The sequence below is a fragment of the Callospermophilus lateralis genome, chromosome 6, assembly GCF_048772815.1.
Source record: "Callospermophilus lateralis isolate mCalLat2 chromosome 6, mCalLat2.hap1, whole genome shotgun sequence".
Lineage (NCBI taxonomy): Eukaryota > Metazoa > Chordata > Mammalia > Rodentia > Sciuridae > Callospermophilus > Callospermophilus lateralis.
The window spans coordinates 81043280-81105206 of NC_135310.1; the positions used below are offsets into that span (position 1 = coordinate 81043280).

Consider the following 61927-nt stretch of genomic DNA (forward strand, 5'->3'; position numbering starts at 1 on the left):
TGAGTTAGGGAGAGCCCTAGGGAATGCATATCATGGAATCTATTAGTCAGAAAGACTAGAAAACACACACTGAGTTTATTGTTCAGTGTTCTAAGTACTTGGCCCGAGTTTTAGTAGGCACTCAGTGTCAGGATATCTCACCCACAATCTCATCCTACTAAATAGGGATGGAAAATAGAAAACCAAAAATTCAAGACAAAATTAAATAGTCAATCTAGCCCAGAGCAGCACATTCTCACTAAGTCCTGCATTACCCTTTCTCCCTTTCTGACCACAGTCCCATTTTCAATCAGCAGACAGAATGGAAGAGGAAGAGGCCAGAGCTCCTGAGTTTTCCTGTAGCCTTTCTTCTAAGAGGTAGAGAACAACAGTCCATATAGGAGTGGTGGGGACTGGGCTGGGCACAAGGAAGATTTCAGAAGGTAAGAGGAAAAAGGCCTCTTTCTGTGCACTCAGGATTTCCCAAACAAGGGCACTTAAGAATCCCTAATCTAGCTTCTAGTTTTGGATTCCTGTAGGAAAGTTGTGATTTCATAGATAGGATTTTTTTTTTTAACCTCTTTCTACATTTTGTAACTACTCCTCATCCCAATTTATTTTTAAGTGCTAGTAGCAGGCCCGCCCTGGCCCCCGGGGCTCAGCCCCCAGTTCCTTGTACTGCATGTCAAAATGGCCAGCTCACAGGGTCATGACGCAGGTTTGCGGTTTCCCGTTTATCTGCCTCGGTCATATGTGCCTCTTTGGGAACATCTTGACCTGTTCGGAGCCTCCTGATAGGGGACGATGACAGTAACCCAAGGACGCAGTTATTACTCTTCCCTCCTCGCTTTTGAGTCATTTCCCCAGCTGTTTCAAAAGATATATAAGGGGAACAAATTTGGCAATAAAGCGCGGCAGCACACGCTTCCTCCTGGATGAAGAACCTTGGTGTCCTGTGTATTTTTTAACCTCAACGTCCCTCGGCGGACTCGGCTCCCGTAGCCGGACGCGGCATCTGGAGGTCCCACCGAGATCCGGAAAGCAGGGGTAAGAGGATGAGGAACACCTTCTAAGGGAGAAGGGGGAGGATTGGTTTAAAGATAATTTAAAGAGACAGGGTACGTACCATGGGTAACTCAACAGCGAAACTTCGTCTGGCCAACGAAGTTAAAGAACTGTTAAGCAAACAGTAATTAAGACTAAGACAGCAACCGAATTTGTTGAAAATATAGCCCAGGCTTGTCCTTGGTTTCTGACGGGAGGATTTCTTAATAACAGCGATTGGGATTTAGTGAAGCAGGATCTCCAAAATTTGCTGAGATCAGGGTCCCGACAGTGTCCCAATTGCTACTTTCTCTCTATGGAGATTGGTTAAGGACGCTCTCCTAACTGATAAAGTAAGAATTAGGAAACAACTTGCTGAATGCGAGCAAGCACTCAGTGAGGTTTAGGAGGAACAGATGGCTGCGTCTCTAAAGGACGAAGGTCCCTCAGAAGACCTAGATGGTATGGCAAAGAGGCGCCTTCAGGTCCCCGCTTCAGAAAAGGGTAATGAGGATCTTAATTCTCTCTCTCCGAGGAGGAGGAACTGGAAAGAGAGATAGAAGAACTAGAGGGTCGATTGAGGAAGTCAAGATTAAAGGCGCCTACAGCCCCGATCGCTGTTCCGCTTCCTCCCTATAATCCCGATTGGGATGAGGACAACCCCAGAAGGCGCGGGGGTGTTCAGTGGCAGCCTAAGACAGTCCAAACTTTCCAGTGATTGAAAGCCTGAATGCCGATAGACAACTGGTCAGAGTGCATGTTCCTTTAGCTTTTAAGGATATTAAACAACTAAAGGAGGCAGTTATTAATTATGGACCCCATGCTCCCTTTACATTGACTCTCTTCGAGTCTTTCTCTGCCAATCTACTGACACCTAGTGATTGGCAACAGCTATGCAGGGCTGTCCTGTCCGGAGGGGATTTTTTACTATGGAAAAGTGAAAATCAAGAGAGGTGTCGCGAGCTAGCCCAAGTCAATCAGGACGCCGGCTTCCCGCGGCGTAACATAGGAATGTTAACAGGATCAGGACAATATGCTGTCATAAATCAGCAAATTAATTATGATCCTGGGGGTCTATGCTCAGATAGCCACAGCAGCCGTTCAGGCCTGGAAGGCTCTACCTGTTTCAAATGTTGAAACAAAAATTTCAAAAATTGCTCAAGGACCCTCTGAGCCTTATTCCGACTTCATAGCCCGTGTTGCAGTAATTCACTTGCAGGTCAGCATGGGAAAAGAAAGAAGAAGCAGAGCAAGCGAAGCAGCAGCAAAAAAAAAAAAAAAAAAAAAGAGTCCTTTATTGTATACAAGCAATCTTTTTATAGTATTGTGAACAAAGAAGGCAGCCTTCCAACATCAATAAATCAGGTCTTTCAGCTAATTAAACATAGCATACAGAAGTTTTACTTTCTAATCAGAAGTGACCAGCTTCTCATGGCTAATCTACTTTTGGCCCGGAGTATGTTGAGCTCTGCTCTTTGTTAAGAACAGATAATAAAATTTTTCTCAGCGCCCTCCTAGCCCACTTGGCAGAACCTCCCGTTTGCAGGCAAGTCCTCCCAAGGACAGCAGACACCTCGTTTTCAAGCATGTCCGCTGTTACCTTATCTAAATCTTGAAGGAGCCTCTCGTTTGCGAGCAGGCGTGTCCGCTGTTACCTATCTATACCTTGACAGAATATCCCGTTTGCAGGCAGACTCCATCAAGACAGTGATAGTAACGCAGTTATATCTGATTCTCTACAGCCCGACTGATGCAGATAGCAGGAAAGATATTCCCTAATTTCGAAGAAGCCATGCCGGTCATTAAACAATTAGCTCTTGAAAATGCAAATTCCTATTGCCAAAATGCCATTAAATCCTCCAGAGCAAAGAGTATTGATGATATGATTCGAGCTTGTAAGGATATCGATGGAGCTCACATTACTGGACAGGTTTTGGCCGCTGCCCTCAAAACGAGATTGTCAGGGTTTAATGGTAAAGGGACCCGACCCAAAGGCTGCTTCCGATGTGGGAAAGAGGGACATATTAAACAAAATTGTCCCGAAGGGGATAGGTGGGGTCGGGAAGGCACGCCTGGCCCTTGTCCCCAATGTGGCAAGGGAAATCATTGGAGCAGCGAGTGCCGTTCCAAGTTTGATGCTCAGGGATGCCCACTGCAGCCAGGAAACGGGAACAGGGGCCCGCCCCGGGCCCCGGAAGCCAGAGTGTACGGGGCGGCCCAGAGACAGGGCAATATTCCTGGGAGTGGGCAACTTCGTCACCTCCCATGGACCAACCCCTTTCTATGTGGGAGCTCCCCAGGGGAACGCCAGGAAGTGCAGGATTGGACCTTAGTCCCGCCTCCCGAGCAGTACTGACTCCACAGATGGGTCCCCAAACCCTGCTGACTGAAGCCTTTGTCCCTTTGCCGGAGGGAACTGTGGGACTGATACTGGGGAGGGGCAGCACTCTACATAAAGGGCTCAAAATTCTTACAAGTCTGGTTGATGGTGATTACCACGGGGAGTTAAAAATTGTCGCTGAAGCTACCCGAGGGATGGTTATCATTCCTCCCGGAGAACGCATAGCACAATTATTGCTGCTGCCAGCGGCGTCCCTACCCAGCCGTGCCCTACAGGCAGCCCGGAGTAATGACAGTTTTGCTTTTACCGGCACTCCCCAAACCTTTTGGGTAGCGCGCTTGGACTCCCGACCACAGTTAACCATTAAAATACAGGATAAAATCTTCAAGGGGATATTAGATTCAGGTGCTGATGTCTCTGTTATCTCTAAGAGACAATGGCCATCTGCTTGGCCTCTTCAGGATCCCTCAGCTGTATTACAGGGGATTGGGCAGACGAGACCAGAAAAAAGTGCCTCCTTTCTAAAATGGAGAGATGAGGAAGGACACAGTGGTTATTTTCAGCCTTACGTAGTGGCTGGACTCCCCACAAATCTTTGGGGAAGGGACCTACTTCAACAAATGGGAGCTATCCTCACCATTCAGACTCTAAAAGGTAGTAATAAATTTGTTAATGACATGATGTTAGATATGGGATGGCTCCCCAGAAAAGGACTGGGGAAAAGACATGAGGGAAGGGCAACGCCTGTGGATCCTACAGAGGAAATCACCCGAAGTGGTGGGGACCGGAGGGGGCTAGGAAATTTTTCCTAGGGGCCACTGAAATGCGGCCACGTCCTCTATCTATTACTTGGTTATCAGATGACCCTGTGTGGATAGAACAGTGGCCCCTAACTAAGGACAAATCGCAGGCCGCGACCCTTCTGGTTCAGGAACAGCTTAGGATGGGACATGTGGTGCCTTCCACTTCCCCCTGGAACACTCCTATTTTTGTCATAAGAAAGGGGTCTGGAAAATGGAGGCTCCTCCAGGACCTGCGGGCTATTACCATGCAGCCCATGGGACCTTTACAGCCAGGACTACCCTTCCCCACGGCTGTCCCTAAAGATTGGCATCTTATTATTTTGGACCTAAAAGATTGCTTCTTTTCTATTCCCCTGGCTCCCCAGGATCGCAAACGTTTTGCTTTCTCTTCACCATCAACAAACTTTAGGGAACCCTACCAGCGATTTGAATGGACCGTCTTACCTCAGGGAATGGCTAACAGTCCTACTATGTGTCAATACTTTATAGCAAAATTGTTGAACGGGCCCATCTACATCTTAAAACCTATTTGCAAAAAACAAAAGAGGGGGAGATATACCAGAGTTGTCAGGGACCACATACACTATTAAATATAACAATATTCACTTTAAATTTTTTGCTCATTGACGCCGAAGGCCGTACAGCAGCGCAGCGTCACTTCTCCTCTCCCACCATGCAAAAAGCACAGATTAGATGGAAGGATCTGGCTACAGGGAAGTGGCAACCCCCTGCTCCACTCTTGGCTAGAGTGAGAGGAGCTGTTTGTGTCTTCCCTCCAGGGACGGAAAAACCCATTTGGGTTCCAGAACGTTGCACAAGACCGGTGGACGCAGACTCGGGAAGGAGCGACGACCCTGGGATTTCAGGTTCGGCCATTTTTGCTTCTCCAAAGGAGTGACAGAATGAGTTTTGCGGGTTGGATCTTCGTTATAACAGTCCTGGTATGCAGGCCTGTGGATGCAGGAATGGGTCCCCCACCAGGTAATATCTACCAGCATCTTTTTGGGACCCCCTGTGAGTGCAGGGGGGGGATTTGGAATCAGGCCCCCAGTAGCTGGACTCAGACGGCCGATTGTGTTACTAAGGTAGCCTACCTCCGGGCTGAAGTTCATCAACAAATTGGGGGATTTCACCACCCTGAGTGGGTATGTGTGAACAAACCAAAGATTAACCCCCCTGGTCCCGAAAAAACCCTCAGTAACTGTTCCACAACTTGTACTTATACTTCAGCAGTTCATGTCTCCTGCTATGAGACGGCCTCGATTTGTGTATACAAGGGACAACAGTATTTTGAGGCCAGATTGACCGAGACCCGGTTGGGGGAGGGGGTGGGAGTAACTTTTCACTTCACTCCGTTTCTTTTTGGCCAAGGGGGAATTAAATCTAGACTCCAGTTGGCTGGATGCCAGGGTAAGGTTGGTAAGTCCTCCTGTTGGCCCACTGTAGCCCCTACAGAGATATCTGACCGGGGGGGGGGGGGGGGGGGGGACGGGACCTACTGATTCTGTTAAACATCTTCAAATCATCAGGCTTTTGAAACCACAGGTCCCTGACCTCATTTACCACCCCTTGGTGCTGCCTAAGTCTCAGCTCCCAGATCTGGATGTCAATACGTGGGATATCTTCAAAACCACCTTTTTCTCACTTAACAACTCTGATCCCACGCTTGCTAGTGACTGCTGGCTCTGCATGACAACAGGGGTGGTCATGCCCGTGGCGGTTCCTATCAATGTCACCATATCTGATGATGAGACCTGCCAGCCCGGACTGCCTTTCAAGGTCCAACCTATGGGCACTTTTACAGAATGTCTCCTGGGTATGATGCAAAACAATGCCTATGATGTTGATGCTGGAGTAACTTCCTTTGGAAACTGTCCAATTTCAACAGCCAAGAAATATTCCTCACCCACTCCAGCCCTCTGTCCCCCTAATGGCACTGTTTTTATGTGTGGTGGGAACTCTGCCTTCCCCCAACTCCCTGCCAACTGGACAGGTGGCTGTGTTCTCGCCTTGCTCCTCCCTGACATAACCATTGTCCCTGGGGATGAGCCCCTACCTATTCCCAGCCTAGACACCCTAGTAAGAAGACACAGACGAGCTATACAGGCTCTACCGTTACTCGCCACACTGGGGATAACGGCTGCTGTGGGCACAGGCACAGCTGGACTGGGTACAGCGATACATTCTTATCGCCGTCTATCTCAGCAGCTTATAGATGATGTGCAGACCCTATCTGGCACTATTAGGGACTTACAAGACCAAATTGACTCTTTGGCAGAAGTGGTCCTCCAAAATAGGCGAGGCCTAGACTTACTGACTGCCAATCAGGGGGGAATCTGTTTAGCCTTAGGAGAAAGGTGCTGCTTCTATGCCAATAAATCGGGCATAGTTCGCACTAAAATCAAGGAGCTTCAAGAAGACCTAGAGAAAAGGAGAAAAGAGTTAGAGAACCCTCTTTGGACTGGGATGAATGGGTTCCTGCCCTACCTTCTTCCCCTCCTGGGGCCCTTACTGGGTCTTCTTTTGATTGCAACCTTGGGACCTTGTATTGCAAATAGAATAACTCAATTCATTAAGGACCAGATTAACATTTTAACCTCCAAGCCAATACAGGTTCACTACCAACGCCTGGAGATGGACGACACCGCCCAGGAGGTGTACTTACAACCCATCCGGAGATGAGATGTAACTGGACAGGAGCCAATACCCGAGCCCTCCTATGTGTGCCTGCTTTTGCCCAGGTCCCTAATTACCCTGCCGACTTGGTGCCGTCATCCCAGACCCTTACGTTCAGAAAGCTCCCTGGTCATAGCTATCCCACTGGCAAAGATGATGACTGGGATCCGCAGTTATGTCCTGCTGGCCATGACACCCTAACTGAAAAGTGTCCATTTACGTAGGACAAGAGCTGATCTTGTAGTACCCAGTGACGGGCAACTTCCACGCTTGCACTGCAACCTAAGCCAGGGGAATGGGGCCTCCCCAGAGACGGGTAAGCAGTGCAGGGGCAGTGGACGACCTAAGACAGGGGCTACTTGATTCCCTTTGACATGCAAAAAACAAGAAAGGGGGACTTGCTGGTAGCAGGCCCGCCCTGGCCCCCGGGGCTCAGCCCCCAGTTCCTTGTACTGCATGTCAAAGTGGCCAGCTCACAGGGTCATGACGCAGGTTTGCGGTTTCCCGTTTATCTGCCTCAGTCATATGTGCCTCTTTGGGAACATCTTGACCTGTTCGGAGCCTCCTGATAGGGGACGATGACAGTAACCCAAGGACGCAGTTATTACTCTTCCCTCCTCGCTTTTGAGTCATTTCCCCAGCTGTTTCAAAAGATATATAAGGGGAACAAATTTGGCAATAAAGCGCGGCAGCACACGCTTCCTCCTGGACGAAGAATCTTGGTGTCCTGTGTATTTCTTAACCTCAACGTCCCTCGCCGGACTCGGCTCCCGTAGCCGGATGCGGCATTAAAGTATGACTTAGTCTGACATAGGAGACATATAGTTCATTCTTCTAATTTTACTAATAAGAACACCAAGTTTCAAGGATATTCAGTGACTTGCCCAGACCCACAAAGTTTGTCAGAGAATGCTCAAAGCAGAGTCCTTTCCAGGAGTCCTTCCACCTGGCCACACTGTAGGATCTCTAAATAAAAAGTACATTTATTAAACACCAACCAGATTCAGAGGAAAAAAATTAACATTCAGAAAACCCTATCAAAGAACATTCCTTTATTTAGTCCAGGCAAATAAAAGGGGACATAAAATTATTTTTTTCTAACCAAATACCAGCATATCCCAACTCCTGAAATTCAGTGTGTGAAAGATTATTTACTAGGAAAGATTATCAAACTAGTAAAGTACTAATTGCACATTTAACTTTGATAACTAAGTTGGCTTTTAGGACTAATACAATGCTAAGATAGCAATAATTCAGTCCAGTTAAGATGGAAAGCATGTTTGGGAAATGTGTGAAACCAAGTAAGAATTATCTGTTGCTTAATTTCAAAGGGAACAGTTGCCTTTCAATACTGAGGTTCACAGATTGAGTTTGTTTATTTATCTATTTATTTATTGAGATATTTATTCTAGATCTTCAGGTACTATTAAGAAGTGACAAATAATGCCTTTTCCCAAATGGGATCTTTTGCTATAACTCTTAACATCACAAGTGTTAATTTAAAACATTGGTTACATATACAGTAATTTCAAGATAATTTTAAAAAGAAAATATTGGCATATTTTCTAGGGGCAGATGTAGAATACATTTCTGCTTCCGTGTGAATTATTACCATTCCAGGGTGATTTGTAGAACTCAGGTTTAAGCTTACAAATTATCTATTACATTATCTTAGAAACTAGTAACCCTGAAAATTAATAACCATGATTAAAAATGTGGGAATCAAGAGAATGAGAAGATAGGCCACATAATGGGAGAAAATATTTGCACAAGACACATATAATAAAGAAAGAATCGCTGGGGATGGGAAAGACAGTAGGATGAATTGGATATAACTTTCCTATATGAATACACAACCAGTATAACTGCACATCACGTATAGCCATAAAAACAGGAAGTTACACTCCATGTATGTATGTCAAAATACATTCTACTGTCATGTACAAATAAAAAGAACAAACAAAAAATTTTAAAAATTGTTATTCAAAATATACAGAACTCTTAAAACCTCAATCATAAGAAAATGAGCAACCCCAATTTAAAAATGGGCAAAAGACCCCTGAATAGACACTACCCAAAGAAGATACACAAATAGCAAATAAGGCATACAAAAAATGAAGATGCTCAGCATCACATGTCATTAATGCAATGCAAATTTAGACAAGATACCAGTTCACATTTCTTAAAAAGGCCAAAATCCAAAATCCACAACCTCAAATCCTTGTGAGGCTGTGGAGTAATACAAATTCTCATTGCCAGTGTAAGGCAAAATAGAAATGTCACTTAACTTACCAACAATCCATCAATCAAGCTCCTTGGTATTTACCAGAGTTGAAACTTTATGTCCATACAAAACCTACACACAGATCTTTAGAGCAGTCTTATTTGCAATTGCCCAAAGTTGGAAACAAGCCAAGATGCCTTTCAGTAGGTGAATGGGTAGGTAAACTGTGGCCACCCATACAATGGAGTATTACTCTTTGCTAAAAAAAAAAAGAGAGAGGGGGCTACCAAGCCATAAAAGACATTAAGAAAACTTAAATGCATACATATTGTATGATTTATATAGATAAATTTCTGGAAAAGGAAAAAAAATATGGAGAAGTAAAAAGATCAGTGATTACCAGGGGATGGTGGGTAAAGAAGGGAAACAGAAAAAGCACAGAAGATTTTCAGGACAGTGAAATTATTCTATGTGGTATAATGATAAAAACATGTCACTAAACACGTAAAAGTCAGGCATGGTGGTGCATGCCTATAATTCCAGCAACTTGGGAAGCTGAGGCAAGAGGATCACAAGTTCAAGGTCAGCCTCAGAAACTTAGCAAGACCTTGTCTCAAAATAAAAAAGGCTGAAGCTGAGTGCAGTGGCGCACATCTGTAATCCCAGCAGCTTGAGAAGCTAAGGCAGAAGGATTGTGAGTTCAAAGCCAGCCAGTTTCAGCAAAAGCGAAGCTGGTAAGCAACTCAATAAGACCCTGTTTCTTTACTTTTTATACAAAATAGAGCTGGGGATGTGGCTAAGTGGTTAAGTGCCCCTGAGTTCAATCCCTGGTACAAAAAAAAAAAAAAAGACACATAAATTGAAAAAATAAAAAAGCCTGCTCTACAAAACAAAATCTATTAAAATCTTTCTTAAAAATTAATTTAAAAAAGACTATGTGATAATACAGGTTGAGTATCCCTTATCAGAAATGCTTGAAACTAAAAGTGTTTCAGATTTTTTCTGATTTTGAAATATTTACATGTACACAAGGATATTCTTGGGGATGAAACTCTAGGCTAAAAACAAACTTCATTTGTGTTTTATATATCTTATACACTTACTTAGCTTAAAGATAATTTTATACAATATTTTTTATAGCATGCCTGCATTTTGACTGTACCTGTCACATGGGCCATTTGTAAAAATTTTATTTCTTGATACTCAATACGAACCTTTAACTATTAGCTATTAGATTCAGTTGAGAGACAGAGTGCTTGACTAGCATGCACAAGGTACTGAGTCCAATCAACAATACAAAAAAAAGCACGTGAAAGACTCTGGGGCCACTTGGCCATCACCAAGCATTGGGGACATTCATACAATTTACAATACAAAATCTAGCAAGACACTCTAAACACCAGAAGCAATATATGCTAGGAAGAATCCAAGGGAGAAATGAAAGAGCCATGTGCAGGCCTTAACTATGAACTAATCAGTGGCATAAATAATTTGGAAATTTATTTAGGAATTCAAATCCTTTTGGAATTTCTCTTTGAAATTTCATTTACTATGATCTACTCCTACCCAAGTGTTCCATTAACTCAATTTTTATTAAGAGTTTCACAACCATGAAGATGATATATTTACTTTAAGAAAATAATTTTACTGTTGGGTACAGTGGCACATGCCTGTAATCCCAGTGACTCGGGAGGCTGAGGCAGGATGATCAAACGTTCAAGGTCAGCCCCAGCAATTTAGTAAGACTCTCAGCAACTTGGCAAGACTCTGTTTCAAAATAAAAATTCTAAAAAAAACCCTGCAGCTATAGCTCAGTGGTAAAATACCCCCATGTTCAATCCCCAGTACCAAAAAGAAAAATGAAAAAAATAGAAGAAAATAATTTTACAATTTTGAAATCTTGTGTTACTTAATGCTATAAAGCTTTATTTACAAAGTATATTCTTCAAAATATATTTCAGTTGTCTACCCAGTATTCCAAGTATGAAATGCTATCAATTAGATTTGATTTATAGAAAAACATAAAACAGAGAAAACAATTTTACAATTTAATATATACAGTGCCATTAGTAGTTGTTATTTTTACAGTTTCTTTTTAAGAATAATTTACTGAATGTTTTTGCTGATAGCATTTCAGAGTGAAGTGGTTTTCAAGAGTAGATTTCCAACAGTTCAATGTATTTTATAGTGTTGACAGTTAATGAGTAGTTGTATATCATTTTTTTTCCCATTTTTTTTCAGAAGTCTTGGATGATGAAAAATCATGACTTTCTCCACTACTATAGCGCTCATATAAAGTCTGAAATTAAAACACAAATCTGTTCTGTAATTTTTAAAATTCAATGTATTATCAAATTATTAAAGATAACATAGTCTAAGTGTAATAAATTGACATATTCTAAATGTAATAAATTATTTCTCTTATTCTTATAATTGGGAAGTTATCTTATAAAACATTGGAAATAAAAATTTTATGTATTTTTATTTTTATTTTTTTTTAGAAATTAAGGGTTTTTTTTGTTTTGTTTTGTTTTTTAAAAAGAGAGAGAGAGAGAGAGAGAGAGAGAGAGAGAGAATTTTTTTAATATATTTTTTTTTTTTTTAGTTTTTGGCGGACACAACATCTTTGTATGTGGTGCTGAGGATCGAACCCGGACCACACGCATGCCAGGTGAGCACGCTACCGCTTGAGCTACATCCCCAGCCCAAGAAATAAAAATTTTAAACAGCTAATTTGACCTTAAAAATTAGCTATCATGTAATGCAGTTCCATTTTCCCATAAAAGAAATATAACATAGCTATTAAGCATATATGTAAATCTTCAAGACTTTCTTGATCTCCCTTATTTTTTCATAAAGTCACTTAAATAAATGTGAAACTTAATAGGAAGTATTTTCAGATCTACTTAAATTATCAGAGGACATTAAAAATTATTATGTAAGAAATTATAATTAGGTAAATTATTCCTTGGCATTCGTAGGGGACTGGGTCCAGGATCCTACGCCAGAGACCAAAAACTACAGATGTCCCTTATATTAATTGCCATAGTATTTGCATATACACACATAGCTTCTTATCTATTTAAAACCATCTCCAGATCACTTAAAATACTGAAAACATTGTAGATGTGATGTAAATTGTTGTTATACTTTATTTTGTAGGGAATAATAAGAAAAAAGTGTATATGCTCAAACTTTTCACTGCAGAGACAATGTTCAGTATAGATGTAATTTTTTTTTTCTTTTTGTGGTGCTGGGGATTGAACCCAGGGCTTTGTGCATGCAAGGCAAGCACTCTACCAACTAAGCTCTATCCCCAGCCCTAGAAGCAATTCTTTTCTGGTTGTTGTTTTGTTGATTCAGGGTTTCTCTAAATTGCCCACGCTGGATCTTGTGATCCTCTAATCTCAGCTTCCTGAGTATCAAGCTTGGATTACAAGTATGTACTGCCACACACAAAATTTTAAATCTGAGATAGTTTTAATCTGCAGTTGACTAAATCCACAGATGTGGAACCCACAGATAGAGAGTGCTGACAGTATATTAGATAGATATTGGAAAAAAAAAAAAAAGACTGATTGAAAAAGCTTAGTGAACATCTAATTTATGAAGATTGCAGATACCTTTGCCTTCAAGGAATATAACATCAGTGTTAAAGGTGACTAATACACCTTATTTATAAAATTTTGAGCAATACATTGGTAAAAACTAAAAGCATGGAGAGATGAAATAAAGAGGAATTACAAAACAGATTGTCTGATTTTGACTCTTAAAGCCACTGATTTAGCCATCAGCATTTGAGAAAAGTAACCTTATTTGAATGCTAATATAATAGTGAACATATAATAAATTTCTTAAGAAATAAGACTAAGATCTTAGCAACTTAGATTGATTTACCCCTATACAGAGAGCTAGAGTGCTATTTAGTTCACCTTTCATCTAATAATGCTATAATGAAATAGACAATTAGTAATTGTTAAATAGCTAAACCAATTGGTCAGTAAACATTCACAGGCACTAGACATGACTGATGACACTGAAATCCAAAAATCATGAAATAGATATAAACAGGTATCAGGAGGCTGAAAAGTCTGATATAGGTTTCAGTAAATATACTGATCGCTATGTATATTTTATAGGAGCCATTTCATCTGACAAAAAGTGTAATTTCTCTAAGGCTTAGTAAAATTTGGCCAGAAAGAATTAATTCAAAAGCTGTGTTAAAAACAGTGTTGAGCTGGATGAGCTGGAACATGCCTATAATCCCAGCTACTCAGGAGGCTGAGGCAGGAGGATCACGAGTTCAAAGACAGCTTCAGTAAAAGTGAGACACTAAGCAACTCAGCAAGACCCTGTCTCTAAATCAAAATGCAAAATAGGGATGGGGATGAGGCTCAATGATCGAGTGCCCCTGAGTTCAATCCCCGGTACCATACACACACACACACATACACACACAAAGGTGTTGAAATAGAATGATTTAAAAGAATTTCTCTATTAAATTTATTCTAGTTAAGACCTGACAGAGAACTGTTTTAAATGTACTTTATATACATAATAAGACTATAAATTATATAAATCTGTATTTATCAAAAATCACGTTAAGTGTCTAACTATAGATGTATACTTCATAAATGACATGATGATTAGACCAACTTTTATTTGTGTTACCTGTTTTTTGAGTGCCTAACTCACTAAACTATACAGAACAGTTCAAACCAATGTAGAAAATACACATACTTACTTTAGCAGCTTTCAAAATGGAGTTAGGAGAATTCAGACCAACAAGTTGGCCCAGAACATATTTCATTTCATCAGCGGCTCCTTTAGCCATTTGGTTACCTATAAAATAAATATAATTAACACACTGGTAACCAATAAGAAAAACTTAAGTCCATTAAAAATTCACATTCTATTTCACACAACAATAACTGACATTCTTTTTCATCACCACCACTCTTCCGTCAGTATGGGGATTAAACTTAGGGCCTCATGCATGCTAGGCAAGCCCTTACCACTGAGTTATATCCCCAGTCCTTTTTATGTTGAAACAGGGTCTCACTAAATTGCTGAGGCTGGCTTTGAACTTGTGAGTCTCCTGCTTCAGCCTCCTAAGTAGCAGAGATTACAGGCATGCACCACTTGTAGCTGGCATTCTCATAATTTACCTCTGATCACATTCCCTTATCTAGGATAGGTAAAAAACTAAATGCCATCAAGTAAAGAAAGGAAATTTTATTTACTTTATTATTTGTCAAAATAGCAATTTCCCTAGGGAAGGAGGTAGGCTGCAAAAGAGTAGCCAATGTAGATTCTTGTTTTTATCATAGTTAATAGGTTGCCTGTATTAGAAATCTGGTGATAAACAATAAAGAAATAGTACCTGGATGAGTTTGAATTTGAACATATGGATGTGCCAGGAGCTCAGGAATGGATATCCTCTGTTTAGGGTCCCTTATTAAACAACACTACATAAATAAAGATGGGGGGGGGCAGTTTTAAAAAGTGAATTGATAAAATATTTCCAGACTGCATCACATTACAGAAGCTGCTTTCCAAATATCCCACTCAAATAATATTCTTTACCCCAAATCACTTTTGCAAAATTCTCAAGTATTCATTAAGCTTTCAAATACCTTTGAAGTAAACTAATCATGCTTTAAGAGCTACTTCAGTTAGTCATTTTTTTAGTAGACCAGTTATTTAAGCCATAATTCTGATCATTTCAGCTATTCTTTCAAACAAACCATTAATCATATGAAATATCTGTCTATATCCATATACTAGTAATATTACCTTTAACACATCTTGAAGATCTTTCTCTGGAATATCAGGAAATTCAATGTCATGATTAGGGTCAATTATGGCATGTAACTTAAAAATCTGATTAATTATATGCTGAAATGGTGTTTTCCCATAAGTCATATTGTACAAAATGCATCCTAAGGACCAAACATCACTTTTGGGGCTTATCTAAGTAGGAGAGGGGGGGAAAAAAAGGAAAAGCAAGTTACTTTATTTTAATACAAAGTTATATGTTTAAAATCATAATTATCATAAAATCATAATAAAATCTCAATAAATGTGAAAGTACCAGATTATGTTTACATGACAGAGTATCTTTTTCTGATTTTCATGACATTTGGTTATTTCATCAAGAGATGAGCTTTTCACTTTAAACCTTCAACAAACTCATAATCACTTCAATTGAGATACAATATTAAATAATTGTCAGCTTATGAAAATAAGAAAATAAAAAATATAACTATCAATTTTATTTGTTTTCCCCAGAATTACTGGATTACAATACATTTTTGTAAAAATGCAAAGTATGTATACATTAAATGGTTGCTTATATTGAGCAACCCTAAATTTAAGAATATAAATTGCAGAAATTAGGCTGGGCAGGGCCTGTGTACTGGTCTTATCACTAGCTGGTAATTCTATGTCTCTGTCTCCTTACCTCTAAAACACAAATAAAAGTACATTGTCGTAGGACTGGGGTATGGCTCAGTGCTAGAGAGCTTGCCTAGCATGTGTAAGGCTCAACATGCAGCATTGCCAGGTGGGGAAGAACACAATGTAATGGAAATTAAATAACATAACCATGAATATGGTTGACCAGAGAATACTTTCTGGTTATAGTAAGTACTCAATAACTTCTCCTAATCCCCATATAAGACACATAGGGCAGTATGACAGCAGAGCCAACACATGGAAAATATTTAGAACAAAGCGAGGTGAAAAGGTACACCCATGAACTCTGGATAGCAAGTGGGTAGGTGCAAACCATCAAAAGTCATGAGCCCTACACAGTAGAAACATTTTTAAACAGAAAGCAGAGGAAGCAAGGAAGGCACCTAAGGACCTGAGAAGAAACTCAAAGGAGTCAAGAGGTATTCACTGGTAAGTGTGGCAGACCAAGCTGACAACGCAGCTGAACAGGGAGGGTTTTTGTGCCCTTCACCAGTTGAGATTCATGTTGAAATAAAACTTCTGTCTTCTAGAATCACTGAGGCCACTGTAAAAATAAGGTTATTCAATCCATCTGAGATTTACCATTACATATTAAATCACAGAGTTGACAATTGAAAAACATCTGAACTCTAGGTGGAATTTAAAATATCTTAAAAGTAAAAATGAAACAATTTTAAAACTGAAATTACAAACCTTAGAAATTAATGAAAATAAGAAATACCACAGTAAAACAGTAAATGTAGCAGCCAAAGTAAAACTCAGAGTAAAATGCATAGTTTTAATTATGAGGATGAGCTCTATAATTAAATGTTATTATTTATATCCAAAAGTTAGGGGAAAAATAAAACTAAAGAGAAAACAAAAAAAAAAGCAACTGAAACAAAGGCATAAACTGGAAAGCAAATGAAAATAGAATCCACAAATGAAGTTAAAGCCCAGTTAAGATCAACAAAACCATGATAAATCCAATCACGAGACAAAAATCTAAATTTTAGAAGAAGAGTAGAAGCTAAACAGACATAAAAACAAATTTATAAAATAACATATTTGTTAGCTGGGAGTGGTGATACACTATTTTAATCCCAGCAACTTGGGACACTGAAGCAGAGGGATTACCATGTTAGAGGCCAATGTGGGCAACTCAGCCAATTAAAAAATAAAAAGAGCTGGGAATCTAGCTAAGAGTTAGAGTGCCCCTGGGCTCAATCCCCAGCACTGCAGGAAGGGAGGAAAGAAGGGAGAAAGGAAAGAAGGAAGAAAAAGAGCCAGTGGCAGCTCAGGAAAAATTACATACTCCAGGTATACTTTGAAATGTAAAATTCAAAAAAGATTAAATGGTGAAAACAAAATGTAAGAATCAGAGAAGAAACAAAGAGACTGTGAATGATATCAACTCAGTGCTATTTTCAGTGTTCAAATTAGGGCTAATTTTTTTTTCATTTAATTTTAAAACTTAAGAAAAATATATACCCACGGTGCATTTCTTATAGGAACACATAGGAAGGGTCACTATATTAAAAAGAACAGTGTTAAAGATCAGGTCAAGTCATCAGAAGGGTAAAATTAAATCTATGACAATCTGCTTAAGAAGGTTAAGGTCTTTATAATACCCACTAAGTTTTAGAACTTAAGAGTTTTCTGACAAGTTGACAGATGTCAGGTGAATGGGATATATTACAGTACCTTTGACTTGGATTTCCCTTTCTCTCTTGAGGATGACATATCTTTGATTGCTTCTGGTGGCATGTAATTAATGGTGCCAACCTATTTGCCAAGTCACAGAAGATATAAATCAATGAACATAGTTCATTCTGCTTTACATTTTTACAAACACACAAATATCAAATTTTATTTCAACATTCCTCCCTTTTCCCATATCTCCTCCCTTGTTCTCAATCTCCTGCCTCTCCTCCACTGACCTCCCTACTATGTTCATGGGATCCTGCTCTTACTCCGCCCCCACCTTATTTTATTCTAGCTTTTGTATATTAGAGAAAGCATTTGACTTTTGACTTTGAGTATGACTTATTTCACTTAGCATAAAGTTCTCCAGTTCTATCCATTAACTAGTAAATGTCATAATTTCATTTTTCCTTAAGGTTGAATAAAATTCCATTGTGTACATATATGACTATACCACAGTGAATTTCATATATACATACATATATATATGTGCACAAATTAAAAGAATTACAGTAGAGTAGAGGAAGGAGACAGGGAGAGGGAGGAGGAAAGGGGAAGTACTAGGGAAAGGGGAAGGGAAAGGGGAAGTAAATTGTATTCTAAGATTTTTGGAAACTTGGATAATTATTGATTTCATGATATGCTTGAAAAATTCAAATAACCACCAACACAATATCAAGTTTTTTCTCAAAAGATTAGGGTCAGAATCAGAAAACTGATTCATTTTCAGAATGTTGTGGTTTTTTTCTATGATTACAGTGGCTAACTAGTAATACCTGCCTTAAAAAATTGTTCAGGTTTGAAATTTTACTCATCGCCACAAACTTTGAGGGACTTGATCAGTCATTTCTGTGCTAGAACTGACTAAACATTTTTCCTCCTTTCTTAAACCAACCAACAAACCAACAAACAAAAGAAGCCTTCCAGCTTTGTCTCCTAGGACTCCTTGGCCCCTTGTGCTGAGATGGGATTGGCATCCAATCTAAGTCACATAAGAGTTTCTACAGTAGGATAATGCCAACCTTACAATGTGTTCCTCTTATTCTAAAATAAATGGTTCTGCTTGTAGCACAGAATCCTGTATTTTAGGGCCTTGGTACAGAAGACATCTTCAAACTCATCTTATAATTCAGTGTTTGGTCATACTTTTGATATAAAGAATGTTGCAAATAAATTGTTTTAAGGGCATGATGCCCATCTATTCTTCTACAAAGTCTGACTTTGCTGATTAGGAACCATTTGAAATCTACATACATGGAACTTCATTTTAGCTCCAAGCCAAATTATCATTTAATTAAACTTTGTTGGTTTTGCTTTTGTCATTATAGGACAACTCCATTACATTTGCTATGCATATCCTATTACAAAAGTGTTGTTAAATTCAATACTGATTTTAACATTTTCACTATGAAGTCCCTCTTAAATATTTTTCCCAATATTATTTTTCCCAATATAAGTCATAGAAAAAGTTTGCTTCTCTGAAAGTACAGAAATAACCTTGTCCCATGGACAATAAAAACCATATAACTGCCATTCCCTCTTTGGTTGCTGTGAGGAAACTATGAACCAGACTTTCAAATCAATTTTGAATCAGGATCAAGATGATTTCTGGCTATAGAAAAATCCTTCAAAATTGTAGGTGTATTTCTATATGATCTTGACTTTCTATTCTAAATTATTTTGACCATTACTTCAAATCTCTTAATAGTTATATTCTTATAAAATAGTTATATTCTTGTAAAAAAGGATGCAAATCCTTTGAAGAATGAGGTAGATAGAAATACTTCACAGGAGCAAGGTAACTACACTCAAATGCATGGTAACCAACCATTAAAAGTCCTACCTGAGAATCTTTAACAATACTTGTTGTATCTGGTAGCATTTGGTTTGCAATTCCAAAATCAATTAGCTTAAGCATTCCATCAACTATCAGGAAGTTGGCAGGCTTCAGATCACTATGAACAATGCCTTCAAAAGAAAAATCCATCTTATTAGACAAAGTAAAACATTCTGCAGATTTTTAAGGCAGATATTACTGTTACTTATTGTTACTGTAAGTCACAACCTACAATAAACTTGGTTCCTTCAACAGTCAGCCCAATTGATTTTTCACATTTTTAAAATATTCTGTATTTTCATAATATGTGTTATGTGCCAGACACTCTTCCAAGTTTTTTACTTATAATGAATCACTTAATCCCTATAATGATGCTGAGGTAAGTATCATTATCCTCATTTTAAGATGAGGAAATTAAGGCAATGAGCATTTGAGCAACTTGCTCAAGGGCACAAGGACTAAGTGACAATGCCATGAGTTTAAGCCAGCCAGTTTGGCTTCAAAGTCTCTCTTGACCACTATGGTTAGCTGCCCAGCTGAAAGTATCATAACTGGTACTGCCAGAAGGTAATCCTACTGACACCTCCATGCCCACAGCCATGATCTTCATCACTGGTTAATTACCCTTTAACTTACAGGAATAGGAGAAGATAAATCAGTTAGTTATTTAACCGTTTGTTTTTAAAGATAGGGTAAAGGAAGAGAAAAAGAAACATGAACAAGTAGAAACCATGGGGTAACAGTAAAAAAACAAAAGCTAGCTCTCATAGACAGTACATAATACAAAATCATTAGGAGAATGAGAATGCAATTATATCATATTTTTAGGAGGCCTGAATACTAAAGTATCAGATGTACCACAATTTAAATTTTTAGCGATAAGGATCACAGATTACATCAGTACTCAGAAACACACATTTTGCATCATGGATATAGAAATTTGAATCTATGCCCAAATCCTTTGAGAAGACAGTGTTTTAAGAAATAAGTTTGTTCCTAGTTCATCTAGTTAAAGGTACCAGTAAAATCATAGTTGTATTTCTCTAAGATACCACCACTAAGAAATAGACTTCACGTGTATGAAGAGATTTTAAATACCATGCTGATGGATAGTGTGTACTGCTTCCAACATATTTTTCCAGTAACTCTTGCGTTCCCATGGATTGATTGATTTTTTCTTTTTAAGCCAACTATTAAGATCAATATTTCCACATTCCATTACCATGTAGATATACTGGTCTGTGATTTCACTGCAATTAAAAACAAATGAATAAAAGCAACAACACAATAAATAAATGGCTAGGTTATATTAATGAAGATTTAATAAGTATCTACCTTAAGTATTATAGCAAAATAAGTTTTTAAATTAAAAAAGAATTCTTACTAATCATAAAGTCGGATGATCTTATCACTGTGTTGTTGTAGTTTATTCAAATAAGCTATTTCATTCCGATAACTATCAATAGTTTGATTATCTGCTTCTTCTACATTCACATATTTAATAGCATATATCTGCTTCTTTTCATTCAACACCTGATATACCTATATAATACAATAAAATAATAAAAGTTTAGAATATACCATTTATATACTATCACAAAGCTTTTAAATTTATTAGACAGAATTTTGAGAAAATTCTGAAGGAAATACTGACATAAACAATTAAAAAGTTTCTCAGTTTTTTCTTTTAATATAGAAGGAAAAAATTAATCATGAGAGTAAGAAACCATTTCCAACCACCTCTGACAATGGACATTCAATAGTTCAAAGTCATAAGCTTAAAAGTTTCTATATCTTATCACATATATGATTGAAACAACTTTTTGTGGATACTTTAATCAGGGAAATATCATTTCTTAGATGTGTTTTTGTCCACTGTGTGTGGCAAAGCTAATTCCTTATGTGCTGGAGGAAAAATATACTGTGCATGTGTGAGTGTGTGCAGGCACATGATAATGGGGATCAAATCCAGGAGAACTTTACCCCACAGCTTGATGAGAAAAGTTGATGAGGCTGGTCTCAAACTTGTGATCTTCCAGTCTCAGCCTCCTGAGGAACTGGGATTATAGGTATGTGCCATCACACCCTGTGTGATGGAAAATATTAAAAATATACATAGAAATTGCAAACTACCAGAATATTCTGTTGTGAAAGTAGAGTAGATCCAATTTTCAGAGTTAGGTTAACATAAAAGAGGTATTCTCACAAGTATAATTTTAGGATCTTCATAGTCAAGGTGAAATTGCTGTGGCTATAAAGGTCAATTTCCAAGTAGTATTGATAGAACATGCTACTGTATCTAACTTTCAAAAATTAAAAAAATGCCAGTGTATAATGCCAGTATATTAAGCATCAGGGCCAGGGATATTTACCTCAGTGATAGAGCATTTACCCAACATGTACAAGGGCCTAGGTTCAATCCCAAGCATTGCAAAAATAAACAACAACAACAAAAAAATTATATTCATCTATTCTTTCTGACACGTAAAACAGTCATTTAACCTTGACTACCCAGGAGATACCAGGAAGGAATAAGAAGAGTCCAAGTACTACATATGAGGTCAATGTGCAAAAACTGCACTAATAAAAAAGATCTATCAAGCCTTCAAGCACAACTTATTTTTAATCTTTAGGTACAAAACTCTGAAAAAGTATTATTGGTTTTACTTAGATAAGTAGCAAATTAAGAGATGGGACATAAAACTGTGATAAAGTAAAAGGCAGCAGAAAACAATGAAATAGAGTAAACAAATTTAAAAACAGTACCATAAAGCCATTTTGTAGAAGGCAATGAGCCTTGCAAATCTCAATGAGTTGAGAGAGCATTCTGTTGTGTCCTGCATGCAACACTGATGCCCTGACCGTGAATCTAATAGGCACATCTTATTTGTATACTCTATTTAATAAGGCACACAGTGATATATTCATACAATAAAATAGTTTTGTACCATAATAAAAGTTAAAGATCATAGAAAATATTATATATATATACACACACACTCACCCCTATATAAATACAGAAATTACGCAAGACTAGAAGGAAATACCTTCATTTGAATTCTAGTTTCACTGGATCAGCTATCTAACCTTGGGCCAGGTTCTCAATCTCACAAATTAATGCTGTTAGAACTTACTATGCAGGGCTGGAAAGATGACTGAGGTGCACAATATTGTGTAGTGTATCTGAACTGAGCAAATTACCAGTCTTAAAGACATTCAGGACAGAATAAAGCGAATATTCTGAAATATGTTACAGTTGTCAGATCAGAAAAAAAGACCTGCAGGATATTATGACTATCTTAAGACCCAAAACTTTTGGAGCAAATGAAAACTTAAAAAAATAAAATGTGTGTGTGCGCGCGCGCGGGCGCGCAAGTACACCCCCCATTACTCCCCCAATGTCCCTAGTTTGGGCAAAACTCTTAAAATAACCTACTGGACTAGGTGTGCCCTATTTTCACTTTACAGAGATAGTCTCAGATCTAGGATTCTGGGTTTGTTTGGGGGATAATCTCACTCTATTGCCTTGAAGGCAGGCCTTGAAGTTATGGGCTCAGCTCAAGTGAGCCTCTGCCTCAGTTTCCCCAGCAGCTTGGACTACAGGTGCTCCAGATACAGGGGCTAACATCACTGAGCAAATCAAACATCCCAATCTTCTCAGAGCTCACATTTTATTGCAGGGGGACACAAAACAATAAATCAAATAAATAAACAGAGCATCTAGCAGTGTCTGAGTTATGGTTTATCAGTTTCATGGGAAGATAATGAATGTAGAACTACATTAGGTAGACCAGTGTCTTGACCATTCTTAATAGCTCCATGACCATTCTAGATGTTCTTAATATAGTATGGCTGGTAATTTCCTAAAACTCACCTTCTTTGAGGCATGTTGATTTTTTTCACTCCATCTTAATAATTAAATTGAATAATATAGTTGAATTCAGAAAATATGCACCATAGTTTCATCACATGAACATTAACTTAAATAAGCTAATCCCGTCATTATACTCCAAGGGAAAAAATGTTTAAAATACCATTAAGACTACTCCTCCTCATCCTCTGATAGCATGCTGTGAAATAAACACCTCTAACAAGTGTCAATAGCTTAACACTATTTTAGTAAAATGACAATGTAATAAATATTAGCCAAAGAATTTTAATCAAAGCAATTAAATCAAGAAATATAAACTGATAAAAACAAATGTGATTATTCCTTTATTCTCATGACTGAAATTTTATGTAAGTATGGAGAAAGGAAATGTATAAAGTAATCTAATATTTACTGAAGACTTGCTATACATGGTAACACACATACCTTATTTGTTTTTTTTTTTTTCGTTTTGTTTGGGGCACTGGGGATTTAACCCAGGGCCTCACACATGCTGAGCATGCTTTCTACCACTGAACCACACCTCTAGTCTATATGCCTTAATAATCAGTTAGCCTTAAGAAGTCTAGTTATTGTTAGCGCTCTTAGAAAATTACAGTGAGACAAATCCAACAGCCTTTGTTTCATTTGTCAGATAGCAACAGTAAAATAGCTAAGGAGAAATAGTTCACTTGACAAATTAATTTAGTCCCCATTCTGTTCTAGCTACTGTTGTAGAAATCAGGGATAATGTCACTGTGCAAATCAAACATTCCTTTCTTCTTAGAGCTCACATTCAGTTGCAGGGGAACACAAAACAACAAATCAAATAAACAAACAATAGCATGTTAGAAGATGAGTTAGAAGAGAAAAAGCAGAAAGGGGAATGGAGAACACCAGTGACTGCAACACAGGAGTTAGTTTTAGAGTGTGTGGTGAGTGAAGCCCTGACTGAGAAGACACCTGGCGAGGACACGAGGATGTCTGGAGGAAAATCGACTGTTGTTAAATTAGATCAGAAGCAAGAACTGAATCAATGAGCCTCATTCAGAGGTCACTATAATAAACCAAGCAAAAAGGCTTCAACCAAAGTGATAATATAGGTGAAACTAGATTCTGGAGACACCTTCAGGTAGAACAAATAAAATTTGCAGATTGGCTGAATATGTATATGAGAATAAAAGAAGTCAACTTGTTTTCAGCCAAGCAGTTAAAAGATGGAGTTTCCATTTACTGAAATGGAAGACTATGGAACAATAGTTGTGTTTGAACATGTTGCCTGGTAATTAAGAAAAACATGGTGAGCAGTCAAATAAGATATAGAAGTTTAGAATTCAAAGGAAAGGTCTGACCTAAGACATCAGTTTGGAAATTTTGAGCATATACATGGTATTTAAAACCAGGAGACTAAAAGAAACCAACAAGGGAGTCTCGAGAGAGGAGAAAAAAGGTCAAGGAACTGAGACTTGGGGCACTGCAACTATTGGGATCAGGGAAGTTGAGGAAGATTGAAAGAGATTGATCAGTTTGAAAAATGAAAACAGAGGAGCCAAGTAAGTGGGTGGTGAGACATTTCAGTTTTCAGAAGAGAAAACAAAAACAAAAAATACCTCAGAACTACAAAGTAACCTAAAAATAAAAGGTAAGAATAAGATTTGGCGAAAATATTGAGGTCATTGGTGACCTTGATTATAGATATTCTGGTGCAAGATAAAGAAAAAAAATTATTACAGTATATTTAATAGAATGAAAATTAAATATAGTATATATAGAGCTTAAAATAACTTTCATCCTTAAAGAATAAAAATCATAAACTTAGAACTTGGGTAAATGAATTTTTTTTAAACTTTTATTTTTGTTGTTGTTGTTGTGAGTAGACATAATACCTTTGTTTTATTTTTATGTGGTGCTGAGGATCAAACCCAGTGCCTCACACATGCTAGGCAAGCACTCTACCTCTGAGCCCCAGCCCCAGCCCCAGCCGGGATGGATGGATTTTTAAGTTCTTTGTAAATCCTGAAAATTAACAGTCTCTCTGAGGTGCAGGTGACAAAGACTTTCTCCCTCTTCATGTTCTTAATTGTTTTCTTTGCTGTGAAGAAGCTTTTTAGTTTGAAGCCATCCCATTTATTGATTATTGATTTTACTTCTTGCACTTTATGAGTATTGTTAAGGAAGTTAGTTTCTGAGCTAATATATTATACCTACATTTTCTTCTAATAATTATGTGCAGTTTCTGGCCTAATTTCTAGGTATTTGATCCATTTTGAAATGAGTTTTGTGCAGTGAGAGACACGAGTTAAATTTCATTTGATTTTTCTGTTCCATTGGTCTTCTTGCCTATTTTGGTACCAATACCATGCTGTTTTGTTACTATAGCTGTTGTGTAATTTAATGTCTAGTATTATGATGCCTCCTAATTTGCTTTTCTTACTAAGGATTGCTTTGGCTATTCTGGGGCTCTAATTTTTTTCCAGACAAATTTCATGAGTACTTTTTCTATTTCTTTGGAGAACATCATTGGAATTTTGATAGGAATTGCATTGAATCTGTATATCACATTTGGCAGTAAGGCCATTTTAACAATATTAATTCTGCCTATCTAAGAACATAGGAGGTCTTTCCATCTTCCAAGGTCTTCCTCAATTACATTCTTTAGTGTTTTATAGTTTACATTGTAGAAGTCCTAATCCAATCAATAAATGGGCAAAGGAACTGAACATTTTTCAAAGAAATACGAATGGTCAACATATACATAAAAAAATGTTCAACATCTCTAACAATTAGAGAAATGTAATTTAAAACTACACTGAGATTCCACCTCACTCTAGTCAGAAAGGCAGTTATCAAGACTACAAGTAACAATAAATGTTGGCAAGGATGTGGGGAAAAAGATACACTCATACATTGCTGGTGAGACTGCAAATTAGTGCAACCACTATGGAGATTCCTCAGAAAACTTGGAATGGAACCACCATTTGACCCAGTTATACCACTCCTCAATGTATACCCAAAGGACTTAAAATCAGCATACTACAGTGATGCAGCCACATCAATGTTTATAGCAGCTCAATTCACAATAGCTAAGCTATAGAACCAAACTAGGTGCCTTTGAACAAACAAATGGATAAAGAAATTGCTGTTTGTAAACACAATGGAGTATTACTAAGCCACAAAGAAGAATGAAATTATGATATTTGCAAATAAATGAATGGATGTGGAGACTCTAATGCTAAGTGAAATAAGCCAGTTCCAAAAAGCCAAAGGTCCAATGTTTTCACCAATGTGTAGAAGCTAACCCACAATGAGCGGGGAGAAGAATAGAAATTCAGTGGATTAGACAAAGGGGAATGAAGGAAAGTGATGGGAGATAGAAAAAGGGAAAACAATGGAATGAATCCAAAATAATTTTCCTGTGTACTGATATGAATATACCAGTGAATCCCACCACCATGTACATCCATAAGAAAGGGGTACTAACTAGAATAAGATACATTCCATGCTTGTATAACTATACCAAAATGAATTCTACTGTCATGTATAATGAAAAAGAACCAATAAAAATAAACTAAAAAAAAAAAAAAAAAAAAAAAAGAACCCAGATGAATTTAGGAAATAATTCCAGAAACTCATTATTAAAATGTTTTTGAGAGCTGGGGTTGTAGCTTAGTGGTAGAGCACTTGCCTAGCATGTGTGAGGCACTGGATTTGATACTCAGCACCACGTAAAAATAAATAAATAAAATAAAGGTATCTCCAACAATAAAAACAACAATTTTTTTTTAAGTTTTTGAAATGAAAAAATCCATTAGTAAAAATCCTTGCTGAATAATTCTAAAGCTACTAGTAATTCACATCATGTTCTGAGCTACATTTAGCAAGATACTTCTGAGGTAATACATAGCAGTCCCTTGCCACTTTAAGTCATTGTTTGTGCTATAAGACATTTGGGAGCGCAAGATATTGGTTGGAAAGGCTTGCAATTGGAACTAAGGTGCAAGTCTAAAGAGGATATATAGTTTTTAGGGGAAGGAGAAAGGCAGAAAATGAGGCTTTTTGGCTCAAGGGCAACATGGGTTCTCAGAAGTTTAGAAAAAAAGAGTCTCTATGGCTAAAAAGACAAAGTTTAAAATATTTTTATTCATTTCTTAAATATTTAAGATACTTACCTTACTTGAACCTCCACTGCCTATCTGTTTTAATATGGAATAAATTCTTCCTCTGACTGAAATGCATTCGTTTGCTGAAGAGGATCCCGAAATCTAAATAATCAAAAATACCAATAATGGTTCAAAGTGTATGTTTAAGAAACTAGCATGCATTTGGTACAGTGAAATACTCCCGATTTTGAAATTATCTGAAGTAATGAGACATATTAGAATATTTTATAAAGGGAACTTGCTCTGCATACTTTAATCAAAGCAATATATTTCTTAATACATAAACTTCTAAGGTCTTCCCTTTAACTGGTTTTTACTTAACATAAATAGAAAATTTAAGAGGAAAATATCAGTTAATATTCAACAAACTCATACACTATCATTTTTTATCTTTCTTTTTCCTCATACCTCTTTATTTCCATATATACAAATACAATTATACCTATATTCTTTCTCATTTAACATTATTTACAAAGGGAAGAATGTGCTAAGGTACTGAGAGCCCTAGTCCATCAGACAAATGCAAATTTCAATAAGGCCTGCTTCCCAGCTATGCCTTGAGTGATGTTCAACAAGTTACTTGATTTCTCTGAACTTCAACATCTTGCCCAGCAAACTTTCAACCCATGTCCTATCATCCCTTTCATCCTTCCCTTATGTGAAAGGACCTCTGTGTACCTATATATGCTTTTAACAGATGGTGTGGTGAGAGGACTAACTGAAAGAAGCTGAAACAAAAAGCTTTCAATTAGCTGATTAACAAACTGGAGCAGAGGCTGCATAATACTCAACTGAGTTCAGTTTTTTATTCCAAATGACACAATCTTTCTCACATAATCTCCTATATAAATGACAAGAATTCTAATTTTTCTAACCTCTAGGATTAAAAAATAAACTGAGGGCTGGTGCTGTGGCTCAGCAGTAGCACACTTGCCGGGCATGTATGAAGCACTGGGTTCAATTCTCAGCACAACATATAAATAAATAAAATAAAGGCCTATCAACAACTAAAAAAAAATTTTTTTAAAAAAAGGAATAGAAATGTTTCCTGTAAGAAAATATTAGGCTTTGAAATATGTATGTGCTGTAATTTCATAAAGGATACTCCCTCTTCCCCCTGTCCTCTATACATTTCTTAGAAAAGAAAACTATTCCCTATCCTTGCCTCCTAACTGCTGCTAGCTTTTAGAATAACTAATTCTAAATTTTTCTAATTCAATACCATTGTAAGGTTCAGTTTCTAGCCCAGGACATCCTCCTCCCACTTAGTCTACCCTCTTCACTAAGGTCAGAATTTTTAAAATGCAAATCAGAACATTTTACTCCCCTGCTTCCTTTTCTTGTACAATTTCTTACCCCCATTAGGATAAAACCTAAAAGTCCCAGCAGAACTATGGAGCTCACCCCTTGTCCTTCCTGAGCTCTCACCACACTCTTGCCTCCCTGCAGTTCTCTCCTGACACTGAGCCTCCTCTAATAGGCTCCACAATCACCTCTCTCGTCATCTCTCACTCACTTTCTAAATATATTTGTCTTAAACAGGGTCTGATAGTAGTAATCACTCAATAAATATATTCTGAATCAATGTACAGCAAACCTGATCATTTTTCTTTCTCATTATTTATTTTGGTACTGGGGATTGAACCCAGGGGCACTTAATCACTAAGCCACATCTCTAGCCGCTTCTTATATTTTTATTTTGAGACAGAATCTCACACTAAGTTGCTAAGGCTGGCTTTGAACTCACAATCCTCCTGCCTCTAACTCCTAAGCTGCTGAAATTACAGGAGAGCACCGCCATGCCCAGATAAAATTTATTTTATTTTTGAATCCTCAAAATACTATCATCTCTTTCCATAGTTTATATACTTTTTTTTTGGTAAACATCATTTTATTTATGTATTTATTTTTGCAACACTGGCAATTGGCCCAAGGGATGACCTACCACTGAGCTACATCTCCAACCCTTTATTTGTTTTTAAGTTTTAAGGCAGGATCTCATTAAGATGGTGAGGTTGGGGATGTGGCTCAAGTGGTAGCGCGCTCACCTAGCATGCGTGAGGCACTGGGTTCGATTCTCAGCACCACATAAAAATAAAATAAAGATATTGTTTTCACCTAAAACTAAAAAATAAATATTAAAAAACAAAAAAAAAGATGGTGAGGCCAGCCTCAAATTCAGTATCCCCTATCTCAGCCTTCTGAGTCACTGGGATTAGAGATGTGTACCACCATGTTCAGCTAGTTTATATAATCTATTGCCAGTTGATTTTTTTGTTCACAACTTTTTAAAATGGTGTCAAAATATACATAACCTAAACTTTACCTTTCTAATCATTTTTAAATACAATTCAGTGGCATTGAGTACATTCACATTATTATGTAAACATCTCCATGATCTCCAGAATTTTTTTCATCATTGCACACTGAAACTCTATACTCTTAGGTAATAACTGCCCATTCCTACCACACCATACTGTTAACCTCTGTCAGTTTTTTTCAAGTGGCGTTTATAGGTATTAATCTCTTTTTTGTGTTTTGCTTAAATAACAATTATGGCTAAGTGCAAACTATAATCCCAGCAACTCAGGAGGCTAAAGCAGAAAAACAGCAAATTCAAAGCCCGCCGTAGCAATTTAACAAGACCATCAGCAACTCAGCAATACCCCATCTCAAAATAAAAAGTAAAAAGGACTGCGAATACAGCTCAGTGATAAAGCATCCCTGGGTTCAATCCCCAGTACCAAAAAAACAGTTACAAATATATTAACAAATATAATCTTCACAACCATATTATGAGGTAGTAGCTTAATTTTCCCATTTTATAGATAAAAAAATGAACACAGAAAATTTACATAACTTGCAAAAAATCACACAGCTAGCAAGCAGGGAAGCCAAGACTCATGCCCAGTCAGTGTACAAGGCCCATGTTTTCTACCAGTATTAGAATCACTAATAAACAAATTAGAGTCACTAATAAACAAATTTTAGTTACTGGTGTCAAAGGTGTCTAATTATTTTTTCAAATGACAATGCAATTGACTCACCAGCAAAATTTTTTGTTAGCTTAACCTCAATTATCAGAGAAATTTTATTCACCTACTCAAACTGGAGATGAATTAATAATAAAAGCTTCATTAGCTTCTTTAATAACTAACCTCTCAATAACACGGGGGCATACTTATTGGAATATCAAAAAGGTTTGGCTTATTGGGAATAAAAATGGACAAGATCTTGAAGACTTTTTGTGAAAACTATTTCAACACTGTAAAAAAATAAACTCTATGAAAGTGATTAATATATACTATCATAAACAAAGTTTAATGAACCTGTAAGTTTTGAAGAGGAGTAGCGAGCACTTGCTGCTGCTGCTGTTGGAAACAGGCAAGCCGGCTGTATGGTGTTGATGATGGACATGCAGGTGGAAAATCATTCTTTACAACTGGAGTTCTAAAACTAGGAAAGCATTTTTTTTCTTACTTTAAAATACAAGACTCTGATTAAGCTTTCATGTATGAAAGGTTGATTTATACTTAAAAGTGCTACAAACAGAACCCACGTTAGTTTTCAAAATATAATTGATTTTTATTTTAAGTTATACCACCACCACCAGATATTTTATTTTGGGAATTCTTTCTGAAATAAATTTTTTGTTCCAATAAGAAATCCTTGTCAGTAAAATAAATAAGATGGCAGCTAACAGATGCGGTTAGGACTATTTTGTAAGAATTTAGTCAAAGCATAAGATCATTTATGACTCATGATAAATTTTATGAGTGTTTTTAAATAGTACAATGTTATATAATGGTTCTCTAGAAATATCTGAGAGCCAATTATATCATCAGAGGAGTTTGTTCCTTGACTTTGTATCTGTTCAGTATACCATGGCATTTTCTCCTGTTTGCTATTATATTTTCAATATCTAGAACACTATCAGGCACCAAGGAGGTCTACAAATATCTATTAACAATAAATGATCTAGTATCATAAGAAATACCTACCTAATTATTTTAGCTAGCTATCAAAGATAAGATATTCTACATATAGTAAAATGAAGCAATATAGCAAATTTATATTAAATAGTAAGATTCTGGTTTATAAAAGGCCGGTAATTATGATCAAAGATAAAATGATGGAAATGAAAAGCCAAAGGCACCAAGGACATAAATTGTCCCCTAAAACATTATAAATACTTTAAAAGTACATCTACTGGCTGAAGGTTATGATATATATTTTTTCTTTGAAATGTCATTCACTTGTTTTTGCAATATCCCTCATGCTTCCTGTTAATCAGCACTGACCACACTATTTCTTCACTCATCCCTCATTCCTATCCACTCAAGGCTTGCACTTTTGAATAGCTGAACTATGTGAACGATTCCATCGATCTCTTCCAGAAATTATCACATTCCAATTAACACTTACTGTGCTAAAACATTTATCCACCTTTATCTACTCTAATCTCCCTTTAAAATATCTCTCAGTTAGAGAGGCAGCCATGTTGAAACACGGTTATCAAGAAGGTTTATGTCCTTAGACGCTTTACAGTTTATAAATACAGATTATAATATTGCAAAGATTACGTGCATAGCAATAGTTAAAAATATATATTATTATAATGATCTTCCTCTTCACATTTTACAGATGAAGAAACAGAAAAATTAACAGAGCAGGAATCAACCTTTTGGCCCCAAAGCTTCTTATTTCTATCTTATCACCCTGAATGCTGAGTGACGTATTAAAAGTAATTACCAGCTCATGTAATCATCCAAGGTATTACTACTGGGCGTCTGACAAATAGATTTTGGATCAATCCATTTAGGTGCTGACATTGGAGGTGACTGCTTTGAAAATGAAACAACAGGCTGCTCAACAGTGGCATGTTTCTGCTAAAAAAAAATTTCAAAGGCAATGATTCAGAGTTTTTAGTCTTCTGTTCAATAGTTTTATAAACATTATAACTTTTTAAAGAAAATAAGAATATAAAAAACAAAAGCATACTAAAACAGGTAGGCACATATATTTTAGACTTTCGATAACTTTATAGTATAGCTTTTACTCCAAACTCTTAAACCTAACATATTCTGCCCAAACTCATTATAAGTATGGTATACAAAATTGTTTAACAAATAAGGACCTATGATCCTTCCCTGATCAGACCTATTATACCAGGTATTAAACTTTTGTACTCTAGAACAGCAGGGACTGGTAATATAGCTCAATAGTAGAGCAGGTGCTTAGCATACATGGGGCTTTTGGTTCAAACCCAAGTATTAAAAAAAAAAAAAAAAGTTCTTTAATCAATAAGAATACATCACACCCCCAAATGTAGCCAAATATTAATGATTTAGTAAAAATTGGAATAGCAAATACTTGTTCCTATCTCTCATAAGAGACAGAGCCTGCAGAATTCATCTCATACAAATCTCAAAGAAGATGAACATCCTCTACAGGAGGGATCATCAAGTTACAGCTTACAGACTAAATCTGGCCTGCCAACTAATTTTGCAAAAAAGTTTTATTGGAATATGTCTATGCCCATTTGTTTACATATGATCTATAGCCATTTTCATGTTCTAATGTCAGAGTTGAAAAGCTGCAACAAAGATCATGTAGCCTTCAAAGACTACTAACCCTCTACAGAAAGTTTACGAACCCCTGTGCTAATGCATCTTAGCCAAATGGGGAACCCTATTTTGCTTGAAAACTCTTAGTAACTAAACTCTCTACGAAGGTTCAATTCATGATGGGGACAGTTTTAGTTTTATAAAATATTTATAGTTACTTCGATTAAAGTGAATTTCAACCCATGGTTCCACTTTATGCTCTTGAAAACCACAACAGATAAATCTATTCTACTGTCAACTCCACACTATAGTCCATTTATGTTTTGAAGAAGGCTTAAAAAACAACAAAAAATGTCACATAACTATTTAACAAAAGAAAATACTTCACATATCATCAAAGTTCAGAAATATATTATGAGCAATAGCAACATTGTACTTTAAGGCAAAAGAAAGTTACCTCTATATCAGTCTTTGGGGTTACATTCGGAATATGCCACTGATTTGAAAAGGTAACAGGATTCAGGTTCACACATTCTGACTTCCTCTTAGATTGCCATTGTTTCTGATTACTTTCTGGAACCTTTGGTTCTTGATGCTCTTTCATTTCTGAAATTGTATTTGTTGTTGTCATTAAAAATCAAGAATATATGATGATAACAATACTAAATCAAGGCATGGTGGCACCCGGCTGTAGTCCCAGGTACTTAGAAGGCTAAGGTGGAGGCTCAAATGAACCCCTGAGTGTGTGATCAGCCTGGGCACCATAGCAAGACCCCCTGTTTCAAATAAACTAGAGAATAAAAACTAGGCCTAAGAAAATAGAACATGTTACAAAACTATTTGATTTTAGCTTTTAAAAACAGAAAAAAGATAAATTAAAAGCTTTAAGCTAGCGACTGACAATATGCTTTTAGCAAGTCAATTTTACGAAGCTGCAACACTGCCACCTAACTAAACTGTTACTCAAAGAGTTTTTTCAGACCATTCCAGACTTAAATGCTTCTGTTGCTTACCAGTAAACATAAATAAAAAATTTAAAACACACACATTATAAAAATATTATTAGTAAAGAGAAAAGAATTCATCACTTTTCATGGTTTAACATAAAAATTTTACTTTATACTAGCCAAGAATTTACTCTCTTAAATGTCCGTATACAAAAATACCTCAATAATATATTTAATATAAATAATAAAATTTTATTTCTTTCATGATCATAGATGCAAAAATCCTAAACAAAATACTAGCAATTTATATCCAAAAAAGAAAATAAGTTGTATACAAATTGGCTTTATCCCTAAATGTAAAGTTCAGTAAAGTTAGCAATGTCAAAGTGTCTAAATAAGATCAATAAGTAAAAATCAATTGTATTTTTAAACATTAGCAAAAGGGTAGAAGACTTTTTTTTTAAGTTCTCATTCATTATCAAAGCATTGAAAAATATCAGATATCCTAAAATAAATCCAGCAAAAGGTATGCAAGATCTCTACACAGAAAAGGATTCTCACTATTTTAAACGAAAGGATGTGTTAGGTTAGTGGGCTGGAAAGGAGGACACTTAAGATGTCAATTTCTCCCAGATTTCCTTATAGGTTCAATTAGATTTCAGTTAAATTTCCAGTTTTAAAAAAATAGAAACTGACACAGAGATTCTGGTATTTATATAAAACTCCAAAAGGCTTTAAGCCAAAATATCCTTGAATAACAAAGCTGGAAGATTTATACTGACAGACATGAAGATCAGTAATGAAGAGAGTATTAACATAAAGACAAAAGAAAACTACGGAATGGAACAGACTCCAAACCAGACACCTAGAACTACCTAATTTACAACAATTCAGAAAGGTCTAAGAGGATCTTCTCAAGAAATGTTGTGATGTCCGTATGAGAAAAAAATAAAACTTGGCACTTGATCTTACAGTTATATAAATATTTCCAAGTTAAATATAAATCTAAATATGAAAGGTAAAAAAACACTGTCTAAAAAATATGGAATTATCTTTATGACCTTGACATAGAGAAAGATTTGATTAAAACACAGAAAGAACTCACCTCAAAGTCAAAGGTTAATAAATTAAGTGCAGCAAAATTAAGAAATTTGGGCTGGGGTTGTGACTAAGTGGTAGAGTGCTTGCCTCGCACGTGAGAGGCACTGGGTTCAATCCTCAGCACCACATAAAATAAATAAAAGTATTGCATTTATCTACAACTAAAAAAAAAATGTAAAAAGAAAAAAAATTGAGAATTTCATTTTATCAAGTCTTCACCACAGATGGGAGAAGTTGCTTGCAATATATATCCAACAAAGTATATTTATATCATATAATACTTCTTTAAAAATCAATGAGGGCTGGAGACCTAGCTTACTAATGGAATGCCTGCTCAGCATGCACAAAGCCCTGGGTTCCATCTCCAGCACTGACAAAAAAAAAAAAAAAAAAAAAAACAAATAAATAAAAACAAAAGTAAATGAGAAAAAGAAACAAAAATCCATAGAAAAATTATCAAAACTCAAGTATTTCACAAGAGAATATTAAAGTAGACAATTAACATAAAGATGTTCAATAGCAGACAGTAAAGAAATACTAATTACCAGTCAAGGGTCAGTACAACCACTTTGGAAATTTTGGCACCATTTACAGAACCTGAGCATATCATCCCCGTGTCCCAACAATCCCACTCTTAGAATACACTCAATAGAAATATGTGCATATGGGAATCAAAGACAAACCAAAAATATCTAAATCATCATTACTTATTAGACAAAAAGGTATTTTCCATAAATATTTGGATAAATTATAGTATATTATGGTTTGGCTATGATGTGTCCCCTGAAAGCACCTGTGTTAAATTATGACAGCTGTAACCTCATCAGTCCCTCCAACTTTGACAGAACAAACAGGATGGTAACTATAAGCAGGTGGGGCATGGCTAGAGGAGGTAAGTAAAGCAGGGCATGCCTGGAAGGGTCCATCTTCACTGCAGCTCCCTCCTCTTGCTTTCTGTTTCCTGGCCAACACCATTAAAGCAGCATTCCTCCTTCAGGCCCTTCTGCCATGATGCTCTACCTTACCTTGGGCCAGAGCAAATGAGTCAGTGGCCCATGACTGATTCTCTGAAACCACAAGCCAAAATCAATTTTTCCTCTTATAAGTTGTTCTTGACAGGTATTTTGGTCACATCAATAAGAAGCTAACACAAAGTATATTCAATATAATGAAGCTGGGCATGGTGGCCCACACCTGTAATTCTAGCAACTCAGGAGCTAAGGCAGGAGGATCTCAAGTTTAAGGCCAGCCTTAGCAACTTAGCAAGAACCAGTCTAAAGAAAAGAATAAGAGGAAAAAAAAAAAAAAAAAAAAGGACTAGAGATACATCTAGCTCAATGATAAAAAACAATAAAAATATCAGATGCCATGAAAGTGTGGATGAGTTCCATAAACAATGGGTGATGAATGAAGCAGACACAAGAGAACAGACTGTATTTCATTCTATGCAACCTGCTTGGAACCTTGTCTTTCTCATTTACATACCCCTAGAACATTTATCACAGTATCCATGGAGTGAAAAATCAACTGTCAAATCTAAAATGAGAGGGAGGGGTATCAGACAGAAACAGCTTCTATGTCCTTTCCAGAAATCATCTGTCAAGCCAACTGAAAACATAACTTTGTTCCATTTTACTTTCCTTCTTCTCTTCCTTTTGGACAAATAAACTTCCTTTCCTACAAGATGCAATACTTTCCATGCACTTTATATACCTGAACTGAAATACAAGGTAAAGGAAGACAGATGCTATTTCATATTGCAATTCTCACATTCAATTATAATCTGCTTTTTCCAAGTACAAAGTGGCCTTTTTAAAGAAATAAAATGTTTGGATTCTGTCACTCTTACCTTCTAATTTATTTAGAAGACTTGATTCAGTTTTATTCTTCAGGGTTATTGAATCAGTAATAAGTTCAGAACTCTTTTCATCTGATTCCACAGGTTCCTTGGAAAGGATATTTTTAACAGACTACATGGGAAAAAAATTTTCGAATAAAGTCCCATGAGTAGTAGTAGTAATTTGACTTATTGTTAAATATAATAGAATATTCTTTATGTGAAAAAATTCACAAACTCCCAGTACATAAACTTCTATTAATAAACTATTGATTGGCTGAATTGTTTATTAGAGCAATAGGAAGGAACATAACCATAAATTAGGTCAATTTTCTTCCAAGGGACATATTGATCAATTACTAAAATATATTTCACATAAAAAGAAAAGGGTTAGAAAGTTTCGATCCAAGTAGAATAAGCCTCACCAAAAATAACAGCATTCATAAAAATTAACATGTGCATAACTCTTAAGACAGAAGTTCTAAATCCAGAGAGTAAACTTTTGGTTCACAATTACACACTATGCTCTGAGATAGTTGGGATTAGAAAAATAATATTTTAAAGCATAGGTCATGAAAGAGTGGCATTATAAAAATTATAATACTGAAAAGACTCACATTACAATGCCAGGGACTTACAGTATAATAAAAAATCATACTGTACCAGGAAAATAAATTTATTTTCTGCCTTTGAAGTTCATACAGAGTTGCTCTGCCATATTAGAAGTTTTGACCATTTTTGCCCTCACCTTGGCCCTCACATACTTTGGTTTTTGTTTAAGATGCTTTACGAGAATCACATAATTAAAGGAAACCCGGGAATAATAGTTTCCCCAATTATCCCCAAATACAGGCCCATTAATCTGATTAAATACATGCCTAATAAATGTTACTTGATGGTTTTCCTAAGAGATAGCTAATCCTCACTCTATCACCTTAATCTTCAAGAAACAGAGTCTAGGACTTCTGTACCACTTCCCATTAGTGGTCCCACATCTCTTGTTTGAGGAGAAACTATCGGAGACATATAAACTTGGTATCCTTTCCCCAGAAAAATCTCCCTGCTAGATCAGGAACTCTTACTTCATATAAAGATTTAAAAAGTAAAATACCTTTAAACTTCTCCTTTCATGGGAATCCTTTCCACTTAGTTTAGATCCAGGCACATTCAAATCTCCGCATTCTGATCCAGGCACATTCAAATCTCGGCATTCTGATCCAGAGATCTGTCTATTTCCCATGGAACAAAATAATTTCCATATTTAATTTGAAATTAATTTTAATGTATTTATTCACTTTAAAGTGTTTTTTGAAACAAATTATATATTTTTTAATTGGAAAAATTCCCGCTTAAAAAGTCATTAGATAACTGATTCTAACAAAAGGTAACTATGCTAAAAATTATATATTCAGCAATGACAAATGTGATAAAGAGATAGGTGATTGCCAACATCTTCATTACATATAAGCAACAGCTGGAGTTAAGGTAAGCATGTGGGAAAGGAGATGTATGTAGGTAAAACTAGATTTCAAATGGCAAAAAGCTTTAAGGATAAGAGCCAGGGATGAATACTTTTGTGGGCACCTCCACAGTATCTAACATGCAGGCTATCACAACAATAGGAAGAATATGGCTGGAGTTTGGGGAGACTTTTGTTTTTATTTTGTTTTGTTTTTGAATAGGAGTGAGAGAAAGTGTCCTTCATATTTCAATGATATATTTGAAATGGAGCAATAAGATGAAATAAAGATTATGAAGCTTAACCTTGACAAACAAAATGCCTTTTTAATATTAGTATTGAGTCAAGTCCTAAATTAATTATTGAAAACAGTGGTTAAAGACAATCAATTGTGTTTCCCAAGTTTATTTGCAAAATGATTCTCTGGAATCCAAGGAGCCTTTTCCATCTAATAATATTACAAATGGTGGCTGCAGTTAAGAATAAATCAGAAACACTACTTTAGTTGAGACAAAATATTATGTCCCTATTTCTTCTAAGGAAATAAGCACTCAAATTGAGGGGAGAGGAACATATTGGATGTGATAAATAATATTTCACTATCTAACTTGTCCCATATTTTTGTTATTGTTGTTCTTAATTAAAGAGACAGGGGTATTACCCTGCTGCTCAGGCTGGCCTGAACATCTGGGTTCAAGGGATCCTCTTAGCTAAGCCTTCCCTGTAGCTGGGACTATGGGTGTGTGCCAGTGCACCCTTCTGGCAGCTCATTAACCTGTTCTGTCTCTTTTGTCCATGCTGGGCTTGAACCCAGGACCTTGTGCATTTTAAGTACAAGTTCTACCACAGCTATCATCAGCCCCAATTCTTGAAACTCTCATTAATTAACTCCCACTGATTCGTCCCCTTGAAATAGCTGGAAAAGACATTTGTTCGTACCTTATACCACGCTAAAGACTTCAAATGCTCTAGAAAGAATCTTATCAGAGAAGCTACCCATAAACAAGAAATGCTCAAATATAGAAATTTTAACTCCACCGGCATATGTAGTCATTTAAGCTTCATGTTAATACTTTTTTAAAAACATGTTTCCTAATAAAACATGTTTTTAAATAATTCTTTATTTTTAATGAGTGAAAAGGAAAACAAAAAAAAAAAAAGAAAGAAATCAGTTTTACTACGCATTGTTTTGTTTCTGACAGAACAAAAAGGTTACAATAAAAAACTCAGTACCTCCTAAAACTGAAGAAAATTTACACTCAATTACTATTGCTAACAAAAAAAACTTGAAGACCATTCTTCCAATCAATATTTTAAATATAAACAAATTTAAAAAGTTAAAACTTAAACATACCTTTTTGTAAAACTTGGCACAGCTGAATTATCTGTCTTCATGTGATAATCTGGGCTATTTAGAAGGTTAACTGGGACTCTTCCAAATGGGCACGACTAAAAATGTTTTGAAAAATTAAGTAACCACTGGGAAATAGAGGCTTCAGTACCACCTTGACCAAAGCAAATCAAAAATAACTTACCCGTTTAGTTTTGTTAGATTGTTTCAAGGGATTTCGATGACCTACTTCTGCATCTTGTGGGGGTATGTTCTCTCTAGATGAAAAGAAAATATCCCCAATTTCTCAAATATGGATATGTATTTCCACTTACTGCTAAACAGTGTTATCATACTTACATGAAACATGTATGTAGGCATATTTATATAAAATGAGCATGTAAATCTGATTCAGTTTTCTTACCCATACAAAAACCTGGCTTTAGGAGCCTGTCCTCTGGAATCACAACTAATGTTCCTATTCTGTAAATGTCCAAGTGAACTGGCGAATGATTCTCGAGCGGTTAGTACTATAGATGCTGTAAAAATTTCAAAACTGTAAGTAAATTATAACATGTAGAATACATAAAAAGTAATTTCACAAATAAGAATATTTTAAAAGTCAATTTATAATGCATACTCTCCTACATGTAAGATATGTAGACATAAAGATATTATCAAGATAATTGTAAGTACCTCTTGAAACTGTCTTTCAAGTTAAAAAAAAACATTATCTATTTCTAAAACAAAAATACAATCTCTTGCTTAGATCAAGTTATTTTTAATGTGTTACCAATAAAATTTTGATTAGGATAAAAAGATAAATTTCAACAAGTACTAAACATTGTTTTACTTCTAAGAGTTTTACCTCCTTTACAGTTGCAATTTAATCTTATATTTTAATCCTTTTATAGAAATATTTTTCTATAAAATATCATCTGGAACCCTTAATTTGAACTGCTACCTACTCAGAAATGTATTAGCATACTTTAGTTACCTGATAAACTCTTCTTTTCCTCCTCTGAAAGTAGCTGCACTTTTTGGAGGTTTAAATTACGGATGGCAATTTCCAGCATTTCTAGTGGTACTGCTCCACTTTCTACAGCTTTATGTAGAAGTTGTTTACTTTTTTTTAAATTGCCTAACAAATAAAAAATAATTATCATTTTATGTAATGGTGTTCACCCTTAGCCCTAGGTATTTATTTATTCATCAGGACCTAGGATAAAAATTTAAGACATCCAAAACTATTTATTCCAAGATTCATGCACTTTATTTCATAGGCAAATAAGCAATCTCTCATTTCTCATGAATAAAATTAACTTTTCTGATAAGAATTCATGTTAAAATGATTTTATTGTGAAATGTACAATTGATGTAACTGTATTAATTTATCATCATTGTTATTTTCAGAATTAACTTAAGTTTAATGTAGTAGAAAAAAAGATGACCCATAGGCCAATTACAGCAGTTAGAAATGTGAGGAAATGATAAGATGCTCAAGTAGTCCTAAGAGCACACCATAAGTATCATTCATAATAACAGTCAATAAGGAAGGTTGATATCTTTTGCTAAAAGGACTCTTCCAACAATTTGTGTATAAACAATGTAAAAAATTATTAGAGTTGAATGAGAACACAGACACAATGTATCAAAATCTGTGGGACACTATGAAGGCAGTACCCAGAGGAAAGTCCATTGCATGGAGAGTTCATTCCTTCAAAGAAAAAAAAAATCAACAAATAAATGACTTAACATTACATCTCAAAGCCCTAGAAAAAGAACAAATCAATAAATACCAAAAGCAGTAGAAGACAGGAAATAATTAAAATCAGAGCTGAAATCAATGAAATTGAAACAAAAGAAACAACTGAAAAATTTGACAAAAGAAAAAGTTGATTCTTTGAGAAAATAAAATTGACAAACTCTCAGCCATGCTAACAAAGAGAAGGAGAGAGAAAACTCAAATTACAAACATACATGATGAAAAAGAAAATATCATGTAGGACATTACAAAAATACAGAAGATAATTAGAAATCATTTTGAAAACTTCTACTCCAATAAAATAGAAAATGTCGAAGGCATCGACAAATTCCTAGAGTCATATGATATGCCCAAATTGAATCAGGATGATATATAGAATTTAAACAGATAATTTCAAGCGATGAAATAAAGACTCCATCAGAAGCCTACCAACCAAGAAAAGTCCAAGCCTGCATGGACACACAGACCTTTAAAAAATAACTAATACCAATACTCTTCAATTTATTTCAGGAAACAGAAAAAGAGGGAACACTTCCAAACTCATTCTATGAGGTCAATATCATTCTGATTCCAAAACCAGGCAAAGACACATCAAAGAAAGAAAACTTCAGCCCAATATCTCTAATGAATATAGATGCAAAAATTCTCAAAAAAATTCTGGCAAATCAAATACAAAAACATAGTTCACCATGATCAAGTGGGGTTCATCCTAGGGATGCAAGGTTGGTTCAACATATGGAAATCAATAAATGTAATTCATCACATCAATAGACTTAAGAACCATATGATCATCTCAATAGATACCGAAAAAGCACTCGACAAAATATAGCACCCCTTCATGTTCAAAACGCTAGAAAAACTAGGGATACCAGGAACATATCTCAACATTGTAAAAGCTATCTATGCTAAACCCCAGGCCAACATCATTCTAAATGGAGAAAAATTAAAGCATTCCCTCTAAAAACTGGAACACAAAAGGGATACCCTATTTCACCACTTCTATTTATCATAGTTTTGGAAACACTGGACAGAGCAAATAGACCAAAGAAATTAAAGAGATACAGATAGGGAAAGAAGAACTCAAATTAGCACTATTTGCCGATGATATGATTTTATACCTAGAAGACCCAAACAATTCCACCAGAAAACTTCTAAAACTAGGAAAATGAGTTCAGGAAAGTAGCAGGATACAAAATCAACATCCATAAATCAAAGACATTTCTGTATATCAGTGGCAAATCCTCTGAAAGAGAAATAAGGCAAACTACCCCATTTACAATAGCCTCAAAAATAAAATAAAATACTTGGGAATCAACCTAATAGAAGAGGTGAAAGATGAATGCTAAAGAAAGAAAATAAGAAGACCTGAGAAGATGGAAAGATCTCCTTTGTTCTTGGATAGGCAGAATTAATATTGTCAATGACCATACTACTACCAAAAGCATTATACAGATTTAATGCAATCCCAATCAAAATCCCAATGACACTCCCCATAGAAATAGAAAAAGCAGTCATGAAATTCATCTGGAAACATAAGAGACCCAGAATAGCTAAAGCAATCTTTAACAAGAAAAGTGAAGCAGGAGGTATCACTATACCAGACCTTAAACTGTACTACAGAGCAAAAGTAACAAAAACAGCATGGTATTGGCACCAAAACAGATTGGTAGACCAATGGTACAGAATAGAGAACACGGAGACTAACCCACATAATTATAGTTATCTTAGATTAGACAAAGGCAACAAAAATGTACTTTGGAGAAAGATAGCCTCTATAACAAATGGTGCTGGAAAAACTAGAAATCCATATCCAACAAAATGAAATGAAACCCCTATCTCTCACCATGCATAAAACTCAACTAAAAGTAGATCAAGGACCTAGGAATTAAACCAGAGACTTCTGCACCTATAGAAAAAAAAGTAGGCCCAAATCTCCATCATGTTGGATTAGGCCCCAACTTCTTTAATAAAACTCTTATAGCATAAGAATTAAAATCAATAATCAACAAATGGGATGGATTCAAACTAAAAAGCAATCAGTAAGGTGAATAGAGAGCCTACAGCTTGGGAGCAAATTTTTACCACGTGCACATCAGATAGAGCACTAATCTCTAGAGTATATAAGAACTCAAAAAGCTAAACACCAAAAAAACAAAACAAAACAAAACAAACAAACAAAAAAAAACACAAATAACCCAATCAATAAATGGGCCAAGGAACTAAACAGACACTTCTCAGAAGGTGACATACAATCAATCAAAAAATATATGAAAAAATGTTCAACATCTCTAGTAATTAGAGAAATGCAAATCAAAACTACTCTAAGATTTCATCTCACTCCAATCAGAATGGCAGCTATTAAGAATACAAACAACAATAAGTATTGGTGAGGATGTGGAGGAAAAGGCACTCATACATTGCTGGTAGGACTGCAAATTGGTGCAGCCAATATGGAAAGCAATATGGAGATTCCTTGGAAAACTGGGAATGGAACCACCTTTTGACCCAGCTATCCCACTCCTCGGTTTATACCCAAAGGACTTAAAAACAGCATACTACAGGGACACAGCCACATCAATGTTTATAGTAGCACAATTCACAATAGCTAAACTGTGGAACCAACCTAGATGCCCTTCAGTAGATGAATGGATAAAGAAAATTTGGTATATACACACAATGTAATATTACTCACCAATAAGAGAGACTAAAATCATGGCATTTACAGGTAAATGAATGGAGATGGAGAATATAATGCTAATGAAGTTAGCCAATCCCAAAAAACCAAATGCCAAATGTTTTCTCTGATATAAGGAGGCTGATTCAGAGTGGGATTGGGAAGGGGAGCATGGGTGGGAGGAGAAGGGAGAGGGCATGGCATAGGAAAGACTGTGGAATGAGATGAACATCATTACCCTAAGAACATGTATGAATACACAAATGGTGTGAATATACTTTGTATACAACCAGAAAAAAAAAATTTTAAAAACAATTGGAATTTGTGGGGAAAAAAAAGATACCCTCTACTTTCTGACAGTCTAAGAATTTTAAAGAATATGAACATAATTGGTATTGGCTAAATATACACATTTATTGAGAGTAGTGGAAGAATTTTATGTAACTGGGTATGTTAGGACAGCAAAAAGAAAGATAAGTTTCAATAAAAACAAGTAATTTGAGAACTTCAACACTGCAAATCAAAACAAATCACCGTTGTTATCTTGAGGCTACTATCATTATCAGTGGTGTAGTCTTTTTTTAATATAATAATTAAGAGATCAGGCTGGGGATATAGCTCAGTTGGTAGAGTGCTTGTCTCACATGCACAAGGCCCTGCGTTCAGTCCCTAGCACCACAAAAAAATAAATAAATAAATAAGAGATCAACAAAAATGTGTTCTAAAGACACAAAATTTATAGTTGCTGTTGAGAAGTCATATAACCTCAAAAAATTTTAAACTAGAATGGAGAGACAGAAAATCCTAAAGACCAGACCAACCTTATTCTAACACACAGGGAGGAGGAATCTATTTTTCCTTGTAGGAAAACGATAATTTAAAAAAATATTAACATAACAATATACACAATAGACCAAACATTCAGATTACTAGGATTCAGAAGTTATCTGTATAGGTGAAAGTTCAGGATTCACAAACCATCTCTGTGTTGTATAGAACTTCTCCATAACTTCAATCCTGGAAAACTATGCAGTCCTAATTTAAGTACCATGGGGATTCTGCTCATATTTATATTTATCACAGGCTGGTAAATGGGATCAGAGCTGTAGCTTAAACAAGGCAGAAGGAAAACAGGAAGACTTGACCAGAGGATATATCCAAAGACCCCAGAAAGATGAAAAAAGGGAGAAAAGACTAAGGAATGGCCAAGCTAAAAATATTTGAAGAAAACAGAAGTCATGGTCCTATCTAAAAGGTCTAGACTATAAAGAACCATGCAAGCAAAACTGATGCTTTTATAGCAGTTTATTTTTTAAAGAACTACCATTAAATGTTACAGCTGTTTTAACATATACTCTGATGCTATGAAATCATAGTTTAAGAAAATCTTATCTAAGTTCTTGGTTAAATGTTTTATGTCCTTCATTTTATAAATACACAGTGAAGAAGCTAATTTCCTTTAAATGTTTTCTAAATCCAACAGCACAAATACAATGTTCATACCTGCTTCTCTGGACTAATCCTTATTAATAGAAGAACCAGTATAATGAATACTCTGTATTTATGCTTAATTAGCATATTGACTTATTCTCATCTGATCAACTTTATATATATATATATATAATTCAGCAAATCTCACTTGAATTCGAGCAAAATCTTAGGAAATCTTAAGATTTCTTACAATGGGATATTATCTTTTACTTAGAATTTGGATTTGACATTCTCAGATTACCTTGAGACAGTTCAAATTGTGCAAACGATATATGCACAAAAGCAAATTTCTTGCAGTTTTCTCTGGCCATTTGAAAGTAGTCACGTGCATCATCTGGCTCTTGAATACTATAATAAAAGACCAGAGTCAAAACAAAAAGAAAAGGACACAGCTATTTAAACATGATAATTTTTCATTGTGTTTTCCATGGGATATTGCTTTTTTCTATATGTAAAATTAAATATTAAGTTTTAAAAAATCTTTTTAGGTAGAGACTAAAATATGAGTTCATTATCCCTCTTTACAATGTAGTTTCAAATTTTGTAATGTTGTCGCTTAAATGTAGTTAAAGGCTGGGTGTTGTGGCCCACCCACCTGTGATTCTAGCTACTTGTGAAGTTGAGGCAGGAGGATTATTATAACTTGAAGGCCAGCGTGGGCAGCTAAATGAGATCTTGACTCAAAATAAAACAAAAAGAGGTCTGCAGCTATAGCTCAGTGATAGAATGCTTACCTAGCCTATGTGAAGCCCTGGGTCCTGCACACACATAAAAATAACTAAAATGTGTATACTTACGCTTTTAATTCAGCAAATCTCACTTGAATTCGAGCAAAACTTTCATTTTGGCCATATTTATCTGGAGGAAGTGCTTCAATGGCTTGACTATAACGACCAATCAATTTATTTAAAAGAGCATCATTTAGGGGGACACTGTTTTTCTCTAATTTGAGCAAGAAATTCAACCAGTCCTCTGGGTTGTTTGCCATCATCATAATTTGGTTAACAGTTCCAGAGTTATCTGAATAAGGAGAACAAAATGTATCACATAAACTTCTTGTAATATTTTAACAGTTCATAATGGGAAGTCCTCTATCAATGATATAATTTATTAAAAATTCAGAAGCTTATTGTTCTGTTCCTGACACAACTTTCTTTACCACCTTACTCATTTAATAATTTTTCCATATATCTCAAACTTACTTGTAAAACAATCAAAGAAACCACTTTACAAAATATATGAAACTGATATGGTCATTTTCTTCTTCCTCCAAGTTACTTACATTTCTCCTAGGGGTTCTATTAATTTTCTGTTCTCACCAACTACCCTGGTCTAGACCTTAAGAACTTAATAGGACTTCTTTGATTGTCATATTCTGTGGAACCCACACCTACAGAAACAGCAAATACAATCTTCAGATATAATTTTCACACTGTAATGTATTTTTTACTTAATTTATTGATTGGTTAAGGTAACCTGAATTATAGTCTCCAGTTTATAATATTTTAGTCATCACTAAGCATTATTAAATTTAGATTTCCCAGAGAAATCACTATTCCTTAACAGCGTAAAATCTTCACTTTTGTAAACAAAATTACTGTTTCTGCTTTTTACTAAAATATAGTATTCCAGACTTAGTGCTGCATGCCTGTAATGCCAGCAACTTTGGAGGCTGAGGCAGGAGGATCACACCTTCAAGGCCAGCCTGGGCAACTTAGGGAGCCCATCTCAAAATAAAAAATAAGGACTGGGGATACTCTTCAGTGTTAGAGCACTTGCCTATCATACCTGAGTCCCTGGGTTATATCCACAGCACTGCAAAAAATAATAAAATAAAAAACAAAAAAGGCTAGGGGTGTAACTCAGTTGGTAGAGCAACTCTGTGTTCAATCCTGAGTGTCACAAATAAGTAAATAAATAAGAACATAGGACATTCATAACTTTGCTTTTTTCGCTTTAAATTTAACTTGGTCTGATCTAATGAGTGAGCACTAATTACTGAGAAAAATACATTGTTAAAATTACTGAGAAAAGTACATTGTGGGTGGTTAACATCTCATTTCTTTACCTTAAAGAACACTCAATAAGTGGTTATTCAAAAAGAAAAAAAATTCACCTGTAGTATCAGCAGAGACTTTACTCAAACTTAGCTCATCAGTAAGATCTTCATTTTTATATTTATTTTTAATATCTCTCACTTTGTTCATTATGGAATCAATTGTCAATTCTCTGCCACTTAAATCTTCAGCCTCCATCTCTAAGTTGCAACTAGCCTTTTAGAACGCAAAAGAAAAAGCATTAGTTTTGAGGACACATTTAATGCTGCTATTATTCAAACAATGGACCCGACTTTGTAATTTATACAGAAAGGTTACCACTTTTCTTCCTAATATTACTTAGTGAAGTTACACTTTTAAGTCACAGCACAACACAAAATCATATGCCTCCTTTTAAACTTTCTATTTTTCTTCTATGCACGGAATGCCTTCCTTTTTTTAGAATGACTTTCTCTAGGCCACCTGAAAATTCCATCCTTTTTCAAAAAAATACGACCAAGTGTTTTCTAGGATTGTGGCAGTAACAAAAAGAACGCTTTGGGTAATGTGAATAACGGTTCTTTTATTTAATTTGCCTTATTTGAATTAATCTTCATACTTAATGTGCTTTCACAGCAGAATATGAACATCACGACCCTTTATTAATAACTGGGATTTAGCAGATTTGTTCTTGTGTATACCTGGCAGTACGACTTGCTACATTAATCATTCTATACAAGAATCAATCGAAGTTACTACTATAGTATTGAGCATTTGCTAATCTGCATGATGGTGTTGGATCAACACAGTGAAGTCTTTCTTCCTGTCAATCTCATCTTTGTGAATCTTAAATATTAATCCAGTCATCCAGGATACCTAACAGTACTGCCACGCTGCCCTCGATAAAAAGGGGCGACAAAGTAGGCAGCAAGATATCACCCACCTCTGAAGTCAGGTTTGAAACTGTCAGAATACTGTCACAAACTCCTAACGAGAGCGGACGAGAGGGACTGTATTTTGAGGAAAGTCTCCCGTGTAGGTGCCCCGCCTCGGCCTCTTTCCAACGAGGTCTACACCCACTTTTTACTTCCTCAACAAACCCTTCAGTATCACCCCACCCTCTAGATTGTCTGACGCAGGGAAACCTCTGCTTTTCTCCAGCTCTTTTAACCGCGCCGCACGTCATCTACTCAGTTCTGAGCCTCCCCGGTCTCGCCCCCACTTCTCACCGACCTGCGCCGCTACGAGCTCCCACCCAGGACGCCACCGTTTTTTGGTGCGTCCGCGAGGCAGAACTTACCGCTCCTGGAAGCAAAGCTGTAGAGAAGAAAAAATGGAACCCAAATCGCTCCCCGCAAACACATTTGAATCTCCCCGCCGCTACCGCCGTATCCTCGTATTGGTCACGGCTACTCACGTGGCAGCGTCTGACATGATTGGTTCCTGAGCGTCCGCCTCGACCCTGCGTCCTTTAGCTGCGCCCGGGAGGGTTTTGGACCTTGGCCCGGACCCAACTGCTGCTACGCTGACCCACTTGAGCAGCGCTTGTAGTGGCGGAATGCTTTAGCCAGGCAGGTGTGCCCTGGAGCCCTGTCGGTTGCCTTTTCTATACTTTCTGGCTTAAACAGGCCGGATTTCTGGCAAGGAGAAGCCACTCCTGGGCGGAGCTGGCCGGGGGCGGGGACGACTGGTATCTAAATGGTGCGAGGTGGGTCTGCCTTTCACCTCGACATCCCTCCGTTCTCTTCGAATAGACAGCATGTAAGGACAATGGATTTTTCACGGCGCTACCTACAGTCTTGTAGAATCTCTTTCGTTTTTATCCTTGAGCTTCCGTTTGTGCCCTCCCACTATCCTTAAATGATTGCTTGCCTGTCTTCAAGACAAGACCCTTCCCCCTGGTAAAATTCTGCATGGAACTTACATGCCAGACATAATTACCCTACTTAAATTCACTTTATCAGTCCCCCTGCCTTCTAGACTGTTTCACTTAAGGTCTCACTGCTCTGCTGCTAAGTGGCTTTGAGGTTCAGGGCAACGGTTATCTCTTTTATCTTTGAAAGGAGAGATGCCTCTTTTGTGCCAGAATCATGACAAGTGCTCTGTGGTAGGATTGGTTCATTGATTTGGGGTGGGTGTAGGAAACTTAACTGCACCTGTTATTTATTAACTGCCGTCCCAGCCAGCTTGAATTTTCTTCATCACTCCCCTGCCCCTGTACTGGGAGTTGAACCCAAGGGCGCTCTACCACTGAGCTACATCCCCAGGCCTTTTTATTTTTAAATAAAAAACATTTTTATTTTTTATTTACTTTTTTTAATGCTACGTCTTTAAAATCCATTTGTTAAATTGTTCAGGCAATTTAACTGAACTTAGCGTACTCCTGCTTCACCTCCCAAATTACTGGCCACTGCAACTAGCTGTCTTCATCCCTCAACCATATTTTTCCATATCTGTTGGGTATACATTTTTGCTTCAGCAAAATAAAATGATTTACTATACCATGGTTAATGAATCACTGCCTTTACTTTTTTGCATCTAACACTTGCTGTATTTGAAAGGAATTTATTATACCACCAGTTCTTAATTTCTTTCTTTGGGACCTAATCTCAAAGTGTGCATTTTTTTTCTGAAAATATTGCTCTGCTGGTGAATAACTTCATTCTAACACTTATGTTTAGTCACTAATTTGGTGATTTCCAGTCTTATAACTTTAAAATGCCATCTTGATATTGACTCCAAAATTTTTATCTCCAGCTGAGTTCTCTCTCTTGAACTACATCTTCAAATATTCATTGCCTACTTAACATCCTCTCTTAAATATCTCATAGGCATCCTAAACTCAAAATGTCCAAAACTGAGGCCCTATTTTGCTTACTCAAATCTGCTTCTGAAAAAAATCTCTGTAAAAAATAACTTAATTATTCCAGTTTTTAAGACCCAGAACCTTTGTGTTATCCCTTAGCCAACATCCAGTTCATAAGCAGACTAGTCACAGTCTTATCACAAGATTTTCTGGAATGCTACCATTCTTCCTACCTCCACTGCTGCCACTCTAGTAAAAAGTACCTTCATCATTTACCAAAATTACTCCAGTGGCCTCATGGCTGATCTCCCAGCCTCTGCCCTTGCCTTGCCTCAATTTATTCTCCTTCACAGAACACTCTTAAATCAGATCATGTCCTCTGTGCTCAAAACCAGTACTCCCCAGTCTATCTCAGAATAAAGAACTAAAGCCCCTATAATGGTCTAGAGTTGTGTGTTCAGTATGCTATTATAAGGTACCCATGGTTATTGAGTGTTTGAATCTATCTATTACCATTGAGAAAATCAATTTTTAAATTAATCTTAACTAAAAACTGGTATTTGTTATAGTTATTGGAAAACTTTTCAAAAATCTTTTGTAGTTATAGGTAGACAGCATGTCTCTATTTTATTTACTTTTATATGGTGCTAAGGGTGAAACCCAGTTCGTCACATATGCTAGGCAAGCTAGTTATTGAAAAACTTTTAAGCATACTTTCAAATTTACTTTTCGGTTTGTAACTTTTGTGAGATCTTAATGCAAATTAATATGGCTTTTTATTTTTTGATATGGCTAATGGAAAAATTGAAAAGTACTTGTGTGGCTTATGTTATACTTGCATTGAACTGTGATGTTCTAGAAATCCTATGGTTTTACCTATCTGATCTATTTATCTAATTCTCCACACCACTAGAATGTAAACTCTATGGTTACAGGAATTTTTACCTACTTTGTTCATCACAGCATCTGTGGTGCTTAGATTGGTGCTACTACATTGTTGACACTTGACAAATGTTAGTTAAAACTAACATTTACAACTTTTGGAGTATTTGAGAATTCTGTTTCCTTTAATATGCTTTTGTAGTTGTACAAAAATTTGTTATTTGAATTAAAGCCACCTTCATCTGAAAGTGAATAAACTAGTTTATTTCCAGAGTCAAGTCTTCACAAAACAATTCACCAACAGATGTTATGCTTATATTTTAAGATGGAAATTTTCATATTTTTGTCACAAAAATATAAATTTGGACTCTATAACTTTGCCATTGTCAATGTATCACTTTTTTGATAATCTTTATCTTCTGTAAGCACAGCTGCCTTTTTAATTCAGTTACTGAAGTCATTGTTACATGAGTTCACTAGGCCTCAAGCTCTGATCTTAAAATTTGTTTCCTATGCTTGAATTTACTTTGTGCATCTACAGGGGTGAAATTTGATAAATAATAGATTCATTTACTACAAATATGTTCAGTTGTATACCACGTTTTGATGGTTTATTCTGGCATAAAATGTTATGAGTGTGTATGATTCTGGTGCATGTAGAACAGTGAGAGCCTATATGAATATGTATTATCAGGAAAGCCAGATATCACAGAATGGACTGAGCCAGACCTAAAAGAGAAAAAAAGTGCCAAGGAGGCTAACAAAGTACTTCACAGATTATGAAAAAATGCAATGATGGGGCTGGGGCTGGGGCTGTAGCTCAGTGGTAGAGGCTTGCCTACCCAGTGGGGTTCCATTCTCAGCATGGCACATAAATAAAAGTCCATTGACAACTAAAAAACATATTAAACAAAACAGAACACAACGACAGCTTGGATTATGGTCTGGCCAAGAAAATCAGCACTGACAAATTGGGACCCCTACCTGGACTTAGTTACTATTATTCAATGCAACAGATTATATTAACAAACAGCAGAAAAAAAGTAGGATTCTTAGCTTCTGTTTTTCTTTTTTCTTCATCATGGAGACTAGCATTCAACCTGACAATCTTAAAGACAAATATGTTTCAAACTCTTCTTAGGACAGATTGTATAAGAAAGGCACTTAAGGTGGAATGTGGTGGTGCACATCTGTAATCCCCGTGGCTCAGGAGTCTGAGGCAGGAGGATAATGAGTTCAAAGCCAGGCTCATAGACTTAGCCAGGCCTTAAGCAACTCAATGAGACCTCGTCTTAAGTAAAATACGAAAAAGAGTTGAGAATGAGGCTCAATGGTTAAGTGACCCTGGGTTCCATCTCCAATGAGAGAGAGAGAGAGATAGAAGAACAAGAAGAAGAAGAAGAGGAGGAGGAGGAAGAAGAGGAAGAAGAAGGGCTGGGGATGTGGCTCAAAGGGTAGTGCGCTCGCCTGGCATGTGTGCGGCCCGGGTTCGATCCTCAGCACCACATACAAACAAAGATGTTGTGTCCGCCGAAAACTAAATATTAAAAGGTATTTTTTTTTAAAAAAAAAGAGGAAGAAGAAGAAGAAGGAGAGGAAGAAGAGGAAGAGGAGAACCTTACTTTGTTGGCTACTGTATTTTGGAGAAACTAAACAGAATAAAAAAATTACTGATATAATCCCAGAAACATTGATGGTAATCTCTGAAAAGTTGTGATAAATTCTAGCAATGAAAGAAACCCAGAAATGAACAAACACTACTTTTTAAAAAGAAAATTTGGAAGTTTCAGGTCTATATGATGTTGAGATAGATTTTTTTCACCCAATTTTGGAATGAATTAAATTGTTTGGAAGCAAAGATCTCTAGATACCAATATGAATTTGTTAAGAACAGGTCATATAGGATATATTAAATTTTTATTTTAATTGTTGCTAAATTTATAATTGGAAAGATCATAAGAATAGAATACCTTAACTTTGACCAAAAGAAAAAAAAACAAAAAAAACCAACTTTCTTTCTTACATTTTTGTCTGGAACAGAGAGGAGCATGTCGTTCAATACCACTAATATGATTCTGCAGCTCTTCATCATTATTCTCAAAGATTTCTTCTAAAAGTTTAAGGAGAAGACAGGTAGAAATTTTCAGACTAGATAAAAAGCAAGCCTGCTACTACCTATGAGAAACCCAGTTTATTGTTTCTGCTTTGTTCTGTTTTGCTTTGTGTGGAGATGGCGTCCTTCTATGTTGCCTAAGCTGGTCTCAAACTCCTAGGCTTGAGTGAGCCTTCTGCCTTGCCCTCCTGTGCCAAAAACTTCAGAATGGAGAAATCAGAATTAATTAGAATAATATGCCCCAGTATCAAAACAGGTAGTAATCACACAGTACCACCATTGAACTCTACTACATTCAACATGACTCCAGGTCATTGATCTGGAGAGAATTGAATTTTAAAAAGGAAGAGAAGGGTTAAGGATATGGCTCAGTGCTAGAATGCAGGAGGCCCTGGGTTTGATCCCCAGCAACACAAACACCACCTAACAGCAAAAGGAAGAGAAAGAGAAAATAATATATAGCATGCTCTTCATGATATACTGTGAAGAGGTAAGATGATATCCCTTCTTTGTTACCTTATGAGATCAAAATTTCACATGAACCAAATAGAGAGGAAAAGAAAGTCTTCAGTGTAGAGATAATACCATTAACTGTATGGCTTCAACAGCACACATTTCTTTTCTCCTGATTCCGATGACTGGAAATCCAAGTTCAAGGCTCTGCAACAGTTGTTACTGGTGAGATCTCTTTCCTCATCTTGCATATGGTGCCTCCTGTTTTCCCACTTTTTAAAATTAATTAATCTATTTATTTATTTTGGTCTGTGCAAAGGCAGAAAGAGAGAAATCTCTGGTGCTTCTTTCTCTTCTTATAAGGAAAGGACCCTATCCCCACACCCTTACAACTTCATTTAATCACTTTCTTAAAGTCTTATTTCCAAATATGCTCACATTGTAAATTGCCTAGTTTTAGGAGCTCATGATTTGGCCTATAACAAAATGCCTAAGGAGAGAAGTGGAATCAGCCTAGTGTTTGTGAGCTGACAGTTCTCAAGTAATATTTTTTTTATTTAAAAAACTTTTTGTGATGCTGGGGCTTGGTGCATGCTTAGAAAGTGCTCTACCACTGAACTGCATCTTAGCCCTAAGTACTTTTTATTAGCTAGAGGATATATGCTGTGCAGATATAGTGCTGCTGTAGGGACAGATGAGGCAAGGCACCGAAGATAGCAGGAAACAGTTGTATATGGCTGCAGCCAGGTTCAGAGGGTACAGCTTTTGCTGTTATCATTCAATCTCCTGAACCCTGAGTTCATGTAGTTTCAGAATTTTATACCCAGCATCAATGGGAGGGGCTCAGAAGTTCACAGTCTGCAAAAGTTCACATAAAATCAACTTTTTTCTTTCACTGTTCTGGGTAAGTTAACCCTTCAAGGACAACACCTGAGAAGGGGAGAGCTTCTTCTCCCCTTTCTTCCTCCCCCTGCCAGCTGTTACCATGGAGCCCAATTGGTAACTTCTCTTATTTTAGAAATGTAGACATCTCTGTGAAGCTCCAGCTCAAGGCAAGAGGTCTTATTTCCATATTTCTACAAACTACTACACTGGATACATGTTTGTGAAAAACTAGTAAGGGGGTGTCCAGCACCTGGAGTGTTGATTTCTTCCTGGCCATTGGCCAAGTAAAACAGGGCAACAGGAAAATAGGAAGTTTATCTACATTGAACTCTTTTGTAGAAACTCTTGCTCACAGTCCTAAAATCAGCCATGGTGAAGATTTCTGGAGAAGCCCAGTGTAGACTTTTCTATGGAGAAAGGAGTTGCCACTACAGTGCAGGGTATAAGAATATATCAGAAAGCTCTGAAGTCATGCAAATTACAGAAAAACAATGCAAAATACCCTCTCGTCCTGATTTTGATGTTGTCCTCAAAACTTTTCTCTCTATATGTCTCTTTTTCTTTTTCTTTTTGTGCTAGGGATCAAACCCAGAGCCTCAAGTATGCTAGGCAAGTGTTCTACCACTGAGCTACAATCCTACCTCTCTCCCCATTTTGTTCCTAAGTTTATACTCAGTTTATTTACTTTTCTTACATTTCTTGATTTCATATACATTTCTCCTTTTCTTCTGTCACACTTTGTTAAAGCAATAGTAATCTCTTCCTTACAAGGAATATAACAGTGCTTTCTCAATTTACCTTTTTACATTTAATTTTACTGTCCTTCAAATAATCCTTTAAAAATTTAACTCACATTCTTACAATCTTTGATGGCTTCCTTATTGTTTTTTAAATACGGCCTGCCATCCTTAATTCAGTCTATGAGATTCTGTAAAATCTGGTCCCTGTCTCTCTCTTGAGCCATATCATACACCCACTTCCCATCACGATCACCAACCTTTAGCCTTTCTGGATTTCTGTTTCCTCCAACAGGCATCCTTCCCAAATGCTGTGCCCTCCACCCAGGATAATCCTTCTCATTCTCCAACATCCACCGATTATTCATTTATTCAACATGTCTTTGCTTTATTATCTTTTCCTTAGCAAAGCTTCACTAGGCTAGGTCCCCTTATTACACAATCTTTGCACACTTGACTCCATCTTGAAAAAAGATCTCTGGACCAGCGGTCAGATACTTAGTTTCTAGCCTTAATTTTTGGCCGTGTCACTAATTTCCTGGACTGTGTATCATCAACTGTATGAAGAAATTGAACTAGACCAGAAACGCATTTTGTAGATTAACTCCCTCAGACTTTCAGAGGTGAAACCAACAAAATCTACAGCTGAAAATGCAAGGGTCAGGTATTGAGTCACCCACAGAAACCATCAGAGTCTTAGATTTTCTCCAGCATTTTCAGCTGAAAGTGCAGTTTTGTGAGGTGCACATACACCATGGTGAGGAGAGTAGAAGGGCAGAGTGTAAAGGACTGACTGAGCTAAACCATAGTTTTTGCTTAAATGCTGCTCACTCCTTAAGATGTATATAAATTCAATAATAGCTTCTTGGAGGAAAAAAGTGAATATAAAAATATACATTATTTTAAAAAGTTTTATTCAGGCACTAAATTCAATAAACTTTACATACATAAATCACATAATTTGATGTTTTGACATAAATAAAAAGGCATGAAACTAAAACACAATAAAATAGTGAACATATCTGCTGCTCCCAAAAAAGTTCCCTTATGCCCTTGTGTTTTCCCACCCTGCTGCACATCTCTCCTCTCTGTTCCTCCAGGGAGGCACCAGTCTGCTTTTCGTATACATTAGCTTGCATTTCCTCTAGTTTGATATAAAGTAATCATACACTATGTATTCATTTTTTCTGTGACCTTTTAACTCAGACATTTATTTTTAGATTTATTCACAGTTTTGCATGTATCAATAGTCTTTTATTGCATTTCATTTTTCATTCCTCTTTATAGTTATAATCTGTTCATTCATTTCTGAGATGAGGCATACTTGGACTGTTATCAGTTTGGGGCTAGTACAAATAAAGCTACTAAGAAAATTCATGTACAAGTCTTTGTATGTAATGTACTTAGTTTTCTCTTTTTTTTATTTTATTGTTGGTTGTTCAAAACATTACATAGTTCTTGATATATCATATTTTACACTTTGATTCAAGTGGGTTATGAACTCCCATTTTTACCCCCTATACAGATTGCAGAATCACATCAGTTACACTTCCATTGATTTATATATTGCCATACTAGTGTCTGTTGTATTCTGCTACCTTTCCTATCCTTTACTATCCCCCCTCCCCTCCCCTCCCCTCTTCTCTCTCTACCCCCTCTACTGCAGTTCATATCTCCCCCTTGTATTATTTTTCCCTTTCCCCTCGCTTCTTCTTGTATGTAATTTTGTATAACCCTGAGGGTCTCCTTCCATTTCCATGCAATTTCCCTTCTCCCTCCCTTTCCCTCCCACCTCTCATCCCTGTTTAATGTTAATCTTCTTCTCATGCTCTTCATCCCTACTCTGTTCTTAGTTACTCTCCTTATATCAAAGAAGATATTTGGCATTTGTTTTTTAGGGATTGGCTGGCTTCACTTAGCATAATCTGCTCTAATGTCATCCATTTCCCTCCAAATTCTATGATTTTGTCATTTTTTAATGCAGAGTAATACTCCATTGTGTATAAATGCCACATTTTTTTTATTGTTGGTTGTTCAAAACATTACATAGTTCTTGATATATCATATTTCACACTTTGATTCAAGTGGGTTATGACCTCCCATTTTTACCCCATATACAAATTGCAGAATCACATCATTTACACTTCCATTGATTTATATATTGCCATACTAGTGTCTGTTGTATTCTGCTGCCTTTCCTATCCTTTACTATCCCCCTCCCCTCTCCTCCCCTCCCCTCTTCTTTCTCTACCCCCTCTACTGCAGTTCATATCTCCCCCTTGTATTATTTTTCCCTTTCCCCTCGCTACCTCTTGTATGTAATTTTGTATAACCCTGAGGGTCTCCTTCCATTTCCATGCAATTTCCCTTCTCTCTCCCTTTCCCTCCCACCTCTCGTCCCTGTTTAATGTTAATCTTCTTCTCATGCTCTTCGTCCCTACTCTGTTCTTAGTTACTCTCCTTATATCAAAGAAGACATTTGGCATTTGTTTTTAAGGGATTGGCTAGCTTCACTTAGCATAATCTGCTCTAATGCCATCCATTTCCCTCCAAATTCTATGATTTTGTCATTTCTTAATGCAGAGTAATACTCCATTGTGTATAAATGCCACATTTTTTTTATCCATTCGTCTATTGAAGGGCATCTATGTTGGTTCCACAGTCTTGCTATTGTGAATTGTGCTGCTATGAACATCGATGTAGCAGTGTCCCTGTAGCATGCTCTATTTAGTTCTTTAGGGAATAGACCGAGAAGGGGAATAGCTGGGTCAAATGGTGGTTCCATTCCCAGCTTTCCAAGAAATCTCCATACTGCTTTCCAGATTGGCTGCACCAATTTGCAGTCCCACCAACAATGAACAAGTGTACCCTTTTCCCCACATCCTCACCAGCACTTGTTGTTGTTTGACTTCATAATGGCTGCCAATCTTACTGGAGTGAGATGGTATCTTAGGGTGGTTTTGATTTGCATTTCTCTGACTGCTTGGGATGGTGAGCATTTTTTCATGTACTTGTTGATTGATTGTATGTCCTCCTCTGAGAAGTGTCTGTTCATGTCTTTGGCCCATTTGTTGATTGGGTTATTTGTTATCTTGTTGTCTAATTTTTTGAGTTCTTTGTGTACTCTGGATATTAGGGCTCTATCTGAAGTGTGAGGAGTAAAGATTTGTTCCCAGGATGTAGGCTCCCTATTTACCTCTCTTATTGATTCTTTTGCTGAGAAAAAACTTTTTAGTTTGAGTAAGTCCCATTTGTTGATTCTAGTTATTAACTGTTGTGCTATAGGTGTCCTATTGAGGAATTTGGAGCCCGACCCCACAGTATGTAGATGGTAGCCGACTTTTTCTTCTATCAGACGCCGTGTCTCTGATTTGATATCAAGCTCCTTGATCCATTTTGAGTTAACTTTTGTGCATGGCGAGAGAAAGGGATTCAGTTTCATTTTGTTGCATATGGATTTCCAGTTTTCCCAGCACCATTTGTTGAAGATGCTATCCTTCCTCCATTGCATGCTTTTAGCCCCTTTATCAAATATAAGATAGTTGTAGTTTTGTGGATTGGTTTCTGTGTCCTCTATTCTGTACCATTGGTCCAACCGCCTGTTTTGGTACCAGTACCATGCTGTTTTTGTTATTATTGCTCTGTAGTATAGTTTGAAGTCTGGTATCGCTATACCGCCTGATTCACCCTTCCTGCTTAGCATTGTTTTTGCTATTCTGGGTCTTTTATTTTTCCAGATGAATTTCATGATTGCTTTCTCTATTTCTATAAGAAATGCCATTGGGATTTTGATTGGCATTGCATTAAACCTATAGAGAACTTTTGGTAATATCGTCATTTTGATGATGTTAGTTCTGCCTATCCATGAACAGGGTATATTTTTCCATCTTCTAAGATCTTCTTCTATTTCTCTCTTTAGGGTTCTGTAGTTTTCATTGTATAAGTCTTTCACCTCTTTTGTTAGGTTGATTCCTAAGTATTTTATTTTTGGGGGGGATATTGTGAATGGAGTGGTTGTCCTCATTTCCATTTCAGAGGATTTGTCGCTGATATACAGGAATGCCTTTGATTTATACGTGTTGATTTTATATCCTGCCACTTTGCTGAATTCATTTATTAGCTCTAATAGTTTCTTTGTAGACCCTTTTGGGTCTGCTAGGTATAGAATCATGTCATCTGCAAATAGTGATAATTTAAGTTCTTCTTTTCCTATTTTTATGCCTTTAATTTCTTTCATCTGTCTAATTGCTCTGGCCAGTGTTTCGAGAACTATGTTGAACAGAAGTGGTGAGAGAGGGCATCCCTGTCTTGTTCCAGATTTTAGAGGGAATGCCTTCAATTTTTCTCCATTCAGAATGATGCTAGCCTGAGGCTTAGCATAGATTGCTTTTACAATGTTGAGGTAAGTTCCTGTTATCCCTAATTTTTCTAGCGTTTTGAACATAAAGGGATGCTGTACTTTGTCGAATGCTTTTTCTGCATCTATCGAGATGATCATATGGTTCTTATTTTAAGTCTATTGATGTGGTGAATAACATTAATTGATTTCTGTATATTGAACCAGCCTTGCATCCCAGGGATGAATCCTACATGATCATGGTGCACAATTTTTTTGATATGTTTTTGAATCCGATTCGCCAGAATTTTATTGAGGATTTTTGCATCTAGGTTCATTAGAGATATTGGTCTGTAGTTTTCTTTCTTTGAAGTGTCTTTGTCTGGTTTAGGAATCAGGGTGATGTTGGCCTCGTAGAATGAATTTGGAAGTTCTCCCTCTTTTTCTATTTCCTGAAATAGCTTGGAAAGTATTGGTATTAGTTCCTCTTTAAAGGTTTTGTAAAACTCTGCTGTATACCCATCCGGTCCTGGGCTTTTCTTAGTTGGTAGTCTTTTGATGGTTTCTTCTATTTCCTCAATTGATATTGGTCTGTTTAGGTTGTCTATATCCTCCTGCCTTAATCTGGGCAGGTCATATGACTTAAGAAATTTATCGATGCCTTCACTATCTTCTATTTTATTGGAGTATAAGGATTCAAAATAGTTTCTGATTATCTTCTGTATTTCTGAAGTGTCTGTTGTGATATTGCCTTTTTCATCCCATATGCTAGTAATTTGATTTCTCTCTCTTCTTCTCTTCGTTAGCATGGCTAAGGGTCTGTCGATTTTATTTATTTTTTCAAAGAACCAACTTTTGGTTTTGTCAATATTTTCAATTGTTTCTTTTGTTTCGATTTCATTAATTTCAGCTCTGATTTTAATTATTTCTTGCCTTCTACTTCTTTTGCTGTTGTTTTGCTCTTCTTTTTCTAGGATTTTGAGATGAAGTATGTGATCATTTATTTGTTGGTTTTTTCTTTTTTTAAGGAATGAACTCCAAGCAATGAATTTTCCTCTTAGAACTGCTTTCAATGTGTCCCATAGATTCCGATATGTTGTGTCTGTGTTTTCATTTATCTCTAAGAATTTTTTAATTTCCTCCTTGATATCTTCTATAACCCATTGATCATTCATTAACCTATTGTTCATTCTCCAAATGATGCATGATTTTTCCTTCCTTCTTTTATCATTGATTTTCAGTTTCATTCCATTATGATCAGATAAGATGCATGGTATTATCTCTACTCCTTTATATTGTCTAAGAGTTGCCCTATGACATAATATATGATCTATTTTTGAGAAGGATCCATGTGCTGCTGAGAAAAAAGTGTAACTTCTTGATGTTGGGTGGTATATTCTATATATATCAATTAAGTCTAGGTTATTAATTGTGTTATTGAGTTCTATAGTTTCCTTATTCAACTTTTGTTTGGAAGATCTGTCCAGTGGTGAGAGAGGTGTGTTGAAGTCTCCCATGATTATTGTATGGTGGTCTATTAGACTCTTAAACTTGAGAAGAGTTTGCTTGATGAACATAGCTGCACCATTGTTTGGGGCATATATATTTATGATTGTTATGTCTTGTTGGTGTATGGTTCCCTTGAGCAGTATGTAGTGTCCCTCTTTATCCCTTTTGATTAACTTTGGCTTGAAATCTATTTTATTTGATATGAGTATGGACACTCCTGCTTGTTTCCGAAGTCCATATGAGTGATATGATTTTTCCCAACCTTTCACCTTCAGTCTATGTATGTCTTTTCCTATCAAATGCGTCTCTTGTAGGCAGCATATTGTTGGGTCTTGTTTTGTGATCCATTCTACTAGCCTGTGTCTCTTGATTGGTGAGTTTAAGCCATTAACATTTAGGGTTATTATTGAGATATTGATTGTTCTTCCAGCCATATTTGTTTATTTATGTTACTAAACATGGTTTGTTTTCCTTTTTGATTATTTTTCCCCCTTTTACTGTCCTACCTCCCACTGTTGGTTTTCATTGTTATTTTCCATTTCCTCTTCCTGTAATCTTTTGCCGAGGATGTTTTGATGACATGGTTTTCTAGCTGCAAATTCTTTTAACTTTTGTTTATCGTGGAAGGTTTTAATTTCATCTTCCATCCTGAAGCTTAATTTCGCTGGATACACGATTCTTGGTTGGAACCCATTTTCTTTCAGTGTTTGAAGTATGTTATTCCAGGATCTTCTAGCTTTCAGAGTCTGTGTTGAAAGATCAGCTGTTATCCTGATTGGTTTACCCCTAAATGTAATCTGCTTCCTTTCTCTTGTAGCTTTTAAAATTCTCTCCTTATTTTGTATGTTGGGCATCTTCATTATAATGTGTCTAGGTGTGGATCTCTTATGATTTTGCACAGTCGGCG

General features: G+C 36.4%; 1 protein-coding gene across 2 annotated transcripts; it reads right to left on the reverse strand.

The window, feature by feature from the left end:
* Positions 1-11282: 11282 nt before the first annotated feature.
* Positions 11283-47518, reverse strand: Ttk (TTK protein kinase). 2 transcript variants are annotated; one of them, XM_076859983.2, is made up of 21 exons: positions 47380-47518; positions 46061-46283; positions 45505-45611; positions 40331-40474; positions 39758-39872; positions 39539-39611; positions 39358-39452; positions 37656-37773; positions 36557-36677; positions 33117-33265; positions 31845-31978; positions 30422-30548; positions 27102-27194; positions 20449-20606; positions 20163-20314; positions 19071-19195; positions 17228-17308; positions 14864-15040; positions 14451-14535; positions 13812-13909; positions 11283-11366 (listed from the first exon to the last, which is right to left on the reverse strand). In XM_076859983.2, the coding sequence occupies exons 1-21, from the start codon at positions 47516-47518 to the stop codon at positions 11283-11285; spliced, it is 2598 nt and encodes an 865-aa protein (XP_076716098.2). The 2 variants fall into 2 exon arrangements, with proteins under 2 accessions (XP_076716098.2, XP_076716097.2); XM_076859982.2 differs by having other exon boundaries at positions 31845-31981.
* Between the last annotated feature and the right edge of the window lie 14409 nt (positions 47519-61927).

Bases quoted from the DNA above. Each gene is read 5' to 3' on its own strand.
- Ttk (XM_076859982.2), bottom strand. From the start codon at position 47,518: ATGGAGGCTGAAGATTTAAGTGGCAGAGAATTGACAATTGATTCCATA. The intron at 46,284-47,379 runs GTGAATTTTTTT...CTCCTTATTCAG, and splicing joins AGTCTCTGCTGATACTACAG to ATAACTCTGGAACTGTTAAC. The intron at 39,612-39,757 runs GTAAGAAAACTG...CTTTTCATCTAG, and splicing joins AAAGCCAGGTTTTTGTATGG to AGAGAACATACCCCCACAAG.